At 36.5% G+C, this 72,089-nt stretch overlaps 2 protein-coding genes and 1 non-coding gene across 3 annotated transcripts; 2 read left to right on the forward strand and 1 right to left on the reverse strand.

Moving 5' to 3' along the window:
- The first annotated feature begins 4,800 nt into the window (after positions 1–4,800).
- Positions 4,801–8,246, forward strand: LOC131600005 (polygalacturonase-like). The gene is made up of 6 exons (XM_058872240.1): positions 4,801–5,147; positions 6,333–6,629; positions 6,711–6,939; positions 7,139–7,220; positions 7,520–7,745; positions 7,841–8,246. Exons 1-6 carry the CDS (start codon positions 4,887–4,889, stop codon positions 8,105–8,107), a joined length of 1,362 nt encoding a protein of 453 aa, XP_058728223.1. The 5' UTR covers positions 4,801–4,886; the 3' UTR covers positions 8,108–8,246.
- Positions 8,247–16,570: 8,324 nt separating this feature from the next.
- Positions 16,571–16,703, reverse strand: LOC131600914 (small nucleolar RNA Z247). The gene has a single exon (XR_009283515.1). It is a non-coding gene; the product is annotated as a small nucleolar RNA Z247 (small nucleolar RNA).
- A 1,156-nt stretch (positions 16,704–17,859) lies between these two features.
- LOC131595583 (zinc finger AN1 and C2H2 domain-containing stress-associated protein 16) lies at positions 17,860–19,961 on the forward strand. Its single transcript, XM_058867967.1, has 2 exons — positions 17,860–18,081; positions 18,942–19,961. The coding sequence occupies exons 1-2, from the start codon at positions 17,983–17,985 to the stop codon at positions 19,707–19,709; spliced, it is 867 nt and encodes a 288-aa protein (XP_058723950.1). The 5' UTR covers positions 17,860–17,982; the 3' UTR covers positions 19,710–19,961.
- Positions 19,962–72,089: the final 52,128 nt, after the last annotated feature.

Consider the following 72,089-nt stretch of genomic DNA (forward strand, 5'->3'; position numbering starts at 1 on the left):
GTTGTTGAAGGATTTTCATAAAATTGCTTGTTAAATAAGTTATCCACTATTTATTATTTTTGTTTAAACAGATAGATGAAGGATTTATCCAATGCCCCTTTTGCAATTGAGGGTACCTTTATTCACCTAAAGAAAACAAGAAATACTAGAGGTGCCACAATGATGACAACATTAAAAAAAGTTCGCAAAACAGGTGTTAAAATGCAGATCAAGTTAGATATGCAAACCTATAGGTGTGATGGTGAAAATGCTTAGACTTTTACGAGTTATGTGACATTACTCGGTGAAAGCAAAATTAGTATATTTCGAGATGATTGGTATAAGTTAGATGTTAATATGAGAAGAAAGTATATGATAGTTTTTGAGGTATTAATTTTAACTTATATGACCTTTTTTTGTTGTTAAATACTAATACCAACTTAAATACTAATACCAACTTATTAAAAGATGGATTTCTAATGCTGGTGAGCACTGGAAAGAATTTAAGACACAACTCACAACATATTACATAAAAAAGCTCAAGCCTAAACTTGTTCATTAAGTTATGATGTATAGTTTTATTTATCATAATATTTAGGATAAGTTTGCCAAGTCTCGTAATTCTTCAGAATTTTAGGTTAGTAGGAATTTTATGTTATGATGTATGTTGTATGTTTTTGTTATTGTTGTTGTTGTTATTGAAGGTTTACTGTTGTTATTGTTCGAGTTAGATACAATATATTCTTGTAGGACTTTTAGTAATATATGTTGTATCTTGTTGTTTTATTGTTGTTGTTGTGTTATTATGAATTTTATGTTTCTCAAGTTTTGTTATTGAAGGTTTATTGTTGTTGTTGTATGTTGTTGTTATTGAAAGTTTAATTTTGTTGATGTTGTGTTAGATATGATATATTGAGGTAGAAATTTTAGAAATATATGTTGTATTTTGTTGTTGTGTTGAAGATTTATTGTTATTGTTGCTGTGTTAGTAGGAATTTTATGTTTGTCTAGTCTTATTATTGAAGTTTAAATGTTGTCGTTGTATGTTGTTGTTATTATTGAACATTTAATGTTGTTATTGATGTGTAAGGTACAATACATCCAGGTTGGAATTTAAGTAGAATGTGTTGTATGTTGTTGTGTTTAAGGTTTAATGTTGTTGTTGTTGTGTTAGTAGGAATTTAATGTTTGTTGAGTCTTGTTATTGAAGTTTTAATGTTCATGTTATTGAGTTATGTTGATGTTTTCATAAAAGGCTAAGAGTCAAAAGAGAAGGGAAATGTGGCTAAAATTAAATATCCACATAAATTGTCTCGAGAAGTATATGAAAAATTTGAAGAGATAATGATGATTGAAAGAGAAAATAGAGACAAGAAGAGTTAGGAGATCTTCGTTAAGCCTTAATCGTAGTCCAACTCCATCACCGCGCCATGAGAAATAGAAGAGAGCCCGACAAAGGTTAAGTGGAGTGTACACATTAAAGGCTACCATCTCCCATAGAGATGCATTGTCATCATCAAAAGGGGGGAGAATGTGAATCTATGTGCTTTTTGGTACTATCAAGAATGTGAAGTTTATGGACAAGCAAAGTTGCAAGTCAAGTAAGTAGCTGCTTAGTTTTGATGATGAAAATATTTAATATTAAGATATATCTAATGAAGTCAATATCTGTGAAAGATAGCTCAAGTTGCAAAAGATGCTCTAGATGATTGAAAAAGCTATCCTCCTGAGTCAAGTTATTATCATGAAGATAAAGACATCCATTTAAAGTCTACAATGTGGTCAAATGACATTCAAGTGAAAAGGAGAAAGTGTGAAAGATCGCTTGATCGTGTTCGTCTGAGTGACCAGTGTATTTTAAAGACAGAAGGGTCTAAAAACATTATGGCTAAAACACACACAAACACTAAAAACATTAGATAAGCCTATCATATTTTCCTTAAACCGCCTAAAAATGATTTTACAGACTATCTAGTTGTTTGGGGAGTGTGTGATTGATTATAGGACTTTTCTAACTTAATAATCGAATAGATTAATGACCTATTCAATTAAATCATGCTTCATTAAGTCTAAAATTGATTGGGGCGGACTCTTAATGATTTTTAATTGCTAAGTATCGAACTATTCCACTTGTGGCCATAACAATCAATTATATAAGGTGTGTAATTGATTAGCCTAATCGATTATGGCATTGAGTTGACTCATAGATTGTTTCCAAATTTATACCATGTCGTTACCTGTAAATAGAGAGCTTGTTAATCACTTTTCACATCTAGAAAACGAGTTTAAACCTCACTTTTAATTTCTCTCACCAGCACTATAAATATCTCATTTTTGTCACATATATTTAATCCAAATAACCTCCAAATCGAACTGAGGTTTTATAGGGGCTAACCACAAACTGAACCAAGATCTTTATCGGGTTGATCTCGAACCTGCTGAATTTTTACACCGCTCTTTACTCACAAAACTAAGAGAGATTTTACACTAGGTTGATCTCAAACCAGTAGAGCTTTCAATCAGGTTGAACGTAAGAACCATTGTGGAGATTTTCACTAGCTCAGTTCCACGAACCAAAATAGAGCTTTTATAGTGGCACGGCTCACAAACCAAATGGAAACTTATACTAATCTCCCAAATACAAACAAGAGATATTTCAATGGCTTGGCTCCAACCAACATAATAACTTTCTAAGGAATAATTATTTACTCAGGAGAAAATATTCTTGGTAAATTTACAATTAAACTCTCACCCAAAACAAAGTTCCTCACTTAATTCAAGAATTCTCTTAAAGCATTATGGCTAAAATATCTAAGAAAAGTATGAATGATTTAGAGAGATTATGAGAGAATTGAAAAAGAGAGTTTTTTTTCACGTTTTATGGATAATTTGAAATGATGTAAATTTGGAATTTATCCATGGACAAAATAAATTACCTAATCAATTAGGTAATTTAATTAATCGATTATTGCATCCCAAAGTGGAAGGTAAAATGTTGTTACAAATCATTAAGATATTGTCTCAATTGATTATAGACTCAATTATATGCTCCAAACATATTCTTTTTGGTAATTTTAAATAAAAAGTGAGACGCTTTTCAATGTTTTAAGTGTGTGTGTGTGTGTGATTTAGCAATAATATTTCGTAAACACCAGTGTCTTTATAATACACCGATCACTCACACGTATATGATCATGCAAGCTTTCACACTTCCTCTGTTTCATACTCTAGAGCTTTAAGTCTTCATATCATTATGTTTGATTTTAGAATCACAAGAACCTTGAGTCGTCTTGATGAGGCTTGATATATTTCTATGTTAGTTACCATGATATGAGATTTTGAAAGTTTAAACCACCAATGGTCATAAACTCTAAATTTAAACAAATGTCTTGCTTGACTCGGAAGAATAGCTTGATCAGCCATCTTGTGCATTTTTACCATTTAAGTTACTTCAGCAGTTTCTTGACTTTAAGTGTTGTCATCATAAAACAATATCATTGTCAAACCTAAGCATCTATTAATTGAATTATATCTAGCTATCCATAGGCTCCACCGTCTTGATTCACTTCTTGATTATACTTGCAAGCATATAGATCCTCATCGATAAGAGAATATCTAAATACCAAAGCCTATTCGAGAATGCCCCGGAGTGGACAAATCCCAATATTGTCACTTTCATCGATGCAATTACTATAACATGGACGAATGCATTCAACTGAATGACGCTATTAAATATTTGATTAAGACAACAAGAAAAAATATTGACATCCTTCCTTCTTCCTCAAACATCTTCATCAACCTCCTTGAAAATAAAAAATTGACGATAAGGATGAATTGGAGGGCAAATTCAAGGATTCTCCATCTCATCAAAATATGGAAAAATCATATTTCATATCTCCAATTGTGTCAAGTGAGGATGATGAAGAGGCAAATGAGCCTTTTGCTTAGATGTTTTTTGCTTTTTTGTGTTTTCTATTATCTATTGTCTACTTTCTTGTACCTTGAATTTCTGTTTTTCAATTAATGAAAGTATGTTTTCCCTTTTCTTAGTAATATGTTTTGACTATATGCTTATGTATTTACTTTTCTGTCTTGCATCTTTATCCGCCTTTTTTATTATGACTAATAGGGAGAAGTATACTATGAGAGAGAGTAGGTATACTCTCTACTCATGTAAGGGGGAGGTTAAACACTCCAATTTTTGTATTTAATTGTTTCTATTTTATCAGTGTTCTGAGAGATGCATTACTTATTATTTTTATCTATCATATTGAAAAGAATTAATGGTCAAGATGTGAAGCAAGTCTTAATAAATTATTGTTGAAGTAAGAATTATGAGTTGGAATCTCATATTTTTAGAAAGGCGAAAGGTTGCATTTAATTTATAAATGAGAGAATTTATATATGAATTTATATATCTAATATTTCAAAGTTTTTAGTGAACATACAGTGTCTTTTATTTATGTTTCATTTATGTGTTACTGATGCCTCAATGCAGTAGATGTTGTTTCTCATGTCTCATCACACAATTTTTTAACTACAAACCAATATAAAATAAAACTCATAAGTAATTTACCATATAATGATATATCATCAAACATTGAAATAAAATATAATGTGAGACAAATATTAAATCCTATATCTAATCCTTTTAAGACACATTGGTGAACAATGTTGTATGGAGTTAATGTGAGATTGTACCTGAGTGATCTTTTCGTCTCAATCTCTCACATCCTTCCATACCGTAAGATACCCCATCAAGAACAAAAGCATACATCTTTTTCACTACTTTGTCTATAAATACACACAATTCCTTCACTACATTCCTCATCAATTACTTCCTTATATATTCATTTTCATATAAACCACCATTATTCAAACAACATTCATATAACAAAGTCAATACAATGGCTCTCCAAAGATATCTCTCATTCATTATGATCATGGTTTCTTTTGTTGCTTGTTATAATGAGGACCTACTTGGTTCAACTGTTGAGGATTCTCCTTATATTTATGATGGTGTAATATTCAACGACTTTATTAAGCAAATAGTAGATCCTGTTTTGAGCTTAGAGAGCAAGTTGGGTGACCTTTCTCCTTCCTCGGTTAAAAGCTTTAATGTGGATGATTATGGAGCTCAAGGAGATGGTAAAACTGATGACACACAGGTATATTTATTTATTTCCACAAACCCTCATAAAGTTTCAATAAATTGTTTAAATTAAAATATAAATAAACTGTTATTATGGCATAAATATTAATCCTATAGTATTTTTGTATAAATTATATTTATATTAAAAGGTTATATATATATATATATATATATATATATATATATATATATATATATATATATATATATATATATATATATATATATATAAATATATATTGGTTGTTTTAAACTATAAATGAAGGGATTATAAAAATAGATTTATGGTAATTTACAAATATGTTAATATTTGTATTTATAAAATCTTTTAAACATTTTAAAAATAATTATGTTAATAGGTAACTTAAATAAATTAATATAAATAAGTTCTATTGTTTGATATATACTATTGAAAAAAGTTGAATGATGAAAAATGAACTATTGAAACACAGGAAGTTTATCTCTAATTATGCCATTTAATGTAAAAAAAAATGTCAAAATTGGAGACAATTAGTACGTTACTTCTTTCATCTAAAATATTAGTGGGTGATTCAATTTTTTAGAAGTAAATTTTATTTGATAAAAGTAATTGATAATAAGTTAGTTTATAATTGATGAGTTTTTTTGTATATAAAATTTATAAATTAATTTATGAATCATATGAATGATAGTGAATAAATTAATTTATGTTTGATAAATTTATTGTTGAAGTAAATTATATATATGAAATAACATTAAGATAATATGTTTAATTAAGATAATTTTGATTAAGTTGAAATGAAAAATGATAAGATATAAGAACAATTTGTTTTAAATTTAAAAAAGTGAAATTTCTGTATTTAAAAAAAATGAGTTTTGTTAAAAATAAAAAAATGTTTTAACCTATTTTTTATGACTTCAAAAATAAAATGTAACATCAACAATACAAATATATTTGAAGATTGAAACATATTTAAAATTGCATAATTTTTTCCAAAAGATATATTAATTCTAATATTGATTTTTGTGAAAAGTTATTTAAATAATTTTAAATTTTAGTGACTTTTAAAAAAAAATGGATATAAAAAATTTACAACAAAAAGATGAAATAAAATATTATTTTATAAAACAATTTAAACAAATTTTTAATTTAAAATTTTTTCAAAAGAATTAGATGTAATTTTTTTTAACACTATTTCTACTCTTTTTTGAGATATTTTAGGCATTCAAGAAAGTTTGGGAAGCAGCATGTTCTTCTAAAGGATCAGTTCTTGTGGTGGCTCAAAAGAATTATCTTCTAAAACCGTTCACTTTCTCTGGCCCTTGTAAATCCAACAATATCGCAGTTCAAATCTCAGGAAGCCTAGTAGCATCGGATAATCCATCTGATTACAACCAAGATCCCACACACTGGCTTATGTTTGAAAGTGTTCAAAAATTAACTCTTAAAGGTGGTGGAACCATTGATGGGAATGGAAATATTTGGTGGCAAAACTCATGCAAAAAGAACAAAAAGCTTGTAAGAAACATCACAATTATAGCATAATATTTGTTTAATACACAAATCTTATTTAAATGCTAATCATTCTCTCTTTTGCAGCCTTGCAAAAATGCTCCTACGGCACTGACTTTGTACAAGTGCAACAACTTGGTTGTTGAGGATTTGACTATAAAAAATGGACAACAAATTCATCTTCAGTTCCAAGATTCTTCCAATGTTAGAGCTTCTGCTCTGAATGTGACATCGCCAGAGGATAGTCCAAACACCGATGGAATTCATGTAACCAATACTGAAAACATTCAAATCTTAAGCTCCTTTATAGGAACTGGTATTCTCGAATCTCTCATAATATATATATATATATATATATATATATATATATATATATATATATATATATATATATATATATATATATATATATATATAAAAGCCATATTAAAAATAATTATAGAAAAATATAATGAAATGTATGCATATATGATATATTTAATATTCTTATACTTCAAATATGTACTTGTTTGCAGGTGATGATTGTATATCAATTGTAGATGGATCCAAGAATCTACATGCTACAGACATAACATGTGGACCCGGCCATGGTATTAGGTAATTAATAATATCTCCATGCTCTAAGACCGTCTAAAATTTTCAGAGGTTCTAAATAGATTTATCATGAATTAACTATGAAAAAATAAATAAGGATCTTTCTTATTTTGTCACGGTTTAACCATAATAAAATATTTTTATCAGACCATTTTTAGCCACAAATTTTAAACCATGTATAGTAAGTATACTACTTTGCATGTCCTCAAAGACGGCTCTAAAAGACAGGCATATTCATGCTGTTATGTAACTTTTGTTAAACTAGACTTTACATATGTTAATGATGATTAATTCTTGATCAGCATTGGAAGCTTAGGGGAAGATGGTTCCAAGCAATTTGTTTCAGGAATAACAGTAAAAGGAGCTAAATTTTCAAGTACTACTAATGGAGTGAGAATCAAGACATGGCAGGGAGGATCAGGAAGTGCAAGCAACATCAAATTTCAGAATATTCAAATGAACAATGTGACCAATCCAATAATAATAGATCAGAACTACTGTGATCAAGAGAGTCCATGCCAGGAACAGGTATATCATTAACTTGAACCGTGCATGTATTGTTATTAATCTTGTGTTAAATGTTGATACAAAATTTAGTTGATTAATTAGTTATGTAATTGCAGAAATCTGCGGTCGCGATAACAAATGTGCTGTACCAGAACATAAAAGGGACAAGTGCTTCTGATATGGCTATGCAATTTAATTGTAGCAAGAACATTCCATGTCAGGGTATAGTATTGCAAAACATAGACCTGCAACTTGAAGGTGGAGGAGAGGCTAAGGCTTCATGCAGCAATGTTAAATTGTCTTACAAAGGAAACGTTAAACCTCGCTGCGATTACATTGAGGAAGTGAATGAGCATGGTGGATTTGGAAGCACTTATATATAAGTCATTATTTCCTTTCTATATGTTGCTTAGCCAATAAAGCTTATTGATTTGTAATGAATAATGTTATTTCTTATGTATATTGATAAGTGACACTGTTTGTACCTAAGTATATCATAAATAAAATGTCACTTGTATTGTATTTTATTTTGTAATTTATATGATTGCAATGGATTGGAGTGCTCATAGTTACACAATTCACTCTGATAAGTGGTACGAATTCGGATACGCAGTACGCAATATTCAAAGAATTCGGTACATGGCATTTGCGTAGTAAGGGGTTAGTCCCACATACGTTGTGTGCTACATATTGAGAGCAAAAGCTGGCTATAAATAAAGCATAGTAATGCATGTGAATAGCAGTGGTACTGTAGTATGTTAGGCTGCTTTGTTTGGTAAGTATAGATAGTTAGTAATAGTATGATATGCATTGCACATGGGGGCAATGTTACATGATAAATTAGTTCAAATTTTATAAAACATATGTGATACCTTGTGGTTAGTTGAGTTTGTGAATTTTATAAGACTTTAACTAGGGAGGAAAAAAAACCCATACTCACGGGTACCTACGGGTACCTGCGGATAAAATTCGTCATGGGCACGGTTGGATAGTTTAACGGATATTCACGGGTATTATAAACGGATATTTAGTTACCCGAATTTGATGATATCCATACACGTGAGTATCCATATCCGTTACTCATATCCGTTAATAGTGATTAAAATTACTTAAATATCTTTTTAATATCAATTAATATACTTAGTGATTAAAATTACTTAAATATCTTTTTAATATCAATTAATATACTTAAATATTCTTTTAACATTTTCTCACATTCTACATCAATAATTATTATAAGATGCTTTTGAATTTAATATAGTAAATGTATAAGACATACTTTTCTATTAATAAAAAGATAAATTTTCTATTCAATATATAAAAAATTAATAAATTTCAATTAAAAAAATATTCATGGGTATCCGTAAATACCCGCGGATATTTAAAATATCACGGATACCCATCCGGCAGTATGATAAGGCACGACCAATCAAAAGCAAGAATAACAAAAAACTACAATTAAAAAATAGGGATAACAAATCAAGAGACTCTATTTTTTTATATTTTTACATAAAATCCGAATGAATTCGAACCAATTGAAAACTAAATTGAAAGTAAATCAAATTAACTAACCAAATCAAGTTAAGAAAAAATAGAAAAAAAGATGCATTTAATTTTTTTAATATTTTATTATAAAAATTGAATAAGAGTGAAAAAAAAATATTTTTAAAAAATACAAAATTAAAAAAATGAAAAATAATATTAAACAATTCCAAAAAAAGTCAATATTTGACTTTTCGTTTAATTTTTAATAATAACAAGAATAAAAACGAAGATAATGGGTCTCGAACCTGCGACGTTGCATTTGTAAGTTTTAGATTACTCTCTTCACTACCAAATGAGCTATCTCATTTATTCAAGATAAAATGCGATAGAAACCGTATAATAGTAAAAGCATCCGGATAAAATTGGGGTATGACATAAGACATTAGCGTAATAGTAGCTGAGTCGGTCATTGACAAGTTTCAAGCACATAAAGGATGCATAGGTTGTGTTCGATTTGAAAAATAAGAGAAAAACAACCTACGGGAGCGAGATTTTCTCCGATGAGCAATTTTTTTTGGTTCTAACATCCTCTTGCTTCTCTTCTTTGACTTGTGCCTTTTCTACTGTGGGGTGTTGTTAATGGACTGGATGTAAGACTTGAAGCTTTTTTAGGGTTTAGTTGATGTTGTTCTTCAGTGTGAAGAGAAAAAACAATTTTGGTTTATGAGTTTGTAAATTGTGAATGAAAAAATTAGTGTAGAAAGAGAGACTATTTATAGATGTGAAAAAACTAGCTTAAAAGACAAAAAGGGAAGAAAATTAAATTAAATAATACCTGAATGAGAGAATCATACCAAATATTATTTAATTTTTCTTGGTCAACAAGCTGACAAACTTGGACCAATCAAAAGCTAATATGACAAAGATTTTGCATAAATTTAGGGATTCTCCTCTCCAAGTTTCAAGCACATAAAGGATGCTTAGGTTGTGCTCTGTTTGGTTGATGTACCTCACAATCTGGGGAGGGAGCGTAATTTCCTTTGTATCCTCTCGGGCTCCTAGGAGGAGAATTACGCTTACCACCTTTGGAGCGTTCTTTCGATTTCTGGACTTTCCTTTCTTCTTTCGCTACAGACGGATTCGGTTGTTCGGTTCAATTTTTTCTTGAATCGAATTCTTGCACTATATTTGCTCGGGGTTGAACGTGTTGGAGGTTTTCCTCAAAGCGAAGGAACATTTCTTCCACTGCTTTAAAGTTTTGTTGTTGAATGATGTTGTAAATATCGTTAATCAACTCGTTCGCATCTTGAGATCTGTGGTTTGCCTCAAGAATGCCAAACCTCCTTAAATATCAGGTCGCTCCATAGGATTTGGAGATGGAATCCAAAGCAACGGTGTTTGGATTATTCCCGCCCGTGGAAGAGGGGAGAATCATGTTTGGTTGCTGAAGAGCATTGTTATTGAGGTTTGCTTCGCCAGTAGGAGGAGTTGTGTTTGGTCGACTGGTGGTTTACAGAACCACACCAGCGGATGCCAAAGCAGCTTCGCATGGTGGCATAATGAGTGGTTCTCGATCCAGCTATTTCTACGAATCAATAACATTGAAAAGTACTAAATAATGAATATCTAGAGAATCAATGTCTCTTTATCAGCGTTGAACTCGATTTTCTCGATCATCACTATATTTCCTTTGATCTGTTAACTCCTCTAGTTAGAAGTCGAGGAGATTCTCACACTTGAGGAGTGTACTTGGAAATAGAGAATCATAAGATACGTGGGAATCAAGTGTCGATTCCCACAGACAACGCCACCATTTCGTACTAGAACCAGAAATATGTGGCGTCATAGATGATGCGGCGGAGGAGAGCTTCTGATGCAACATAGCAGGGGGTGTTGTTAGACGATAGGGCGGATCTATAAGGGGGTTGAATAGATCCCTTATTTAATTTTTTTTTAATTGTGCAAAAGCTCCCGGAATCAAACTCGTTTAAAACAATCGATTATTGGAAGGATCGGATATGCGACACCGAATAAAGTAAAGTTGATGAGATTGAATCAATACGATATCCACTTAATCAAATGATTAAACAATATCACTGAGTACTTATTACTTCTAATGACTTTTTTAAGATAAACTCAATAGTTTGTGTGTTTGTCAATTTATCAAACATTTGGTGTGCAAAATACACCGAGTTCAGTTTTACTTAAATGGTAGTGATGATATTTACTAGATAGCAATCAAAATGAATGCTATGAGTTTTTGAAATTCTTTTCAATCACTACAACTATAGTAAAAACATATTTAACAAGCTCAATCACACAAACTGTAGCAGCTGAAAATGAAATTGTTGAAAAGAAAAACAACACACGATTTGTTTAGGCATTTCCCCTTGTCGTCCTCGCATAGGGTACGTCTGTCCCCAATTCTAGAATCTATAATTAGGATATATGATATTAAATTGTCAAGTTTTACAAGAGAAGAAATAGTCACCAATACTCATTTTACAGTTGATGAATTATGAAACTATGCTCTTCTCTTCCCTTGATTCGACATGAACCAATTATGCCAAACCCTTCGAACAAACCTCTGGTTACCGCTACTTGTTTGCCCGTACACAATATTCTGCAAACCTTTCACTCAGATGATTTCGATCGCAAGATGTTTGACCCCAAATATTTCTTCACAATCCTCCGGTTATCACTACTTGATTAAGCAACCCCACAGTTTTTCAATCCTTTCACTCGGCTGAATTCAATAAAGCAAAGATTTGTGCAAAAACCCTCAAATCTTCAAGATCTTGGAGGAAAAAACCCCAATGATTTTATTCAAGAAAAAACCCATAATAGCTCAACCCAAATTTGAATCTCAATCTTTAGTTTGAACGTTATCACCACAACTCTGCATCTTGATTAACAAAAATTATTATGTGTAATTGTTGATGAATACGTGAGTGGATGAAGTTGATGAACTCAATGTGTATATCTTTCACTTTTTCTTGTTATAAGTCAAATGATAAAATCTAGCTAATATATGTGTTACCCATTTGTCATGTTCCAATCAGCACAATAGAAAAACAGTGAAAAGTATCGAACAGTCGACCTATACAGGGACCTCAGTCAACGCGAACGAACCCGAACTTGGGGAGATGAATTTTAAAACAACGATGCGTCGATCGCTATAGAGCATGCATCGACGCAACCTGCAAATTTTCCACCTTCAGTATAAGTCGACCAGATGGGTCGGCGCGAGCAGTCTCGAGCTTGGTGAGATGATTTTTGAATCAGCCATGCATCGATGCAATTTGTGAATCTCCAACTCCCAGTATGAGTCGACTAGAGGGATCGACGCGAGCAATCCCGAGCTTGGCCCAATTGTTTTCTTCAGACCATGAGTCAACCTACCCAAACCTCGAGTCGACGCGTGCAGAGAATTCTTCTAAAAATTCTTGTTTTCAAGGACTTTCATGTCACCCATTCTTCTAACAATATCCTTCATGAAGCCAACCCAAATCAAGAAGTTTTGACATCATTAAAACAAGGATAGAGGTGCATTTCCCTCACAGGTGTATCTGCAAGGTTAACACTTCGACGCTCAAGTCAGGATGTGAGTGATGAGAGAGTATTCAAATTGTGTTTGAAGTTGAGAATTGTAATATGTATGAAATTGTGATAATTCTATTAATCAGTAGCATACACATATATATACAGCTATGAGTGGAGAGCATGATCCTACAATTAAGCTAGTATTGATGGCTATACACACAATATGGAAACATAATATTCTAGCCTATAATTGGAATATAAATGCTATTGACTGTACATTAAACAGTAGAGACATGATGCTGATATCAAGGGATCATATTCTAATTCCCCCCTTCAAACTGGTGGTGAGTGGATAACACCAAGTTTGTCTCTGAGCTGGTTGAAACGTGTGTGGCTTAATGGCTTGGTAAGGCAGTCTGCAATTTGATCAGTTGTAGGAACATAGGCTACAACAACTTCATTTTGTAATACTTGATCTCTAATATAATGAATATCAATTTCAATGTGTTTGGAGCGAGCATGGAGGACAGGATTTGAAGCTAGTGCCTTGGCACTCAAGTTATCACACCAGAGTATGGGTTTCCTTGGAAGTGGGAGTTTAAGTTCAGCAAGTAATGAACGTATCCATGATATTTCAGCAGCTAGGTCAGCTAAGGCTCTGTATTCTGACTCAGTGCTTGATCTTGATACCACCTTTTGCTTTCTTGATGACCAAGAAACAAGTGTTTCACCAAGGAACACACATTGACCAGCCATGGATTTTCTGTCATCAACACTAGTGGCCCAGTCTGCATCAGAGAAGCCATGAATGTCCAGATCAGTGGATGGCTTGATGTGTAAGCAATGATTTATGGTGCCTTGGAGATACCTAAAGATTCTTTTTATGCCTTGCCAGTGTTCAAGTGTTGGTGAGCTCATGTATTGGCTGAGTTTGTTAACCGAGAATGCTAGATCAGGTCTTGTGTGAGTCAAGTATTGTAAGGCACCTATGGCTTGTCTAAACACAGTTGGGTCAGCTAGTTTCTCTCCCTCAACTGTGAATTGCCTACCTGTTATCATAGGTGTAGGACATGGTGAGGCCTTGTCCATCTTGAATTTACTCAATAAATCACTGATGTACTTAGATTGTTTGAGATACATTCCACTGGTATCTCTTTTCACTTCTATGCCTAGAAAGTAGTGAAGTTGACCCAAGTCTTTGAGAGAGAATACATCATTAAGTTGAGTGATGAAAGCTTGAAGGAACTTGGTGTTGCTTCCTGTGATTATTATGTCATCCACATAGATAAGTAGAAAAGTAATGTGATCTTTACCTTTTAGAAGGAAAAGAGAGGAATCACTCTTTGTGTTTTGAAAGCCCCACTTGAGTAATGCAGCCTTGAGACTATCAAACCAAGCTCGTGGTGCTTGCTTCAATCCATAGATTGCCTTAGATAGCTTGCAAATGTGATTAGGCCTGGTTGGATCAACAAATCCTTCAGGTTGATGCATGAACACTGTTTCTTTGAGATATCCATTTAGGAAAGCATTGTTAATGTCTAGTTGCCTGACTTCCCAATTGAGATGGACTGCAATTGAAAGAATGACTCTGACAGTGCTAGCTTTGACTACAGGGCTGAAGGTTTCTTCATAATCAATGCCAGCTGTTTGTTGAAATCCTTTGGCAACTAGCCTAGCTTTTCTCCTTTCTATGGTACCATCAGACTTGTATTTGGTCTTGAAGACCCATTTTGAGTCAACTATGTTTTCTTTATCTTGATAAGGGACTAGTGTCCAAGTCTTGTTAGACATGAGTGCTTGATACTCCTTTTGCATTGCTTCCTTCCATAAAGGCCTTGTGAGAGCATCCTTGGCATTTGTAGGTTCCCTTGTATCTTTGTAGGTCTCAGCTAGACCAATGTAAGGAAGCTTGTGCTTGTGAATGCCTGACTTGCTTCTGGTTTGTATGATGCCTGCATTGCTTGCTTCACTTGTACTTTGTTGGGTTATGTCAGGTTGTATATTTGGATGAATTGCATCATCTAGTACAGTATTTTCAAATTGTTCTGTCATATTGTTGTCAGCTTCTGTGGCATTGTTGTCATCTTGTGATTGTTGCTCAATTTGTGAGTCAGCTGAGTTCACTTCATCTGGGATATCTCCTTCAGGGATTGCATCAGTGATAGGATTACCTGCAGGGCACAAGGGAAAAGAAAATGATGGATTGTTAGTTGTTTTTAGAGGACCTCTTGTATTGAGAAACCCATCTTGGAATGGGAAGTGATCTTCATTGAAAATAACATGTCTTGATATGAAGATCCTGCCATGGGAATTGAGACATTTATACCCTTTGTGAGAGTTACTATAGCCTAAGAACACACATCTGGTTGTATGAAATTGCAGCTTGTGTTGATTGTATGGTTTGAGGCATGGATAACAAGCACAACCAAAGGGTTTTAAGAGCTTATAGTCAGGTTCCTTATGAATCATGAGCGAATAGGGGGTCTCATTTTGGGTAACTTGAGACGGAAGTCTGTTTATGAGGTATACTGCAGTGGAGAATGCTTCCCACCAATATTGGAATGGCATTTGAGCTTGTGCAAGCAGAGTTAGGCCAAACTCAGCTATGTGTCTATGTTTCCTCTCAGCTCTTCCATTTTGCTGAGAGGTATAAGGACAAGACATTCTAAAACCTATGCCAGCTTCTATTGCAAGTCTCTGCACAGGTTTGTATTCACCACCACCATCACACTGGATTACTTTGATTCTCTTGTTGTATTGATTTTCAGCCAAGGCTTTAAATTGAATGAAAGCTTGCACAGTTTCAGACTTTTGTTTTAAAGGATAAATCCAGGTGAACCTACTAAAATCATCAACAAAATGCACATAATATTTAAAACCAGAAGATGACATTATTGGTGCAGGGCCCCATACATCAGTGTGAACCAACTCAAGGGGTTCCTTAGCATGAAATGAAGAAGACTTAAAGGGTAAGAGGTGCATTTTTCCATATTGGCAGGCCTCACAGAAACTAAAGTGATCATTAGGTGATACTTTGATATTACAATTTTTCAAGACTTTGTCTAATGTATTGTTGTTTGGGTGACCAAGTCTCCTATGCCAGCTCTCCTTGATGGATATATAAGCACTTGGGCTCCTTTCAATTCTTGAGAGCTGGTACAATCCATCTTTAAGTACTCCTTTTAGAATTTCCTTCCCTGTCAGTTTGTCCTTCACAAAACAACAATTCTTATCAAACTCAACAAGGATGTTATTGTCAGCAGCCAATTTAGATACACTTAATAGATTTTTGGTAATGTTAGGTACATATAGTATATCATGTAAATTAAGTGACTTGAGTTTGGAAGAGCCTGTGGCTATAATCTCTAGTTGCTCACCATTTCCAATAATCAGAGAGTTCTTACCATGGTGTTCATTTATTTCTTGGAAATTTTCAGTTTGATGGGTCACATGATTGCTTGCCCCACTGTCAAAGTACCAATCATATTCTTGATTGGTTCCTTGTGTCGCTAGGAATGCAGATTTTCCTTCCTCTTCTGCTGAGTGATTTGATCCTGAGTAGGTTTTGTCAAACCTGTAGAAGCACTGCACTGCTGTGTGACCAGCCTTTGAGCATACTTGACAGGTAGGTTTGGAGAATCTGCCTCTACCTCTGCTTCCTCTCCAACCTCTCGAGTTGGAGCCTCTCCAGTTTCCATTTGAGCCATGAAAGCCAAGTCTATTGTTTTTCCAGTTTCCTTTGTAATCAATCTTGTTTGCAACATTTGCTGAGGCATTGAGATTTAGGTTGTTAAAGGAATTGAGTTGCTCAATTCTACTCTCAAAACTCAGCAATTGAGATTGTAAATCAATCCAACTAAGATTGATTTGATCAGAGAGTTTTACCACTACAGGATTGTACTCTGAATCCAATCCATTCAAGGTTTGAATGATTATATCTGAGTTGAGAATTGGATTTCCTGCCAGCTTGAGTTTATCAGCAAGATTTTTCATCTTGGACAGATAATCATGCATTTTCATTTCACCTTTTCTGGTGCTATGAAATTCTGACTTCAGGTAGGTGATTCTAGACCTTGTATGTGCTCCAGCTAGACTTTGGGCCTCCTCCCAAAGTTGCTTTGAATTTTCACAGTGCAAAAACTGTGTTGCAATGTCTGCAGTCATGGAATTCTTTAACCAACCTAGAAGTTGTTGGTCATAAGCTTGCCAATCTTCAAACGAAGGATTCAGCTTCTTGCTTGAATCTGAATTTGTGACATATTGCTCAGGACACTCCTTTGTCCCTAGCATGTATCCTTCAAGTCTGCAGCCTCTGATGATGGGCAAGACTAAGGACTGCCATAAGGGAAAGTTATCTCTGTCCAACTTGACAGAAATAGTTGATGGAAGATCATTTTTGTTGTTTGCAGCGGATGCCATGGTTTTGATTGGATCACGTGCCTTTTGGCAATGTTGCTCTGATGCCAAGTTGAGAATTGTAATATGTATGAAATTGTGATAATTCTATTAATCAGTAGCATACACATATATATACAGCTATGAGTGGAGAGCATGATCCTACAATTAAGCTAGTATTGATGGCTATACACACAATATGGAAACATAATATTCTAGCCTATAATTGGAATATAAATGCTATTGACTGTACATTAAACAGTAGAGACATGATGCTGATATCAAGGGATCATATTCTAATTTTTGAAACTTGTTACCTGAAATGACGCCATCCGCCTATACCAAAGAGTTGAATAACTAACTTGCTAAGTAATAGACATAGAATGCGGACGACCGTTAAATGCGTTGGAGGAATAGATCTCCTGCTTCTAGATCACTGGAGATTCAATAGTCTGGAGAATGTTCCAAAAGCTTATGAAGATGGGCCAGACCACAGAGGATATCGCTGGCCAAAACAATATGTATACTATAAAATATAAAACTGAAGTTAAATAATAAAAAAAATTTAAGGAATTATTAACAATTTTTTGACGTCATAAATAAATTCTTAGTGGAGAAGAAATCGAAATTTCTACTTTGAAAAAAAATAAATAAAGAGAAATTAATATAATAAATATAAATGATGATAATTTTGATTGAGTTGAGGTTATTATTATACGAAAATACTGTGAAGGAGTCAAGAAGAGGACTAATTCCGAAAAGGCGACGACTCGACTTCCTACACCATTTATGTTTCTCTCCAATTTTCTCAAATTCATTTCCTTGTGATTGAAAAATGGGAACTCCAGAATTTCCAGATCTAGGAAAACACTGTGCCGTTTCCGATTGCAAGCTTATTGATTTCTTACCCTTCACATGCGATCGATGCAACCAGGTTTCCACATTTCTCTTACTCATTTCATCGTTATTTCAAATTTTCAACATTCATCTGAGAAATTGGCGTTTGATCTGTTAGCTGGATGACTTTGATTTCCTGATATCTCTTGGGTGAAAATCACTTTTTCAATGAGCTTATCCATTTAAGTGTTGTTTCCAAGAGTTTATTTAGAATTTATTAGGATTTATCAAATCAAATATAAGTTGTTTTTTATTTGTTTTAGTTAGTTCCCCAAAATAGCTTATATGAATAAGCAAATAAGTTGTCTCTATATAATAGCTTATCAAATAATTTGAGGCACGCAGTTATATTATCGCCTTAAAGTTATAAGCAATATTATCAAATATCCGCAATTGCAGCGCTATGGGGGATATACATTGTGGTTTTTGGACTTGGCCACAATGGTAAATATCACCATAATCCGCTACAACTGCGCCACAAAGCGTCCGGTATGACGGGATTTTGTCTCTCCGCCATGGATAACACTTTTTATTAGATAGAAGTGATGATTAAGAGTGGGAAATTAAAATCAGTTGTGAAGCTTCAGGTTTATTTTTTTACTTGAGCTTCGAAATCCATAAATTGAAAAATTATCAAGTGCACAAATATGATGTTGTATGGTTTAAACTTTTTTAAACATTGTAAATGATGAAATTTGACCCAAACTGCCGTCCTCAAGATTTTTGGTTTAGTTTTGCCCCTGTCATGATTTTTATTTTTGGTTTCTATTAATCATTATATTTCTTTATATCCTAAATGCACCTTAACTTCTCATGTTCATGCAAGCAACAATGTTCCTTTTATCAATCTTAAGAGCTCTTTGTTTGACCTAACTGTAAAAGCCTAATCCATTTTAGGTGTATTGTTTGGATCACCGAAGTTATATCAAACATCAGTGTACAAAAGCTGACAAGCAAGATGTCACTGTAGTAATATGTCCACTTTGCGCCAAGGGAGTTCGCCTAATTCCCGATCAAGATCCAAACATAACATGGGAGAATCATGTTAACACCGACTGCGACCCATCAAATTATGAGAAAGTTACAAAGAAGAAAAAATGCCCTGCAGCTGGATGCAAAGACATCTTAGTATTCTCAAACACAATTAAGTGCAGGGATTGTATGGTAGACCATTGTTTGAAGCATAGGTTTGGACCTGATCACAAATGTCCAGGACCCAAGAAATTGGAATCAAGTTTCTCTTTTATGGGTCTTATGAATCGGAATAGAAAACAGGAGTCTAAAACCAATTCAAGTTCAACCTCCTCCTCCTCGTCTAAGTGGACAACGAGCTTTCTTAATGCTGCTTCTAATATTCGAGCTTCAGCTGAGGCTGGAATGTCAAAATTGAGTGGTGAAATTAATCAAGTCTGGGGGACGTCAAGCGATGTTGGGGGAAAGAGCAATAGCAGCGGTCAAGTGGAGCAATGCCCTCAATGTGGTGCCAAGTTTTCTTCGGTAACTTCTTTAGTTGATCATGTGCAGAAAGTTCATGAAAGAAGCAGTAACCGTTCTGCGTCAAATGTTACAATTGATGCATGTCCAAAATGTAGCAAAGGATTCAGAGACCCTGTGGCCCTTGTAGAGCATGTTGAGAGAGATCATGGTGGCACTTCTAGAAAGTAAGTATTAAGTTGATATTGAATTGATTTTGACTTGAAGATATATAGCATGAATTCTGTGTTTAAACATTCATCTCCCCGGTTTTATAGAAATAAGATATGAATTTGAAGACGTTTGTTATTTCTGCATCACGCACAGTTGAAACAAGATACGAAATCAGTGTTTTCACATTCATCTTCCCAGTTTTGTAGAAACAAGATATGAATTCAGTGGTCATTTGATTGATAGCTTGATTACGTTACTAGTTTTCCTCTACAGATTTCTTTCATGGTCTCAATCAAACTTGCTTTTGAATTTACCTTAAGGTCTCGTTTGTTTTAAATATCATTTTTGATGTCTAGTTATGTTTTATGTTTATGTGTAGCTATTTTCAAACAAACGGGATCTATATAGTGATTGGGCAAGGTTGATCTTCTGATCATGAGAGCCACAGGAATTGCCATTATTCCAGTAATTTGAAATCATAATTAAATCATAATGATACTTTATAGATGATAAACCTTTCGATGAATAGCCTCTAAAATTTTCTTAGTTGTGGAAATATGGATATGAGAGGCATGTGCAGAAATCGTGTGTTTGCATAAGATTACGAAAATTGTACTATATTGACACTAATTATGAGTATTAATGAGAAATAGTACAGAGGAAAGGAATATTGTATTTGTTACATGGTGGAACTTGAAAAAATAAGTGCTTGAAGAATGATTTCTTTAATCGCGACGGCGAGAGCTTCAGGTACGGTGAAGTAGGGATGATTTGTAAAGTTAGTATTCTAACGTCCAATGAATTGCTATTTAGGAATGCATAATAAAGTATCTTTCTCTGATCGATCCTATGTCTAGGACTATGAACACGAGTCACGGATCGCTGCTTCCTTGGACAATTTTTCTCAGGCCGATCCGAATTCACGGACTATGGACACGGGTCACGATTGTCCGCACAACAAGGAATGTCTCCTCGACCGACCAGAATCCACAAATTAATGTCACTGGACGAGTCACGAACTTCCCATAGCATGGAATACTTCTCTTTGTCTCGGTTACTATCCTATATGAGTCTCGAACTCAGGATACACACGAATAAGGGTTACTCCCGAATACACTATTAGTTCATTAATCACAATGTTTGTGATTATTTTCATCAAGGCACTAATACGCTTGCTTAGCGAGAATGACATATTTCAGCCAATGAATAAACGTAAATGGGAGGAAAAATAAGCCAACATGCTTCAACATGCATCACCATATTGCATCCAATAACACCAAATACCATGGTTTAGCACAAATATGCATGCAAACAATAAGATAATCATGCATCAAGTTCAATTTCACACACAAAGCAAGTTTACACAAACCCTAATTCCCAATCATGGATTTTTTCCACCCAAGGCTAGGTCTAACTAGGAACCCCATTGAAACACTATTTATAGGGTAAGTATTTGTTTTATCACCTCCATAGGGATTGATGCGATATTGCCACCGTTCTACAGTTGATAATGTTTTAAGTACATGTTTTAAAAAAAGGTTTTGGTAATAGAAATTGATGATTGCATGAAAAGTAACAACAATTAAAAGTTGAAGTTTGAACGATTTAAAAAGCATGTCAAGATTAGGGTTCATTAACTTATTTCATACATATCCTATTGATCGATCATGTGAACTTGTTTATGATCATTATAATCACGTATCCTCTCAATACCATTTATCTCTAAAGCGATATTGTGAATATTATCGTATTAATTACTAGATGATGTCTCATGCTAATAATCAACACAATAATCTTAGAGCTTGATATAAGTGAATATCAACTCACAAGTTTATGCAGAGTTTGTTCATTGATATATGAGTACCTTAGGTCAAGGTTTGAAAAATATCTTTCAATAGTGATTCAAATAAAAAACATAACATTAAAAGCAAAGATATTCACATATATTGATCATCAACTTAGTTCACAGACAAAAGATCAAAAGAAATACATATTATCTAAGTTAACTACCTCTAATCTTGACACAAAAGAGGGATTTAGCTACCCATAACCATGGTAGCTTGATCAACAAGTAAAGATGACGAGATAATCAAGCATCAATGAAGATTCCTCGACTATTGATGCATAAATCAGCTTCAATTCTTCACTTCTGAGCTTCTATAGTGTTTATGTGCTATCTCTCTCTCTCAAAGGTGGTAACATAACCAAAATATCTGAATGGTTCTATTTATAGAACCCAAAAATACGCAATCGCGCTTAGCGCACTATTACTAATAAGGCATCGAAACGTCACAAACCACGGTAATCGCGATAATACTGTGCTTAGCATGGTCACCTTTGCCTAGCCATCTACCAGCGCGCTGAAACTGCGCTTAGCCCAACCCGCAGCTTGATTTTCTTCACAAAAATTGCACTTGAAGTCATTCTCTAGCCCTTCAATTCTCAATGTTTCACAAATGCTATGAAACCTACAAAGTGATTCAAAAAATATTAATCTGCACAATATTTACTTGATAAACCAAAATGCAATTATTTACAATTAAAGCAAGGGTTTAAGCATGAAAATACAATGGATTAAGTTAAAAGGAACCACAAAACTATACTAAATATTAAAACAATTTGGCCCCTAACAACTCTCCCCAACTTAGAACTTTGCTTATCCCAAGCAAGAGAAAAATAAACTTAAAGAAACAAGCCGACTTCCAAAATTTCTCAAGATTAACACACTTTGATAAAAGAAAACAAATGTATGATTCAAATTTCAAAAGTACAAGAAAAACAATGCTTACTATTATGCTGCAACAACACCATGATTAGGAAACAATTTTTAAACACCAAGCACATATCAAAACTTCTAAAGTAACTGTTGAAAGAGTATTGTGGTGTACTTTTCGTTTATATCGTATCCACAGGGATTATTGCGATATCACCGCCGTTCTATAGCCTATTTTGCCTTGAGTTAATGTTTTTTTTTTTGAAAACAATCACATTCATTAGATGAAAAAGAGAGAGTACAAACATAAAGAAATAAAATGTGTTAGGGCATTTCCCATCAACACATTGACAACATCACTAATAATTAAGACTAACAAGCTATGGACATTACAAAGCTTTGAGAGAATAGAAACCAAAAGGAAGGTACCAAACCAAAACTTTAATCCAATCAACCAAGCAAAGTTCTTCCACAAGAGACATGTGAGTTTTGGAACTCCAATCTTTAAATCTATCCAATTACGGATCATATCTTTAGCTTTAACACTAGCTTTATCACGCTTAAATCGATTATTCGGGTTCACAATATTGATTAATCTCACCACTTGTGAATGAAATAATTGTTGACTGAAAAGAGGAGTTTGATTTACCACATCCCTAGTAAGATTCTTACTCCAAAACACATTTCCTCCGTCCAAGCTTCTTTGAGGCATTTCATCAAATACCTTGAGCACAAACTTAAAACAATCTAAATCTAATAATAACACACCCAACAAAACAAACCAAACAAGAAAAAATAGAACACACAACAAAACAAGTACAATAAAATAAACTATTACATGAAAACACACACATAAAATCCGGGCTTCCTTATCTTCCGGCGGTGGCGGCTCCGGTGGGGGTCGTTTTCCATGTCGATACCACTCTAGGCCATTGGTTAGTGGAGGTGATTTTAGAGTTGCAAACAGTTGATGGTTGATGGTGAAGAGGAGGAGGAGCTTGATGGAGGTTGGAGGAAGAAGCATGTATGGATCTAACATGAGTGAGGGTTTCAAAGGAATGAAAAGAGAGGAGGGAAAACTTACAATGGGAGAGAAACCTCCATTGAAGAGGAGATGACCACCATAATGGTGGTGAATAACTTCCATGAAGGAGGAGGAACCCCTACAAGAGGGGAGGTGACACCCATCAAAAGAGGGGAACATAGAAAACCCTATGTTAGTTTTTTAATAAAAATTTCTATTTTTTTTGCCTTGAGTTAATGTTACTTTAGTTTTAAGTTTGCAAAAGATCATTCAATCACTTTTAGTAGCAAAGAGTAAATTAATGAAAGTTCTAAGTTAAAGAAAATGTATCAAGATTTAATTCATCAACCTAAATTTGTATGTCTCCTTATAAATATATGTATATGAACTCGGTAACGATCAATATAATTACGTATCGACGCCTATATCGTCCGTGTCCGCAACGATATAGTTAGATTTACCGTATTGTTTAACCGACGATTTCTCCACCGTTTAAACAATACGAATAACGTTTTTAAAACCGATACTAAGTAAACATCAAACGCTAAATCTATGTCTGCAATTTATAGTTTGATAGATGATAAAGTTAAGTCTAGATACAAACATTGATGTCTCAAACACTTATACCAAAGAAAAGCTTTAATGAACAAACTAAACCATCTATATTGATCATCACTTGTTCATACATAGTATATTCACAAGAAAAACATAACAAAGGCTAGGAAGATTACATCTTATCTTGATACAAAAGAGATTTAGCTATCCATGAAAATGGTAGCTTGCTCAAGAAGGAAAGGATGAAGATCAACAAGCATCTACGGCGATTAATCGACGATCAAAGCTTCGAATCTCCAATTCTTCAGTTGCTACAGTAGTTAGGGTTCCAAGAGCTCTTAAGAAAATCAAGAAGAAGTCAAAAATCAGAATTACTCCTTATATAGTAAAACAGTTTTCTGTCCAGGGCGCGTCGCGCCCTCCAGCGCGCTTCGCGCCAATACACTTAAGGAATATAAACCGCCAATGCGCGCGACGCGCGCAACTCGCTGGTTTGGAAGCTTCAAAATCTTGCCCAGGGCGCGACGCGCCCATATCTCCGCGCGAAGCGCGCTAACTTCTGCCCAGCACTCTCCAATGAAGGCCAAAACAAGCTCCAAACTTCCAAAAAAAAGCTAAAACCTACAAGATCACAACTAAAACACATATTATCAAATAAAAGAAAGCTTAAAATTATAAATTATAAATAATTATCTAAAACTTCAGGGAATTGTACGAATATCCGATAAAAACGGTCGAAAGGTGCCATTAATTAAACTAAATATTAACACAATTTGACACCTAACAACTCTCCCCAACTTAAACTCTTGTTTGTCCTCAAACAAAACAATGATAAATTACCAAGAACACAAAATTTCACAAATGAAACAACCAGGCAGAAACAAGAACAATTGAGTGGTTCAAATTCCAACAGTACAAAAAGATCAATCCTTACCATTTTCCATCAAAGTACCATGATAACAATGTTAATCCTATATACAAATTTTATGTCAAAAATTCCACAAGCAAAAGAAGTTCAAGAATGAATCACACCTACGCACATCTCTATTAAGAGAACAAAAATGGAGGATCCTAACACTCACCAGACAATGACGCAAACATACCGAATTAATTATGAACTCATCTAAGCACAGAATAAATAAAAAGTATATAAGCATGAATCACTAAGGACTTTCGGGTTGTAGCTTGGCTTGGTTAACAAAGAAGTGTCATATCTCACGGTCATTGAAACGAAAGGGTCAATACCTAAGAGAGCATTCAAATACAATTACATCCACATATCCTTATCAACCAATCTCAAAAATTTATTGCTCAAGAGTTCACCTTTTTAATTTAAAGGAAACTAGCTATATACAAATCTTTTTTCTTTTTCTTTTTCTTTTTATTTTTCTATTTCTTTTTCTTTCTCTCTTTCTTTTTCTTTTTCTCTTGAGCAATCACTTATTTTCTTCTCATCACCAATACAACCAAAATTTTTTTTTTATTCTCCCCAACTTGAATATTACCACCACATAATCACGAATGCTCTCTATTCTAAGGCGAAAAGGAAACACTCCTAACCATATTTCATGGTACTCTTCAAGGTTAAAAGAAAATCATCAAGATTCAGATCAAAAATCGGCAAATATAAACAAGGAAATGATACCGATTGAATCTTGGCAAAAACGGCTCAAAGTGGTTATCAAATACTCACACACTCACCGGGTAGGTTACATTTGGATTGGAAGTTTCTCTCATAGTGCAGAACAAAACGCCTTGATCACTTTCATGCTTAACACAATTTAATAATATATGCAAGATTAATCATAATAAAAACGAGTTAAAACGCACATTGCTGGTATCCAGCACAATTTATTATATATCTACACAGTGGAAAGTCTCCTCACAACTACAGCTAGGCTAAAGTGATTCACAATTGAACTAATTTTATCAACAGAAATTAATGACAACTAATTTATATAATTAAAAGAATCAGAATCAACAGTACTTGATAAACAAAACGATAAAGGATGTACCTTGCACGTACAGTTTTCAACTTATATCATCACCACTCAAATTGCGTTGCATCACCCAAATTCATCGTGACAACAAAAATTCATGTTCCAACTAATTAATCATCAGGACAACTTATCAAAATTAATTATATCTTAAATATAAATACTAAAAAAAATGCGATAAATAAAGTAAACTGAACTTATATAAAATAAAAAAAAAACCACACCAAACCGGTGTTAACTATCCAAAGGCGTAAACTTAGCCTTTCAAAGTACCTCATCCAAAGGATGGAACAAAATTAAAACAAAATAACTAACAAGTTCTAACATAAAACTAAAAACAATAAAACATAAAAACATGAAAGCATAAAAATCTACTCCTCATCAGAAGTGTCCTCCTCATCAGCCATCCCCTCCTCAGGATCTGGCCTGCCCTCAGGCCATGAAGCACATGCAGACAAATCCTCCCTGGAACCAACAGGCTGCTGCAGAGAAAGCTGCCGAATAGAATTCTGCATAAACATAAACGCTCTCTGATGCGCCATGTGCATCTGATAGTTCCAGTCACTTGCCTCACCATACTGAGAACCAGCAGGCGGTGCAGCAGCAACAGGAACAGCTCGAGCTGCGTCGGGAAGGTCAGGTGCGTTAGCAGGAGCACCAAAAGGACGACCTCCAGGCAAACAGTACCTGTTAGCAAAAACATCATCGATAACACCGTCCATGGGAATCATACCCCCAGATGGAAACCGGACACCAACTTTCCTGCACAAACCCATTATTAAACCAGGAAAAATCAACCTACATTTTACCCCATCTCCATGAAGAGTCCCATTCAGGGCGACCCTTTTCAGCTCATTTGCCACTATCCTAGACACATCAATGTTATCACCATTTAAGATACCCTGAACCAGACCTGCAATATCAATGGTGATGGAGGAAGTGTGACTTCGTGGCCTTATGTTATAAAGGACCACCGAGGTCACCAACTGAGCCTCATCCGTCAACTGACTACGGGTAAAAGTCTTAGGTAGCCCAGCCTTCGTCAGAGTATAGGTGAAACCTGGCCTGCAAATCTTTTCCCTAATACTCTCCACATCCCAGTTTCCTCTATTCAACCTGGGATGGTACTCACACTCTTCTACCAAAGCAAGAGGGTTATCCAGAAAATTAAAAATTGCCTCTTTGCTAAAGTCAATGGCCTTACCTCTCACCCACGTTCTAAACGGGTAAGCTTCAGTACCTACCCAACTGCTCGGAGGCAAGGCATTTGCATAAAACTCTCTGACAATCTCCACCTGATAGAATTGTGGTGGAGTGAACAACTTGTCCCAACATGTTTCAGACAAAGCAGTCCACGCCCTTTGAAAGTGGCCGTGGTCAATAGGAAGCACAGTGCGTTCACTCCACACAACTCGGCTTTCGAGCTCATGGTACCTCGCCTCTTGCTCCGGACCTTGAAACTTCGTCCGATCAAACCTGCCAGATTGTGAGGAAGATCCCTCACCAGAACCAGTCTTCTTTCTCTTCAAAAAAGGTGCCATTCCTGCACAATTATAATTCAAACAAAAACACACAACAATTGAAACAAAGTTAGCATATGCTCAAAATTAACAGCACAACTCAAGCCACAGTCATCATCAATCATCAAACAGACCCTATCTACACTCCAAACAACATAACAAAAAATTCAAAAATGAACCCAGGGCGCGACTGATAAGTGCCAAAATGTACTTATTTTGGGTATGTAAATAGTGGCACTTATCGATACTTTTGTTAACACCGTTTGAGTAATTCCCCGTTTTGTGTATAAATACGTATACTTTGTAAATAGTTGTATTTTCATATACTTTTATACCATTTGATAGTTTTTCCTATGTTTTTATAGGTATTCATGTTTATTGGAGCCTTGAGGAATAAAGTGTCAAAGGCACGACTTCGATTTCGCAATTTTGGTGAAAGCCCGCTTAGCCACCGTCAAGCGGACTTCCATAGGCTCAAAATAAGGATGACCAAAATCATCATTTTGGTTTCCATTCATTCATTATTGGATAGAGCATTGAATAAGCTTTCCAACGCTTCGAACCGGACGCAATTCGGAGTTACGGTTCTCGAGTTATGGCGAAAACAAAATCTGATTTTTAGCAGACTCTGCTAAGCGGAGGGGGTCCGCTGAGCGGAGCTCCAGCGGAGCAAATCAGCGTCTGGATGCAATTTTGAGTCCGCTGAGCGGAGGGGGTCCGCTAAGCGGACCTGCTAAGACAGCAGCTCGTTAAAAAGGGCCAAAATCACATATTTAGGTCATGGGTTGGGTATTTTTGAGTCCCAACACCATCATTTTCATTCTTAGATCAAAATTAGCTTAGAAAACAACTTCGGAGGTTGCATAAGGATGATCGGGGGTGGATTGAGCGTTGAACGGAGCTGACAAACCGGGAGATCTTCGGTTCATTTCTCTTATTCTTTGTGTATTTCTCTTTGGTTGGTTTTGTTTGTATATTTACTTGAATCTTATGTATATTTACCGATTATAATGTTATATTTAACCTGCTTTACAAATCTGTGTTGATGTTATCCTGGATTTTTGCTCTATGCTGGGGATTTGGGGTGCTTTAGAGATAAACTTCTTGAATCCTTATCTAGGATGATAATCTGTTGGTTCTGAACTCTAGAGATAGATTTAGAGCTAGCATTCATCGTTTGTATCTGTACATAATGCTTTCGTGTTTGAGTGGCGCGCGAGAGATCGCCGACGCGAGAATACGGATGTTCTCGCGACTTCGCGTTAGAGATAACCTTAGTTGTGAGATGATCTCGTTTGTGCTCCAGAGATGGACGCTTATGTGAGAGATACGTGATGACATGGACGAGTATCGTAGGTTGAATATAATGGGTTGTGTCATACCCCAAAATTTGCCCACAATATTCAAATATTCAAATTATTTTAAAATTGGATTTTTTTTATAAAATTTTGAGGTCATTCACATTGACGTCTTGAATTTTATAAATATTCAATTTAAAGACTATTTTAAAATATAATAATTTACTCTTAAATTATTTATATTTTAATAAATAGCAAAATGCTTTCTCATGCTTCATACACTTTCAATTGACTTTTATTTCAAACAAATAATATAACATAGTTGGTAAGGAGGTAAGGCTTGCAAGTACAAAGTCTCGGGTTCAAATCCCACTTCTAACACTTTTTTTTCTTTTTTTTCTAACTATAGTTTTAATTTTATTTTTATTAAAAAAATCACAAAAAATCATTTTTTTTATCATTTTATTTTTAATTTTCGCACTATTTAAATATGCATTTTTTAAAATAGTCAAATTTTCACTTTTATGTATTTTCTAGTCAAAAATCATCAAAAATCATAAAATATTCAAAAAAATCCAAAAAAAAAAGTTTTTAATCTTATTTGTCCTATTTTTAGCACTTTTTATAACTTAGAGAACAAGTCAATCTTATTAAATTAGTTTGATTTAATTTTTTATTAAAATTAAAACAAATTGATTTTTGGGCTTTGATTTGGTCCATAGTTTTACTATAATTATTTTTTCTAACCTAATTCATGATATATAAATAAAACTAACAATTACAAATTTCTCAATTTACTCTCTCACAACTAAACCCTTATTTTTTTTTAACACCTTCAACCTTATTCTTCATTCCTAATTCCTACCTACAAAACAATTCACCAAGTTTCTTCAATATCTTTTGTTCTTCTTTTGCTTAGTTCTTGGCCAATGATTTCGTATGAGGCCTCATCTTCTTCTTTTTTAAAGAAAAAATCTTTTTCTAAATCTTTTTATCAAAACTAAAAATAAACCTTTTGTTTTCAAAACCTTTTGGCCAATGATTATCATATGAGGCCCTTGATGTATGTTTTTATACTAACTTTAGTTTTTGGCTAATGATGATACTTGAGGCCACCTTTTATCAAAATTCTTATGTTTTTGACATCCTCTTTATGTTTCGAAACATTTTCTTTCAACTCTCTTTTTTTAAAAAACCTTTTTCAAATACTTTATCTAGAATTACAATTTTTTTGGCCAATGATGAGACATGAGGCTTGTTTTTTTTAATCATTGTTTTGGTCATTGTTGCTTCATTTTAGTTTAAATTTATGTTTTTACAATCATAATTTTTTTTTTTTTTTTTTACTTTTGAGAATTTTTGCCCTTTTAGCCATAATCTAACTTTCTGAACCTTTCTTTATTTTTTGGGAAAATTTAGATTATATGAGGTCAAACCTATTTTATAATATTTTTTATTTTATTATTGTAACTATTATCATTACTAACCCTTATTATTATTATTATTATTATTATTATTATTATTATTATTATTATTATTATCATTATTATTAACATTATTACTATCCTTGTTTGCAGGTACTTCCTTTGGCCATTAACCTTGTTTTGGCCAAACAATTTTGCTGGCCACTTTCTCACCATGTACTCTCAAGAGCGCACAACACCCAATCTGAGCTAAGTTTCTTTTTTTGTTTTTATTTTAATTGCATGAAATTTTTTATATATATTCCTTTCTTTTTTTATTATTAGTATAATTTTTTTCTTTTATTTATTTTTATTTATTTAACCAAATTAGTTTTTATATATAATAATTTCATAGTTATTTATTTTAATCGAAAACTCGTTTTTTAATTTTATCAATAATTATTTTTAAAACAATAAAAAATTTTATTTTTGTATATATTTTTAATTAATTAATTAATTGAAAATTAATAATTAAAGTTTTTGTTAACCTTGATTCATTTATAAACCTTAAAATCTTCAGGCAGGTGTTCTCCACTAACGCATTGTTAGGCCTTATAAACCTTTTGGGTCACAATAAGTTTTCTTAAATAACCCTTTAGGGTTCGTAAACTTTTTAGGGTTTATAATCAATTAACGTTTAAATCAGTTAATGCACTAACATTTCTCTTCTTCATGTCAATTCTTTTCAGGGTTACCATCAGGGTTCGTCCGCCTACGCGCCACGCCAGATCAAAAGCTAAGTCCCTAATTTGATTATTATTTTAAATATTATTTTTGTCCTATAAAATAAATTATGATTTACTTTTAAATATCAATGAGTCAGCCATACACTCACTGCATCCTTTTTCTTTATGCCCATCTTTTAGGATTCATCACAATCTGGTCAGTGTCAATGCTTCATGCCTCAAGGCTAGCCTCTGCCCATCAACCTTCATCCATCAAAGATAAAAGTTTGTCAGACTGCCAAAGCTACGTTGGTAACCCTAAACTCTGTCTTTATTATTACTTATGTCAAACCCTATTAAGGGATCCGCTGGTTTCATTGTTCCCTTCCCCGTATTATTATGTAACTGTTCCCTGGTTGTATTGTTTGGCCTTGAAGGCACTTAAAACTGTTATATTATATTTACTGCGTGGTTAGTAATTTAGGGAGTGCAAACCATGAACTGAACATAGATCACCTAATTACAAGATAAATGTAATCGAAGTTAACCACGTGATTGTTGCACACACTCACCTTTAGGGTAACCTCTTCTGTTGCCTGTTGCCTTGCTGCCTCTAAGTGTACTAAATAGTCAAGTCCCTCGATTCCGAGGATACCTAAAGCAAAACAAATGTTGCCCTAAGTTCATTATCATCATCAAGTTTGTCCCTCGATGTTGCCTTATATGATGATTGTCCCAATTGCTAAGGTATCCTCGCATGATGCCTAAAAAGATTAATGACTATTATATCCTTCCCTTAGACTACCTGCCCTCTTTATGGCATGGGACAGTCTTATGGCGAACGATTACTCGATGACCCTTAAATATCCAATTGAAAGGCTTCCTGCCCTCTTATGGCATGGATAGATCCTTTCGCCTCGAAAAGCTAAAAGAACAAATTTTTAAACTTAGGGTAAGTTGCTAGTAATTGCTTGCTCCATTCAAATTCAAAATTCAAAATCAAACTATTTTCCCATTAATTTTCAAATACTTTTCAAAAAGACTACGCTTATTTACAAGCTAAAGTTCTTCTTCAAAGTTTACTTTTCACACCTCCTATTTCAAAATAATTTCAAACAAGGCTACGCTTATTTATAAGCTAAAGTCCTTAACGAAACCTTTTACTATTCGCACACCGCTTTTCAAACAAATCAAACAAACAAAGTGAGCTAAGCAATTAAGAGCCCATGGATAACCATGGATGCAAAGGGTGCCTTACACCTTTCCTTTGTATAACTTACCCCCCGAACTCAAAATCTTTCAAAAGGTCTTTCCTGTTCTTTTAGCCTTTCTTTAAATTGGATAAAATAAAAGTCGGTGGCGACTCTTGCTTACCGCGACATTATTAAAAAGTCAGTTCACCGTATTACAGAACTGGCGACTCTGCTGGGGATGCTTTCGAATAAAAGAGGGGTTACCTTAGAGTTTAGGATCACTTTATTGTTTGTTTGTTTGCTTTATTTTCCAAGATTGTTTTGGGTATTGAATGGAAGATAAATCCTATACCCGGATTCGAGTGCACCTTAAGATAGGAGCGGCATAGTCATGGAGACCTCCCTTGTGCATGCTTGGGATTGGTCAAAATGAAGTTCGCGCTTGAGTTAGGCCTCCATTGGTTATTGTGTACCTCTTTTGCATGAGAGAGGTTTACGCATGTATCTTTGGGTGCGTCGGAGCTCAGGGACCTTTAGTCACCTTCAACCCATCTTGGCCTTTAGGAACGTAGTGGGAGGACTACTCTTGATGCATGTTAAGGGCATAGTCGCTACCCGATACTACAACTCAGATAGGTTCTTTCTCAAAGTATCATTGCGTGGTATGCATGTACCATGTTCGAGGGTGCTTTAGAAGGGCTGACAATTCTGGGTCACCTGGTAGAACCCGTTGCTGATATCATCCTTATCCCTAGAAGTACCTTTGGGGGAAGGGTAGTCACCTGGTCATACTTCATGCAAGCCTTTAAACTTAAGGACTCTTGTGTGACTTGCTTGTTATCTAACCTTTTGGTTTCCTTGCAGGATTTGCTTGTAGGACATTTCGTCCTTATTACCATATGCTCTACCTTTCTATTTCCTTGCAAGATTTGCTTGTAGGACATCTCGTCCTCGTTACCTTATGCTCTAACCTTTTATTTCCTCGCAGGGTTTTCCTGTAGGACGTCTCGTCCTTATGACCTTATGCCTTACTTAATGCATTGCATCTGCATGACATCATAACATCATAACATCACCTGTAAACTAACCCTTTCAAGGATCTTAGGGATTCAAAGTGCACAATCTCTTATCAAGGACGGAATTCCTAACTAGGGGCAAGAAGATTTACTTTCCTTTGGCCACGTACCTTCCAATTCAAAGACACCGTACCCATCAAAGGGGCAAGAGGATTTATTTTCCTCTAGCCATGTATCCTGAATCAGAGGCGATGACCCACTCGATATGGTGAGCTTGATTCTCAAAGAAGGATGTTCAAAGACAAAAGTCGTAATTCTTCAAACAAATATGCGACCGAATCACTCTCCAATGCTGCTAACTAAATTCCTTAAAGATCCTTGAAAACATTTCATTTGCATTCATGACATTGCATATTTCTAACTTTGTTTTCAGGTTCCGCCTCGACAATCATTCGTCTCAAATATAATCGAGCTGGAGATTCATTCTGACAAGCCCTTTTACATTCCAAAACTTCGTCGAATAACTCATCGACTCTAACAAGCAAGCATTCTCTATCAGATATGGTCTAATGTACGACCCGTTCCGGTATTCTCTATCAGATATGGTCTAATGTTCGACTCGTTCTGACACCCTTCATCAGACATGGTCTAATGTATGGCTCGTTCTGATGTTCTCTTCAGATATGGTTTAATGAATAACTCGTTCTGATTTCCAACTTCCAGATATGGTCTAATGTACGACCCGTTCCGGTATTCTCTATCAGATATGGTCTAATGTACGATTCGTTCTGACACCCTCCATCAGATATGGTCTAGTGTATGGCTCGTTCTGATGTTCTCTTCAGATATGGTTTAATGAATAACTCGTTCTGATTTCCTACTTCTAGATATGGTCTAATGTACGACCCGTTCTGGCATTCCTCTTCAGATATGGTTTCATGAATAACTCGTTCTGATGTCCTACACCAGTTCCACAACAACAACGCAAGCCAGATGCACCTAAGCGTCAATTCACCAAGATCAATATATCGTTGGCTCAAGCATTACAACATCTGTTGAAAATCAGATTGATTATTCTGAGGGATGCTCCTAAGAATTCTAACACCTACTATAAACCCAATGCGAGGTGCGCGTGCCATTCCAACAGTCTTGGACATTACATAAACGATTGCTGGACATTAAAGAATAAGATACAAGATCTGATCAATGACGGAGAAATCAAATCCAACCCTCTTGAAACCCCTGTGGTGATCACCGCTCCTATGCCTAGTCATGACAAGATTGATTGACATCTCGACGAACGAACTTTTGGATCATTAGATCTACTTTCATTTGCATGTTTCTTCTCTGTTTGTTTAAACATTCGAATTATGATAGACATTATCTGTTTTAATAATCATCATCAGTGCATTGCATATATTTGTCTTGAATAAATTATTTCGTTATCGCTCATTTTAAATTACGTCTTTACTTTGCATATGTTTTATGATACTCAACTCTGGCTAAAGCTGTATACCTTTTGAGGGAGGATGACGAAAACGATACCGCAACCTCATACAGTATGCTTTTGAGCGGACTATGCTGACGATGTACAGGCATTGTTTCAATTCCTAAACAGTGGAGATATAAGGATGTTAATCCCTCGTCAACCCCTTTGAGCCTAAGAAGTAGAAGTTTATTTCTTGTACTAATTAAAACCCTTGATCATAACCTGGGGCATGGTAGTTCTCAGTTAATTTGGCTGTGCATTCTAGTTTAAGAGAATCATTCAGTACACCTTTCAACAAAGGCTTCAATCACAAACGGTCATCCGCACACATCAAAGAAGTGTTGGAGATGTCAATCAAAAGACAATGATGGTTCGTCAATCATCAAACAAGACAGTCAATATCTTCAAAAGAAAAAATGAAAAATATATATACAAAGAAAAGCCTGCTAAGTCAAAAATCAAAAGACGACTTAGGCAAAATCAAGGCATCCCGCTGACTGTAAGCTCCGAAATAAACAGTTCAGGCAAAAGTTAGGGATATCAAAAAGATGAAAAAAGAGAAGTCAATATACAACACAATGTTGTGACTACCAAAGGAAGAAGCGACTGCCATCTCAAAAGCTTTCCTTGCTTGTGAACCATCATCATTATCAAAGGTGCAAATCCAAAAGTCTCTTGGAACCTGAATGCATAAGTTGAATTAACTGAGCTTAGGATCGAAGATCATCACGAAGAGGGGTGGGTACAATCAAATTTTGAGCCTTTATCCTTCGTTTCTTAAACCGTGAACCAAGCCACGTTACAACCCTTAAAAGTCCTAACTGAAGCATGGTTAGTTCGAAAGCATACTGTCACAAAAAAGGTATCCTGACTCCTTAAGGTTTACCACAAATGCTGAGTTGACACTTCGTTTTTTACAAACATCACGTTTTTATAAACATCATGCTTTTACATATCCAGTTTTAATGTTTTTCAACAAACTCAAGACAGACATATGCATTGCATCTCATGAATTCATTATTAAGCATATTCTGCTATATAATTTCAAATGTTAGCATCAGAAAGAACTTGCACAGGGTACAACTAATGACTGAAAGTTATCCCGACAGACAATATTACTCCAAGAAGCAATGTCTCTTACGTATACAAGGGGCATGATACGTTTTTTCCAATCAATCTGGGGCAATCAAGTCAAGATTCCAAGAATATCTCAAAAGCCAAACAATCAAAGGCATACACCTCAAGTGGGTTTCAAGCTATGTTCTTGATCAAACTGAGGCAATCAAGTCAAGATTCTGAGAATCTCTCAGGATGCCAAAATAATCAGGGGCATCATCCTGAGTTTACGATTACTAAGGGCATGTCGCCCATAGCGCACATCTCATAAAGTCCTCGTGAGGCGAATCTTTCCAAAGCTCTTACTAGCGGGGGCAAACCTATGCAAGTCCAGTTTGACATCTTGATCAACATTCAGTGACATGTCCTAAATCCAGGAATAGCAGGTACTATAATGCTAGGGGCAACTTTCACCCATGTCTCCCCACAAAGCCGGGTTCACAAGATCATATCCCCACAGAGTAATCATTAAGAAGATATCTTCAAACGCTCCCGATAAAGACATGGCTGCCCAACAGAGTTTACATCTTCAACACTGTCGCTCTCCTCCAACATGATTTATCAATATCTTTATCACCAATCAGGGAACATCAAGTCACTGATCATCTCCAATCATAAATTCCCAGCTGAGCATCTTCAAGACAAGATCAGACAGTACAATTACAAGGACATAAAGATCTACTTTCTTAATCAAAGACAACATAAATCATATTCACATATCATATGTCATAAACATATTCATACACTGCATACATTACCTCATACATAACATGCAAAAGCTCTCATTTATTTTGAGGGATTCATTACATAACTCATGCATCATGACATTGCATAAAGATTAACCTTACCTTTTTCAGAATACAGGTACCGACAAATGAACGAAATCTCCAACTTTCCAAGATCTAATTCAGCTACTACGAATGGTACTGACACGATCAACGCTCGAAGATCTAATTCATTTACCACGAACGGTAATGACACGATCACTTTCAAAGTCTAATTCAGCTACTACGAACAGTACTGACACGACAAAAGATCTAATTCGGTTACTACGAACGGTACTGACACGGTCAACGCTCAGAGATCTAATTCTATCATCACGAACGGTGTAGACACGATCAATGACCAACTAAGTCTAATTCAGTTACTACGAACGGTGCTGACACGACAAGAGAATCTAATTCTACCATCACGAACGATGTAGACGCGATTATCTCCTCAAGATCTAATTCCATCATCACAAACGGTGTGGACACGATCAACTGCTTCTAAGATCTAATTCGGTTACTACGAACGGTACTGACACGATCAACTCTCAGAGATCTAATTCTATCATCACGAACGGTGTAGACACGATCACTGACTTTCCCAGTCTAATTCAGCTACTACGAACGGTACTGACACGACAAAATATCTAATTCGGTTACTACGAACAGTACCGACACGATCAACCTTTAAAGAGATCTAATTCCATCATCACGAACGATGTGGACACGATCAAATATTTCCTAAGTCTAATTCAGTTACTACGAACGGTGCTGACACGATCAAACTCTCAAAGATCTAATTCATCTACTACGAACGGTAATGACACGATCAAAACACAAACAACACTTCTCAAACACTTCAAACACCTGGATGGCATCTTCAAGCCCATCTCCGACAAAAGTCCCTACTTCAGCTAGGGCAAATTTCTTGGTATTCTAGTGTTCAATCATCTTCCACCTTCAGATACCGACTGGCACACAAACCACTCTATATCTTCAGGTTTAAGAAGATTGAACAGGGGCAGCTGTCATACCCCAAAATTTGCCCACAATATTCAAATATTCAAATTATTTTAAAATTGGATTTTTTTTATAAAATTTTGAGGTCATTCACATTGACGTCTTGAATTTTATAAATATTCAATTTAAAGTCTATTTTAAAATATAATAATTTACTCTTAAATTATTTATATTTTAATAAATAGCAAAATGCTTTCTCATGCTTCATACACTTCCAATTGACTTTTATTTCAAACAAATAATATAACATAGTTGGTAAGGAGGTAAGGCTTGCAAGTACAAAGTCTCGGGTTCAAATCCCACTTCTAACACTTTTTTTTCTTTTTTTTCTAACTATAGTTTTAATTTTATTTTTATTAAAAAAATCACAAAAAATCATTTTTTTTATCATTTTATTTTTAATTTTCGCACTATTTAAATATGCATTTTTTAAAATAGTCAAATTTTCACTTTTATGTATTTTCTAGTCAAAAATCATCAAAAATCATAAAATATTCAAAAAAATCCAAAAAAAAAAGTTTTTAATCTTATTTGTCCTATTTTTAGCACTTTTTATAACTTAGAGAACAAGTCAATCTTATTAAATTAGTTTGATTTAATTTTTTATTAAAATTAAAACAAATTGATTTTTGGGCTTTGATTTGGTCCATAGTTTTACTATAATTATTTTTTCTAACCTAATTCATGATATATAAATAAAACTAACAATTACAAATTTCTCAATTTACTCTCTCACAACTAAACCCTTATTTTTTTTTAACACCTTCAACCTTATTCTTCATTCCTAATTCCTACCTACAAAACAATTCACCAAGTTTCTTCAATATCTTTTGTTCTTCTTTTGCTTAGTTCTTGGCCAATGATTTCGTATGAGGCCTCATCTTCTTCTTTTTTAAAGAAAAAATCTTTTTCTAAATCTTTTTATCAAAACTAAAAATAAACCTTTTGTTTTCAAAACCTTTTGGCCAATGATTATCATATGAGGCCCTTGATGTATGTTTTTATACTAACTTTAGTTTTTGGCTAATGATGATACTTGAGGCCACCTTTTATCAAAATTCTTATGTTTTTGACATCCTCTTTATGTTTCGAAACATTTTCTTTCAACTCTCTTTTTTTAAAAAACCTTTTTCAAATACTTTATCTAGAATTACAATTTTTTTGGCCAATGATGATACATGAGGCTTGTTTTTTTTTAATCATTGTTTTGGTCATTGTTGCTACATTTTAGTTTAAATTTATGTTTTTACAATCATAATTTTTTTTTTTTTTTTTTACTTTTGAGAATTTTTGCCCTTTTAGCCATAATCTAACTTTCTGAACCTTTCTTTATTTTTTGGGAAAATTTAGATTATATGAGGTCAAACCTATTTTATAATATTTTTTATTTTATTATTGTAACTATTATCATTACTAACCCTTATTATTATTATTATTATTATTATTATTATTATTATTATCATTATTATTAACATTATTACTATCCTTGTTTGCAGGTACTTCCTTTGGCCATTAACCTTGTTTTGGCCAAACAATTTTGCTGGCCACTTTCTCACCATGTACTCTCAAGAGCGCACAACACCCAATCTGAGCTAAGTTTCTTTTTTTGTTTTTATTTTAATTGCATGAAATTTTTTATATATATTCCTTTCTTTTTTTATTATTAGTATAATTTTTTTCTTTTATTTATTTTTATTTATTTAACCAAATTAGTTTTTATATATAATAATTTCATAGTTATTTATTTTAATCGAAAACTCGTTTTTTAATTTTATCAATAATTATTTTTAAAACAATAAAAAATTTTATTTTTGTATATATTTTTAATTAATTAATTAATTGAAAATTAATAATTAAAGTTTTTGTTAACCTTGATTCATTTATAAACCTTAAAATCTTCAGGCAGGTGTTCTCCACTAACGCATTGTTAGGCCTTATAAACCTTTTGGGTCACAATAAGTTTTCTTAAATAACCCTTTAGGGTTCGTAAACTTTTTAGGGTTTATAATCAATTAACGTTTAAATCAGTTAATGCACTAACATTTCTCTTCTTCATGTCAATTCTTTTCAGGGTTACCATCAGGGTTCGTCCGCCTACGCGCCACGCCAGATCAAAAGCTAAGTCCCTAATTTGATTATTATTTTAAATATTATTTTTGTCCTATAAAATAAATTATGATTTACTTTTAAATATCAATGAGTCAGCCATACACTCACTGCATCCTTTTTCTTTATGCCCATCTTTTAGGATTCATCACAATCTGGTCAGTGTCAATGCTTCATGCCTCAAGGCTAGCCTCTGCCCATCAACCTTCATCCATCAAAGATAAAAGTTTGTCAGACTGCCAAAGCTACGTTGGTAACCCTAAACTCTGTCTTTATTATTACTTATGTCAAACCCTATTAAGGGATCCGCTGGTTTCATTGTTCCCTTCCCCGTATTATTATGTAACTGTTCCCTGGTTGTATTGTTTGGCCTTGAAGGCACTTAAAACTGTTATATTATATTTACTGCGTGGTTAGTAATTTAGGGAGTGCAAACCATGAACTGAACATAGATCACCTAATTACAAGATAAATGTAATCGAAGTTAACCACGTGATTGTTGCACACACTCACCTTTAGGGTAACCTCTTCTGTTGCCTGTTGCCTTGCTGCCTCTAAGTGTACTAAATAGTCAAGTCCCTCGATTCCGAGGATACCTAAAGCAAAACAAATGTTGCCCTAAGTTCATTATCATCATCAAGTTTGTCCCTCGATGTTGCCTTATATGATGATTGTCCCAATTGCTAAGGTATCCTCGCATGATGCCTAAAAAGATTAATGACTATTATATCCTTCCCTTAGACTACCTGCCCTCTTTATGGCATGGGACAGTCTTATGGCGAACGATTACTCGATGACCCTTAAATATCCAATTGAAAGGCTTCCTGCCCTCTTATGGCATGGATAGATCCTTTCGCCTCGAAAAGCTAAAAGAACAAATTTTTAAACTTAGGGTAAGTTGCTAGTAATTGCTTGCTCCATTCAAATTCAAAATTCAAAATCAAACTATTTTCCCATTAATTTTCAAATACTTTTCAAAAAGACTACGCTTATTTACAAGCTAAAGTTCTTCTTCAAAGTTTACTTTTCACACCTCCTATTTCAAAATAATTTCAAACAAGGCTACGCTTATTTATAAGCTAAAGTCCTTAACGAAACCTTTTACTATTCGCACACCGCTTTTCAAACAAATCAAACAAACAAAGTGAGCTAAGCAATTAAGAGCCCATGGATAACCATGGATGCAAAGGGTGCCTTACACCTTTCCTTTGTATAACTTACCCCCCGAACTCAAAATCTTTCAAAAGGTCTTTCCTGTTCTTTTAGCCTTTCTTTAAATTGGATAAAATAAAAGTCGGTGGCGACTCTTGCTTACCGCGACATTATTAAAAAGTCAGTTCACCGTATTACAGAACTGGCGACTCTGCTGGGGATGCTTTCGAATAAAAGAGGGGTTACCTTAGAGTTTAGGATCACTTTATTGTTTGTTTGTTTGCTTTATTTTCCAAGATTGTTTTGGGTATTGAATGGAAGATAAATCCTATACCCGGATTCGAGTGCACCTTAAGATAGGAGCGGCATAGTCATGGAGACCTCCCTTGTGCATGCTTGGGATTGGTCAAAATGAAGTTCGCGCTTGAGTTAGGCCTCCATTGGTTATTGTGTACCTCTTTTGCATGAGAGAGGTTTACGCATGTATCTTTGGGTGCGTCGGAGCTCAGGGACCTTTAGTCACCTTCAACCCATCTTGGCCTTTAGGAACGTAGTGGGAGGACTACTCTTGATGCATGTTAAGGGCATAGTCGCTACCCGATACTACAACTCAGATAGGTTCTTTCTCAAAGTATCATTGCGTGGTATGCATGTACCATGTTCGAGGGTGCTTTAGAAGGGCTGACAATTCTGGGTCACCTGGTAGAACCCGTTGCTGATATCATCCTTATCCCTAGAAGTACCTTTGGGGGAAGGGTAGTCACCTGGTCATACTTCATGCAAGCCTTTAAACTTAAGGACTCTTGTGTGACTTGCTTGTTATCTAACCTTTTGGTTTCCTTGCAGGATTTGCTTGTAGGACATTTCGTCCTTATTACCACATGCTCTACCTTTCTATTTCCTTGCAAGATTTGCTTGTAGGACATCTCGTCCTCGTTACCTTATGCTCTAACCTTTTATTTCCTCGCAGGGTTTTCCTGTAGGACGTCTCGTCCTTATGACCTTATGCCTTACTTAATGCATTGCATCTGCATGACATCATAACATCATAACATCACCTTATGCCTTACTTAATTGTTGTATATATTTGTACCCGTAACGTTTGTTGAGTGCTTTGGTTAGGACACTTTCTTTAGGCTTGTGCGGTGAGACGTAACCATGGCATGACGGGAGGAAGCTACTTTCCAAACACCAAAACAATAAAGGCGTCGAGCTAACGACGTAAAACAAGCGCTTGTTGGGAGGCACCCCAACGGTTGTTAAATTTTGTTTATTTTTATGTTTAAGAGGTATTTAGGTGAAGTGGAGAAAATTGGAACAGCTGTTTCTGTTCTGATTTTTCAGGTTTTTCTGTCATCCGCTAAGCGAGCCTAGCTCCGCTAAGCGATGACGGTAAAATTTTGTTTTCTTGCTTAGTATCAGTGGGATTCCTATTCCACTTGGTTCACTCCTTTTTCCCACTCTCACCAAGGCTAATTAGTAGTATATACTAGTTTTGTTTTTCTAATTCTTTTGTTGGTTGTTTGTACTCAAATTTTGTTCGGTAGTTCGAAGATTTTTGAGGTGATTTTCCAAAGCTTGAGTGTTTCAACTTGCGGATATATGGTAGGATATTGTTTTTGAAGTTGTATCATTCAAGGTACTCATTTATCGCTTTCTATAGCATAACATGTTTAGGAAACTTTTCATTTGTACAATTACCATACAATTCATTCTTTTGCATTACTTGCTTATTGATTGAATCACTTTAGTTCCCAAACCATAAATGTGAGGAAGCTTTCCATTGTTTACATATGCTGGAGGCCGCTGTCATACCCCAAAATTTGCCCATGCTATTTTTCATACACAAAACCAAATCAAAAGACAAAGCTCCAAAACACAGTCTCCCACACAGAAGTCCTAAACTAGGGTTTTGAATAATTCAGAGGAAAATCATTGAATCAATGGCTCAAGGTGGTTCCATAGGGTCACTAACATCCCAAAGTATCTCCATATAAAGTTTCAAGTCAAACAGAGCAAATTTAGTCCCTCAAATCCTAATTAGGTCAACAGTCGACTCCCAAGGGCAAAACAGTCATTATACAGTCAAAACTCAAGATATTTGGTCAACAACATTCTCATAACCCTAAAATCATCATTTGATCAAGGGTTGATCATGATGATGCAAGGAAAGATCAGAGAAGTCAAAAGTCAAGAGTTACTATTTTGGGCATGAACTGAAAAAGTCAACTGAACTTTGACCAGCCATAACTCTCACATGGAACATCAGAAATTTCCCATCCAAAGCTCATTTTGAAGGAAATTTGATTCTCTACAACTTTGTGTCTCACATGCCAAGTCCAAAAATGCTTCATTTGAGAGATATGGACTAAAACATTATAGGTCCTTTTCAAAAGTCAACAAAAAGACACTTTTTTCAAAAGGACATAAAATGAGAATGGAAAATAATTTTGACATGAGACCAAAGACACTGGTTAGAGGACTCTCTAAGGTTTCTAAAAAGTCCTAGAACACTTCCATACCTCAAAAATTGAGAGAGATGGGCCTTGTCAAAGTTGAGCTATTTTGGAGGGAAAAATGTGAAAGAAATGAATTATTTTACAAAAGGACCCAATATTTTTTGATTCAATCTTGCTCCCCAAGTCATCTAGAAGATCCAAGACCAATTCCACGAAATTTTGATGATTATTTGATTTTCTATTGAATTTTTATTTATCAAAATATGATTTAAATCAAATAAATCAAAGAAAATTGAGGAGATTTGATTTAATTATATTTTTCAGTCAATCCAATCTTCAATAATATCCCACAATCATTAAAAATTCGTGCTAAGAAGAATTGGAAAGATTGGATCAAATTTTGGCCATAATTAGTAATATTTTTCAATCAAATTTTGCCAAAATTGCCAATCATTGATTCAAGGGATTTTTCTCATTATTTTCTAACCTAATACAATCCTATAAATACCCCAAGAAACTCAGAAGCAAGGGTCCACGTTTTTGCAGCCAAAGAGTGCCTATCCCGAGTCCAAAATTCTTCAAATTTTTCAAACTTCAATTCTGAAATCTAAGCCAATACAGGTGTTGCAAGTGATCAAGAATTGTTCCTCGAGCGTCATAAAACGATTCCCAATCGTTTTCGAGTCACCAAGCACCAAGAACAAGGCACTGTAAGTCATACTTGGTCCGATCCTAATCTTCTTCGATTGCGTTGTTTCAGGCATCCACATCATAATCTAATGGGATATTTGTGTTTATCTTGATGTGTTTATTGTTTCTGGATGATTTGGTACATTGTTATGCCGTTTCGGGTAAACCACCATGTTAGGGTTCATACCTCCGATTTAGGGGTTTTTGATACAGGTTTCGATAGATAAAATTGACGCCCTCATCAGGTTCGTAAGGATCGCACGAATTTAATGGTACCATCGCGAAATATTTTTGTCTTGGTTTGCCTGTATTCGCTATTTGCAGGGAAAGCATTTATAGCGCTTTTTCTTTTAAGCGCTGTAAAAAGAGGCAACTGCAGAAGTCCAAGGTAGGGGACGACAAGCTGGCGCGTTCTGATTGGCTGGTTCAAACCAGTTTTTGGCGCATCCAGGTTGTTGGAGCGAACGGATCACATGCAACACGAAACACGCGTTAGCGTGTACCCTCGCATCATCAGCCACTGGATCACGTTTAACTGCCATCCAACGCTTCAGGCGGCGCAGGTCTATCATGGTCATGCGTGTATCTGCCACACTGGAACGAAAGCTAAGTATTTTGCAATTTTTTTTATTTTTAATTACATAGCTTATTTTATTTATATATTTATATATATATATATATGTATATTATTTCAATTCTTTGTTTCTTAGAAATAATAAACTATTATTAATAATTTAATTTGCTATTTGATTTGTTCATTATTTAATTAATTAATTTATTTAAATGATTAAATTCATATCCTCTTTTTAATTAATATTTATTTTTTATTATACTTAGCCATGTATATATCTTTAAAATCCATAATTATTTTATTTAAATTCTAAAAATTTCATAAAAATTATTTTTATTCTAGATTTAATTTTTTGATCCCGATTTAATTAATTAGGTCGCGAGACCAATAATTAATTAAATCGTTGGTATTTCTTATTTAAATTATACCCTAATCATGGTTTACGAGGAACATTCCAATACCCTGAATATTTTCTCCTATGTCTTTTCAGGGTTATCAACATGGTTCCTTCCGACTACGCGCCCGATTAAGATTCAAAGCTAAGTACCCTACTTTTTAAAAAATCTAGTTTGTTTCCTTTTAAAATTAGGGTTTGTTTTGCATTCATCTTTCCTCCGCCTTTGCCATTTTTCAGGGTTACCCCCGAGGCTCTAACCAACCATATCAGATCAAATCCAAATCAAAGTTAAGTATTATTTATCATTCATTATTAATTTATTTATCTTTTATTTTATTAAGGTTAACCTCATTTGCCTCCGAACCGATAATGCACTCACCCCTCTGTTTATTCTTTCTTTTCCAATTTTCAGGGTTTGTCAACTGCCAAAGCTACGAGTATTGGTAACCCTAAACCCTATTCACAAATTATTACTTGTGTTAAACCTTTTGCCTTTTATTTTGATATCCCGCTGGTTTCAATTCCCCTCTCCTCCGCTGGTTACAATTTCCCTTCCCCATTATTATTGTTATATTATTGTGTGGTTAGTAATTATAGGGAGTGCAACTTATTAATTGAATTAGCATCACGTAATTTTATAAGATAACATAACTGAACATAATCACATGATTGTTGCACACACGCACCCTTTTGGGGTAACCCTCTCTGTTGCCTGTTGCCTTGTTGCCTGTTGCCTTGTTGCCTGTTGCCTTCGTGTTTTTGCAGAATAAGCCTCGTCCCTCGAATTCGAAGATACCTCAGCCATGCTGCCTCGAATACTAAAGGTCATACGACCCTAAATGATGCTGCCTTCGATACACAATATGACCTCGACCCTCGGAAGTTGCCTACGGAAAAAGGCTGAGGTATCTTCTGGTTGCCCAACGAAAAGGCTTATTCTGATCCTTGCCTTAGACTACCTGCCCTTCTATGGCATGGGATAGTCTTATGGCAAAGGATGCTTCGATGACCCTTCAACCTCCAAACGAAAGGCTTCCTGCCCTCTTATGGCAAGGATAGACCCTTTCATTCTGAAAGGCAAAAAGAGACCTATTATCTGAGTTTAAGGTAATTGCCCCTAACTGCCTTGCAATGCTCAAACCTTTTTATTATATTCTTTCTCATAATTTTTCAAAAGGGCAACGCTTATTCACAAGCTAAAGTCCCTATCTCTTTCATCTACATTTTCTAAACAAACGAGCAAGCAAAGCAATTAAGAGCCCATGGAAAACCATGGATGCAAAGGGTGCCTTACACCTTCCCTTTGCATAAATTACCCCCCGAACTTAGATTTCTTTAAAAAGGTTTTTTTTCTGTTTCTTTTTGCCTTTCTGATTTAGTTTGGATAAAATAAAAGTCGGTGGCGACTCTTGCTTACCGCGACATTTCGATCGATAAAAAGTCAGTTCACCGTGTTACAGAACTGGCGACTCTGCTGGGGATTTTTAATATTTAAGAGGGGTTACCTTAAAAGTTTAGGATTCACTTAAATGTTTTCTATTGTTTGTTTTGCTTGCTTTATTTTTGCAGGGCTGTTTTGGGTATTCTGTTGTGTGAAAGATCCTAACCCGGATCTGAGTACCTTAGGTATGTGGCATGAGATCAGGGAGACTGTACGACATGTATCGTTATGGTTGAACTGGTGGCCACCGTTAGTGTGACACTTTGGTTTGTCCTGATGGCCCTTGAATCTGATCGAGGAGACATTTGGCTACCGCGTGGTGTCATGAGCACTAATTCGCCCTTAGAACCTTAGTCGAACTTGACTTTGGCTTATAAGAAGTAGCGAGATGGCTGGCTTCGGATTCCTGACTGAAGCCGGTTGATACTCGATGCTACACTCATTGAGATTGGACTCAAGGGATGCTTTTGGCTGGCCGATTGAGTGCTATGTTGAGACAATGCCCACGAGAAAGATCAGGGATATGAGCACCATAGAACCTGGTTACTTTTTAGGACAGGTTGAACCAACTAAACGAAAGGAAGAAGGGTATATACCTATGAACTTCATGCAAGCCTACCCTTAAGGCAATTGTGTGACTTGTTTGTGTTTGTTATCTACTTGGCATCATAACATCATAACATCATAACATCATGACATATCATAACAACTAACAAATTTCAAGGACCAAGAAATTTATATTTACACTGTTTTGTAGGACATGGCTTTTTCTACCAGAGATTATGTACGACTCAACTTTGTAGGGATACCTTCTGAGCTTAAGGAGCTCGCCTTAGAAGTCCCTGGAGACTCTAAGTTTGCTGAAAGACATGGTTATCTTCTTCGACTGGTCACCTCTCAATTTGAAGAAGATATGATGAGAGTCTTATGCCAATTCTTTGATCCCGAACATCATTGCTTCACTTTTCCGGATTATCAGTTGGTACCTACTTTGGAGGAGTTCTCAAACTTACTTGGTGTACCTATATCTAAGCATCTGCCCTTTACTGGATTGGAAAGCACTCCGAAACTCGAGACTATTGCTGCTGCACTTCACCTAAAGAGATCAGACATCGCCTCCAACTGGGACACCAAGAATGGAGTAGAAGGTCTCTCAGCCAAATTCTTATTTGGAAAAGCTCGACAATTTCTAAAGGCCATGAGCTACCATGCTTTTGAAGATGTTTTGGCTTTATTAATATATAGTTTGGTTTTGTTTCCTAATCCTGATCAATTCATTGATGTGCACGCAATCAAGATTTTTCTGACTCACAACCCCGTGCCTACGCTACTTGGAGATATTCTACATTCCCTTCACTCTCGCGTCATGAAGAAGCGAGGGACTCTTATGTGTTGCACACCCTTGCTGGCTAGGTGGTTTATTTCGCACCTTCCACGCTCAGTAGTCAGAAACGATCAAAAGATGCAATGGTCTCGAAGAATCATGTCACTTTCTCACTCAGATATCCGTTGGCATGTTATGTCTCAAGAGTACGTCACTATCATCGATCATTGTGGGAAATTCCCTAACGTGCCTCTCCTTGGCATTAGAGGAGGAATCACCTACAATCCTTCATTAGCCCTACGACAATTTGGTTATGCTCGAAGGGATGGTCCTCATCACTTGCTCATTGAAGGGGTTGTTTTCAACTATGAAGAAGATGTTCATAATCAACGCCAAGAGTTCATACGCGCTTGGAACAAGGTATACAGGGTGGATAGCAAAAGTTGGGGGCAAAAGAACTCCCTTCCCTCGGAACCTTATCTTAGATGGGTACGCACTCGCGCTCAACGTTTTGTCATGCCATATCCTTATGTTAGACCTGTGATTGTTGAACCTGAATGTGAAGAAAAGGTTCCTTTGGTTGTTCTCCATCCAGACATGCCCACTGATCTAGAAGAATTATAAAAGTCATGGGTTCAATTGAAAGAAGAAAGGGATACTTTTGAGGCTCAATTCCGCGCCAAAGAGAAACAAGTGTTAGAACTCACAAGGCTACTTCAAGCAGAACAGAACGTCAACAACTTTATCGGATCAAAGAGGAAGCGTCCATGGGAAGCTTGAAGAAATTCTAGTTTATTGTTATTATTATTCCTAGTTGTTTACACATTTACTTTTGTAAGCCAAAATGGCAAAGAACCATAAACTAAAGTACAATCTAATTATTATTATTATTATTAACAAAGCTTGTTCTTTCTTTCTTGTTTAAAGTGAATTTAAATTTTAAGGTCCTTGAAAACATTGCATATGCATAATCATATCATTCATAAACATCGCATCACAGGTTTCATAAAATCAAATGCCTCATCTTTGTTGCTGTTTATTTCAGTAAGAAAGATGAATCTCGAACAATCTGTCAAAAATCTTCAGGCTCAGAATAACCAGTTCCAGAAAATAATCTTTCACTTAGCCAAGGGGCAAGAAGAATTAAAGGCACTTCTATCCGAGAAGGAGAAGGACCAACAAAGGGTGCAAGGTGTGCAAGATAAATGGAAATCCAAACCTAAGCGATCATCCACTCCGTTGCACATGCCGATGTCTCAAGTTCTGCAACAACTGCTCAACCAGAACTTGATAACCTTATTACCTTCATATTCAATCCCTACAAATCCTGCTCCTGGGCATAAGTACCATGCGAGATGTGCTTATCATTCGAATAGCCCTGGCCATGACACAGAGGATTGTGGACCATTGAAGCATAAGATCCAAGACTTAATTGACAACAAGATCATTGACTTCAATTCAACTGGGGGGCCTTACATGGCTAATACCCTGTGTAAACAACAAGTTGGGGAAGCTCTAATCTCCACATCAGCATCACAACCACAACATAAGCATAACGCGCCTAAAAGACAATTCACAAAGATCAACATGACTTTGGCTGAAGCGTTGCAACAGATGCTGAGGAAAGGGCTAATGAATTTGAGGGATCCTCCTCGGAATCCTAACATTTCGTCTCATCAGTATAATCCTAATGCAAGATGTGCTTACCACTCCGACAGCATCGGACATGACACTAACGATTGTTGGCTACTGAAGAATAAAATCCAAGACCTCATTGATGATAAGATGATTGATTTCAATTCACCCGAGGAATCTCATGTGGCTAATGCTGGGAACAATCAGAAAGGTCACAATGAACCCAACCAATCTGTAGGGACAATTCTGATCTCTACACCAGTTCCACAACAAAGATGCAAGTCAGGAGCACCTAGGCGTCAGTTCACGAAGATCAACATGTCACTGGCTCAGGCATTACAACATTTGGTGAAAGCAAACTTGATCACTGTGAGGGGTCCTCCTGTAAAGCCCAACACTTCCGCTCCTAACTACAAGCCCAATGCGAGGTGCGCATACCACTCCAATAGCCCTGGACATGATACAAATGATTGTTGGCCATTGAAGAACAAGATTCAAGACATGATCGATGCGGGTGAAATTGAATTCTATCATCCCAAGACCCCTGTGGTGATCACTGCTCCCATGCCTAATCACAAAAAGATTGATTAATACCTAGAAGGATGAACTTTTTAGATCATTAGATTTACTTTCATTTGCAATTTCTGTTCTGTTTGTTTAAACACTCCAATTATGATAGACATTATTTGTTTTAATAATCATCATCAGTGCATTGCATATGTTTGTCTTGAATAAATTATTTCGCTATCACTCTTTTTAAAATTATGTCTTTACTTTGCATATGTTTTTATGATACTCAACTCCTGCTAAAGCTGTAAGCCTTTTGAGGGAGGATGACGAAAACGATACCGCAGCCTCATACAGTATGCTTTTGAGCGGACTATGCTGACGATGTACAGGCATTATTTCAATTCCTAAACAGTGGAGATATAAGGATGCTAATCCCTCGTCAACCCCTTTGAGCCTAAGGCGTAGGAGTTTTATTTCTTGAAATTTCAAAACCTTGATCATAACCTGGGGCAGGTTAGTTCTCAGTTAATTTGGCTGTGCATTCTATTTTAAGAGAATCATTCAGTACACCTTTCAACAAAGGTTTCAATCACAAGCGTTCATCCACACATATCAAAGAAGTGTTGGAGATGTCAATCAAAAGACAATGATGGATCATCAATCATTAAGCAAGGCAGTCAATATCTTTCACAAAAAAAAAAATGAAAAAACATATATACAAAGAAAAGCCTGCTAAGTCAAAAAACAAAAAGATGACTTAGGCAAAAATCGAGGCATCCCGCTGACTGTAAGCTCCAAAGAGACAGTTCAGGCAAAAGTTAGGGATATCAAAGAGATGAAAAAAAGAAGTCAATAAATTCTTGAACAACTCAAAGTTGCGACTACCCCAAGGAAGAAGTGACTGCCATCTCAAAAGTTCTCTCTGCTTATGAACCATCATCGTTGTCAAAGGTACAAATCTAAAAGTCTCTTGGAACCTGAATGCATAAGTTGAATTAACTGAGCTTAGGATTGAAGATCATCACGAAGAGGGGGTGGGTACAATCAAATCTTGAGCCTTTATCTTTTGTTTCTTAAACCGTGAACCAAGCCACATTACAACCCTTGAAAGTCCTAACTGAAGCATGGTTAGTTCAAAAGCATACTGTTACCAAAAGGGTATCCTGACTCCTTAAGGTTTACCACAAATGCCGAGTTGATATCACGTTTTTACAAACATCACATTGTTACAAATATCATGTTTTTACGAATATCACGCTTTTACATCTCTTGTTTTAATGTTTTTTAAAAACTCAAGACAAATGTATGCATTGCATCTCATGAATTCATTATTAAACATATTCTGCTACATAATTTCAAATGCTAGCATCAGAAAGAACTTGCACATGGTACAACTAACGACTAAAAGTTATCCCAACAGACAAGATTACTCCGAGAAGCAATGTCTCGTACGTATACAAGGGGCATGGCATGCTTTGCCCAGTCAATCTGGGGCAATCTAGTCAAGATTATAAGAATCTCTCAAAAGCCAAACAGTCAAAGGCATACACCTCAAGTGGGTTTCAAACTATTTGTCCAAACAGTCAGGGGCATGCATCCAAGTAAATCTGAATCTATTTCCAATCAACATGGGGCATTGTCATGGGCCTATGATTACGAGGGGCATGACGCCCAGAGTGCATATCTCATAAAGTCCTCGCGAGGCGAATCTTTCCAAGCTCCTACTAGCAGGGGCAAACCTATGCAAGTCCAGTTTGACACTTCGATCAGTATTTATTGGGGGTGTCCTGATCAATACAAATCCAGGAATGGTAATTGCTATAATACTGGGGGCAATATCCAAGACACCCATGTCTCCCTACAAAGCTGATTGTGCAAGATCATATCCCCACAGAGTAATCACCAAGAAGATATCTTCAAATACTCCAGTCCCTACAGAGACATGGCTCCCCAACAGAGTTTACACCTTCAACGCTGCATGTTCTCCGACACTTGGTTCTTTTCCAACATGGCTTACTAATATCTTTCTCCCCAGTCAGGGTATATCAAGTTACTGATCATCCCCAAGCAGAAATCATAAACCCCCAGCTGAGCATCTTCAAAACAAGATCAGACATCAAAATCACAAGGACACAGAGATTTATTTTCTCAATCAAGACAACATGAATCATACTCACATATCATATGACATAAACACATTCATACATTACATTACCTCGCAATAAATTCATCCATAAACATACAAAGTTTCTCATTTATTTTGAGAATCCCGTCACATAAACGCATTACATGCATCATGACATTGCATAAAGATTAACCTTACCTTTTTCAGAATACAGGTACCGACAAATGAACGAAATCTCCAACTTTCCAAGATCTAATTCAGCTACTACGAATGGTACTGACACGATCAACGCTCGAAGATCTAATTCATTTACCACGAACGGTAATGACACGATCACTTTCAAAGTCTAATTCAGCTACTACGAACAGTACTGACACGACAAAAGATCTAATTCGGTTACTACGAACGGTACTGACACGGTCAACTCTCAGAGATCTAATTCTATCATCACGAACGGTGTAGACACGATCACTGACCTTCTCAGTCTAATTCAGCTACTACGAACGGTACTGACACGACAGAAGATCTAATTCGGTTACTACGAACGGTACTGACACGGTCAACTCTCAGAGATCTAATTCTATCATCACGAACGGTGTAGACACGGTCACTGACCTTCTCAGTCTAATTCAGCTACTACGAACAGTACTGACACGACAAAAGATCTAATTCGGTTACTACGAACGGTACTGACACGGTCAACTCTCAGAGATCTAATTCTATCATCACGAACGGTGTAGACACGGTCACTGACCTTCTCAGTCTAATTCAGCTACTACGAACGGTACTGACACGACAGAAGATTTAATTCAGATACTACGAACGGTACTGACACGATCAAATTTCAGAGGTCTAAGTCTATCATCACGAACGGTGTGGACACGATCACTGGCCTTCCCAGTCTAATTCAGTCACTACGAACGGTGCTGACACGACAAGAGAATCTAATTCTATCATCACGAACGATGAAGACACGATTATCTCCTCAGATCTAATTCTATCATCACGAACGATGAAGACACGATCATCTTTCCAAGATCTAATTCAAGTATCACGAACGATACTGACACAATCAATTCCCAAGGATCTAATTCATCTACCACGAACGGTAATGACACGGTCAACGCGCAGACAACATCTTCTCAAAATTCAACTACCAGATGGCATCCACAAGCCCATCTCCGACAAAAGTCCCTACTTCAAATAGGGCAAATTTCTTGGTATTCTTATGTTCAATCATCTTCCACCTTCAGATACCGACTGGCGCGCAAACCACTCTACATCTTCAGGTTTAAGATAATTGAACAGGGGCAGCTGTCATACCCCAAAATTTGCCCATGCTATTTTTCATACACAAAACCAAATCAAAAGACAAAGCTCCAAAACACAGTCTCCCACACAGAAGTCCTAAACTAGGGTTTTGAATAATTCAGAGGAAAATCATTGAATCAATGGCTCAAGGTGGTTCCATAGGGTCACTAACATCCCAAAGTATCTCCATATAAAGTTTCAAGTCAAACAGAGCAAATTTAGTCCCTCAAATCCTGATTAGGTCAACAGTCGACTCCCAAGGGCAAAACAGTCATTATACAGTCAAAACTCAAGATATTTGGTCAACAACATTCTCATAACCCTAAAATCATCATTTGATCAAGGGTTGATCATGATGATGCAAGGAAAGATCAGAGAAGTCAAAAGTCAAGAGTTACTATTTTGGGCATGAACTGAAAAAGTCAACTGAACTTTGACCAGCCATAACTCTCACATGGAACATCAGAAATTTCCCATCCAAAGCTCATTTTGAAGGAAATTTGATTCTCTACAACTTTGTGTCTCACATGCCAAGTCCAAAAATGCTTCATTTGAGAGATATGGACTAAAACATTATAGGTCCTTTTCAAAAGTCAACAAAAAGACACTTTTTTCAAAAGGACATAAAATGAGAATGGAAAATAATTTTGACATGAGACCAAAGACACTGGTTAGAGGACTCTCTAAGGTTTCTAAAAAGTCCTAGAACACTTCCATACCTCAAAAATTGAGAGAGATGGGCCTTGTCAAAGTTGAGCTATTTTGGAGGGAAAAATGTGAAAGAAATGAATTATTTTACAAAAGGACCCAATATTTTTTGATTCAATCTTGCTCCCCAAGTCATCTAGAAGATCCAAGACCAATTCCACGAAATTTTGATGATTATTTGATTTTCTATTGAATTTTTATTTATCAAAATATGATTTAAATCAAATAAATCAAAGAAAATTGAGGAGATTTGATTTAATTATATTTTTCAGTCAATCCAATCTTCAATAATATCCCACAATCATTAAAAATTCGTGCTAAGAAGAATTGGAAAGATTGGATCAAATTTTGGCCATAATTAGTAATATTTTTCAATCAAATTTTGCCAAAATTGCCAATCATTGATTCAAGGGATTTTTCTCATTATTTTCTAACCTAATACAATCCTATAAATACCCCAAGAAACTCAGAAGCAAGGGTCCACGTTTTTGCAGCCAAAGAGTGCCTATCCCGAGTCCAAAATTCTTCAAATTTTTCAAACTTCAATTCTGAAATCTAAGCCAATACAGGTGTTGCAAGTGATCAAGAATTGTTCCTCGAGCGTCATAAAACGATTCCCAATCGTTTTCGAGTCACCAAGCACCAAGAACAAGGCACTGTAAGTCATACTTGGTCCGATCCTAATCTTCTTCGATTGCGTTGTTTCAGGCATCCACATCATAATCTAATGGGATATTTGTGTTTATCTTGATGTGTTTATTGTTTCTGGATGATTTGGTACATTGTTATGCCGTTTCGGGTAAACCACCATGTTAGGGTTCATACCTCCGATTTAGGGGTTTTTGATACAGGTTTCGATAGATAAAATTGACGCCCTCATCAGGTTCGTAAGGATCGCACGAATTTAATGGTACCATCGCGAAATATTTTTGTCTTGGTTTGCCTGTATTCGCTATTTGCAGGGAAAGCATTTATAGCGCTTTTTCTTTTAAGCGCTGTAAAAAGAGGCAACTGCAGAAGTCCAAGGTAGGGGACGACAAGCTGGCGCGTTCTGATTGGCTGGTTCAAACCAGTTTTTGGCGCATCCAGGTTGTTGGAGCGAACGGATCACATGCAACACGAAACACGCGTTAGCGTGTACCCTCGCATCATCAGCCACTGGATCACGTTTAACTGCCATCCAACGCTTCAGGCGGCGCAGGTCTATCATGGTCATGCGTGTATCTGCCACACTGGAACGAAAGCTAAGTATTTTGCAATTTTTTTTATTTTTAATTACATAGCTTATTTTATTTATATATTTATATATATATGTATATTATTTCAATTCTTTGTTTCTTAGACAGGTACATTACAAAGATTCGAATCTTATTCAAAGCAAACGCCTGACGCATGGCATTCCAGACATCTACGGATGCAATTTGGATAAGTCTAACGCACGACTCATCCACCGACCTAACGCACGGTCTTCCAGACATCTGAGGATGCAATCGGGATTAGTCTAACGCACGACTCATTCCTTCAACCTGACGCACGGTTTTCCAGACATCTGAGGATGCAATTGAGAATAGTCTGACGCACGATTTATTCTCCGACCTAACGCACGGTCTTCCAGACATCTACGGATGCAAATTGGGTAGTCTAACGCACGACTTATCCATCAACCTAACGCACGGTTTTCCAGACATCTAAGGATGCAATTGAGAATAGTCTGACGCACGATTTATTCTCTGACCTAACGCACGGTCTTCCAGACATCTACGGATGCAAATTGGACATCTGCGGATGCAAACAGTCTAACATATGACACATTCTGACTCTCAAGTATATCAAGTCAGATGGCATCTTTAAGCCCATCTCCGACAAAAGTCCCTATTTCAGCTAGGGCAAATTTCTTGGTATTCTAGTGTTCAATCATCTTCCACCTTCAGATACCGAATGGCATACAAACCACTCTACATCTTCAGGTTTAAGATAATTGAACAGGGGCAGCTGTCATACCCCAAAATTTGCCCACACTATTTCTCCTATTCAAGTTTCAAATCTATATGCAAAGCTCCTATACAAATTCTCCTATACAAAGTTCTGAACTAGGGTTTGGTTCTTTCAAAGGAAAATCACTGAATCAATGGCTCAAGGTGGTTCCATAGGGTCACAAACATCCCAAAGAATCTCCATGTAAAGTTCCAAGCCAATCAGAGAAAGTTGAGTCCCTCAAATCTTGATTAGGGCAACAATCGACTCTCAAGGGCAAAATAGTCATTTCAAGTCAATACACAGTCAAAACTCAAGATATTTGGTCAACAACATCCTCATAACCCTAAGATCATCATTTGATCAAGGGTTGATCATGATGATGCAAGGAAAGATCAGAAAAGACAAAGGTCAAAAGTTACTATTTTGGGCATGAACTGAAAAAGTCAACCAAAACTTTGAAAATTCACCAAATATTCATACTTCATCAGAAAAATTCCCACCAAAGCTCATTTTAAAGGGAATTCATTCCTCTATCCAATAGTACAAGAATCAAAGCTCATAGGTCAATGGTTTAAGAGATATGGCTTCATACATTATAGGCCCTTCTCAAAAGTCAACAAAGAGACCTTTTTTTTCAAAAGGACATAAAATGAGAATGGAAAAGGATTTTGAGATGAAACCAAAGACACTGGTTAGAGGACTCCCTAAGGATTCTAAAAAGTCCTAGAACTCATCCATACCTCAAAAATTGAGGGAGATACACCTTGTCAAAGTTGGACTATTTTGGAGGGAAAAATATGAAAGAATTTGAATATTTTTGCAAATGGGCCCAAGTTTTTTTTATCCAATCTTGATCCTCAAGTCTTCTAGAGCCCATAAACAATTTTCCACGAAATTATGATGATTATTTGGTTTTTTTGTTGAATTATTAATAATTAAAATAAGATTTAAATCAAGTAAATCAAAGAAATTTGAAAAGATTTGATTTAGTCATATTTTTATCAAATTCAATTATCAATCAACATAAATAATTGATTCAAGTTTGTGGAAAAGAGATTGGCAAGAGATTGGACTATATTGGCAAAATTTGACAAATTAAGAAAGATATTCAAATCAAATTTTCCAAAACTTGCATCTAAGGATTCAACAAGATTTTATTCAGTTTAGACAACCCTAATCAGTCTCTATAAGTACACAAACAAACCAAAGGCAAGGGGTCACGAATTGGCAGCCCAAAGAGCCATCAAATCCGAGTTCAAAATTCATACAAAATTCAAATTCCAATTCTTGGCTACAAGGTGATTCAAGGCTTTTTGTTGATCTCAATTCATCCCTGGACTTCCAAGGAACCTCTCCCGATCGATTTCAAGCACTGCATCACCAAGAACACTTCACTACATCCCACGGTTTGTTCTTCTGAAAATTGATTCGATTTGTGTTTTTCATGCATCCTCATTGAAATCTTATTGCATAACATTGTTTGCCTTGATGTAATGATTGTTTCTGGACCGTTAATTGCTTTTCCATGCGTGTTTGCTACTAATTGCCATTGTTAGGGTTTTCGGTTTGGATTAGGGTTTTTCTCCACAGGTGAAATTAGAACCAATTGATACCATGGTTGAATTCGCAAGGTCCATACGAATTCAATGGACCTGGTGCGAAAAATTTCTGTTCTTGTTTGCCCCTATTCGCTATTTTTCAGGAATGGAGGAGACATATTATAGCGCATCTGAAAAGGAGCGCTGTTAAAAGAAGGGGCTAGAGGTAGAAGACGCTTGCGTGGCACCACCTGGTTGGTTAGTTTGAAGGGTTCGCGCGCATTTTGGCTTTGGTTTGCAGACGGATCCCACGCGACATGAAACACGCGTTAGCGTGTACCCTCACCATCCTGACCATCAGATCTCGCTAGTTCTTCATCCAATGCGCCTGATGCTGCGTGACCATCATACACCACGCTCGTGCGCCACACTGGATCCAGCTAAGTATTTTTCAATTTTTTTTAGTTTTAATTACATAACCCTACTTTTATTTATATATTAGTATATATTATGCTTTTTAATCATTTTCTTTTCATTATTATAATACAACTATTATAATTATTTTCTAAAAATCTTTTTTTTAATTAATATTTAAATTATTTATTTTCTTATATATTTACTTATTTACTTATTTAATTTATATCTAATTATTTATATAATCAAAAATTTCACATATGTTTTATTTTTTATTCTAAAAAATTCATAAAAAATATCTGTGTGTCTGATTTTATTTCCTCTTCCCGATTTAATTAATTAGGTCGCGAGACCAATAATTAATTAAATCGTTTACATTATCTTATTCAATTTACGTCCCTTGATTAGGGTTGGTGTCGAACATTCTAATACACTAAAATCTTTTCTTTTCTTTTGTGCCTTGCCTTTTCAGGGTTATCAACATGGTTCGCTCCGATGACGCGCCTGATCAAAAACCCAGAGCTAAGTCATTTAAAATTAAAGTCTATTTTGTTTTCTTTTAAAAGCTAGGGTTTGCCTTGCCTTCACATATTTTCTGCCTTATTTCAGGGTTTACCTTCAAGGCAACCTTCGCCTAACAACCATGTCAGATCAAATTCAAATGCAAAGCTAAGTGTTGTTTATTTATTTATTATTAATTTCTTTATCCTTTATTTTTATTATGGTTAACCCTATTTGCCTCCGAACCGATAATGCACTCACCCCCCTCTGTTTATTCTGTCTTTTCCAATTTTCAGGGTTTGTCAACTGCCAAAGCTACGAGTATTGGTAACCCTAAACCCTATTTACAAATTATTACTTGTGTTAAACCTTTTGCCTTTTATTTTTATATCCCGCTGGTTTCAATTCCCCTCTCCTCCGCTGGTTTCATTTTCCCCCTTCCCTTTATTGCTTTATATACTGCGTGGTTAGTAATTTAGGGAGTGCAACTTATTAATTGAATTAGTATCACGTAATTTTATAAGATAACATAACTGAACATAATCACGTGATTGGTGCACACACGCACGCTTTTGGGTAACCCTCTCTGTTGCCTTGTTGCCTGTTGCCTTGTTGCCTGTTGCCTTTGTGTTTTGCAGAATAAGCCACGTCCCTCGAATACGAGGATACCTCAGCCATGTTGCCTCGATAAAAAGGTCACGACCCTAATGATGCTGCCTTCGATACACAAATGACCTAGACCCTCGGATGTTGCCTACGAAAAGGCTGAGGTATCTTCTGGCTGCCTACGAAAATGGCTTATTCTGATCCTTGCCTTAGACTACCTGCCCCTCTATGGCATGGGACAGTCTTATGGCAAAGGATGCTTCGATGACCCTTCAACCTCCAAACGAAAGGCTTCCTGCCCTCTTATGGCAAGGATAGACCCTTTCATTCTGAAAGGCAAAAAGAGACCTATTATCTGAGTTTAAGGTAATTGCCCCTAATTGCCTTGCAATGCTCAATTTTCATATTCTTTTTCACAATTCTTCAAAAACTGGCTACGCTCATTTACGAGCTAAAGTCCACTTTTTTCTTTCATCTACTTTTTCTAAAGACAAACGAGCAAGCAAAGCAATTAAGAGCCCATGGAAAACCATGGATGCAAAGGGTGCCTTACACCTTCCCTTTGCATAAATTACCCCCCGAACTTAGATTTCTTTTAAAAGGTTTTTTTCTGTTTCTTTTTGCCTTTCTGATTTAGTTTGGATAAAATAAAAGTCGGTGGCGACTCTTGCTTACCGCAACATTTCGATCGATAAAAAGTCAGTTCACCGTATTACAGTGCCCCTGAGGGTTATTAGACTTTGAAATATTGATGCCTCTGCGCAACGGAGTACTGAAGACAATTTGTCCTTCGGGAGGAATAAACTTTTCATCTGAAGTTCATGATGGAAACTTTCTTGATGTTAAGCACTTGTTCACATGCAAAGAATGTTTATTATGAGAAATATAATTCTAATGCAAAGAGTATGTTTGTCTCGAAGTTTAAAGAAACTTTTGAAAAGATGTCGAAACATCGATTTTTTATTAAAGAAAGAAAAGATGGTGTGATACCAACTCAAGCGCTTAGCGGATCTCCTAGGAGTCAGCTTACCGTATTCTCTTGTACAGTCTGCTTTCAAATCAACCCTGCTTCAATTAGGACTTTTAAGGGTTGTAACGTGGCCAGGTTCACGGTTTGAGAAAAAAGGATTTTTAGGCTCAAAAATATTTAGTGCCCACCCCCTTCGTGATGTTCTCCATTCCTAAGTTCAGTTAACTTGACATGAGCATTCATCTTTCAAGAAGAGTTTGAGATGATTGAGGAGTCGAAGAGGCGTTCGAACATGGAAGTCACTTTACCTTTTGTTTTTGGTGTCTGATCATACGACTTTGTTCTTTTGATGAGGATTCATATTTTGTAATCCTTTTATCTTTTTTTTCTTTTGCCTTTTTTGTTTCCCTAACTTTTGCCTGGACAAATTCTTTTAAATTTTAATTTGGATGTCCAGCGGGATGCCCTAATTTTTGCCTAAGTCGCATGTTCTCAAGTTGTTGACTTAGCGGGCTTTCTTTCTTTTTTCATTTTTTTCATTCTTTTTTCTTTTGAACAAGTCGTGTGATCCTGAATCTCAGATTTGTTGGAAGTGCATAGTGACTGCCTGAGTCATTGATTGATGAGGAATTACCATTGTGGTATTATCATCTTTTGACCTCCTGATGTGAGGGATAAACCACAGCGGTTTGGATGTTGGTCTCGACCTCCTGATGTGAGGGATAAGTTTGATGTCTCGACCTCCTGAGGTGAGGGATAATCGTTGTGGATTTGACTTTCCTCAATCTGATGTGAGGGATAACCATTGTTGTATCCATAAACATGCTCCTGATGAATTTTGAATGCTCAATCAGGTTAACTGAATACTACCCGCCCCTGGGTTAAATGTGAGGTTTTTTTTTGAAAAGAAAAGAAACTCCTACTTCGAAGGCTCAGAGGGGTTAACGTGGGTTTCACTCCCTTATATCTCCAGTGTTTGGGGATTTGAAGCAATGCCTGTACATCATCAACAGGGTTCTACTCAAAAGCATACCATTTGAGGTTATTGGTATTATGTTCATCATTCTCCCTTCGGAGTTATCATGCTTTATTAACAAGAGTTGAGTATCACAACAAGCATATAAAAACATATAAGAGCAAAAGCGAATGGATTTTTTTCAAGACAAACATATCCAATGCATTATGATTATAGTTCAAAAAACAAACAAGTTTTACATACAACAGTATTGAACAAAGCAAGAAAGCTTAAACATGAACATGCATGATGAATTAGGAATTGCCAATGTTTAGGAGATCCTCTCCGTATGGACTTATTGCTTCAAAAGATCCACTGAGTTGTAGGAGAACTTCAATTCTGGCCTTCAAGTGCGAATGTGATAGCCTTTGAGTCAATCAGGTCTTGTATCTTGTCTTTGAATGGCTGACAACCTTCGATCAGATAACCAAGTGCCCCTAGAGTGGAAAGCACACCCAACAACAGCATATGTTCCTGTAGAACACTTTAGATTACTTCCTGGAAGAAGATTCCGACAAAGTCATACAGAAGTTGCAAGTGCTCAGCTTTTAGGGATTTGAGCCATGCAAGTGGTGCATAAACTCAAGATACAAGGCGTCTTGCTTATCCCTCGGTCGGGAGCCCCAAATAACAGCGACTGGAGTTTGTGAATGCTTTAGGGATTTGAGTTTCCAATGATGCGAACTCAAGAACACGGAGTCTTGCTTATCCCTCGGTCGGGAGCCCTAAATATAGCTGCTGAAACAGAAAACACCATCATGAATGGAGGAAACTTGTATATTGCTATCAGCGAACAAAAATAACCTCTACCGCTTGGTCATCAAAGTCGTTACTTGGAACACACAAGAGTGGTTGGGAAGGAAGCCTCTGGTAGTACAGCTTGCAAGTGATTCTCATGAGTTACTTCCCGAAGAAGAACAAACATTCTACTTGCAGCAGATGAAATGAGATTGACCAGTAGAAACCATTATGAATAAACTCAAACATCTTTGCATCGAGCAAGTTCTGGACTTTTTGTACCTCAACATCTTGTAAGGCTTGACATTACGATCAGGTACCCCATCATGGAACACACCTAGTATTGTCATTGAAATCAGGAGAGCAGTCTGTTGTGAGAAACACCCAAAGAAACAAATCTTAACCGATTGAAATTCCATCAAACAGGAAAGCAACTGAACACCAGGCATTGGGATCATGTTGGCTTTTTACTCATACTCTTTTCAGCCTCTGTTGACAAGCGAAAGCTACTGAACAGGAAACTCCAGGAAGAGGTGACTCGGGATATGAAACAGATCATTGAGAATGAGAGGTGTCTCTGCAGAACACTTTTGATTACTGTCTGGCAGAAGATTCTGGCGAAGTCACACGGAATTTGCAAGTGCTTTAGGGATTCGAGCAATGCAAATGGTGCAATGCTCAAGATAGACAATGTCTTGCTTATCCCTCGTGCGGGAGCCCCAAGCAACTTCAAAGACTTGTAGATCGTAACATCACGACCAGGTGCCCCAGAATAGAACTCACACCTAGTGTCATCATCATCAAGCATAGAATCTGTAGATATCCGCATAATACGGAGCTTAACCAGTTGCAAATAAAGCAAGCATGGAAGCAAATGAGCATAAGACAAGTCTTCAAAAAGAACCTCAACTGAGCTTTCCTCTTGATCACCCCCACAAAGTTATTCCATGCCTATTCTTTGATCCCACAATAAGAACAAATCAAGTCTTTGAGTCTGGTGAGAGTACAAAGTTTGAATAAGAGATCCTTGGTCCTGAACACCTGTTATGCATGAAATGTATGAGATGTATGATATGCGTGCAATGCCATGTTCATTCGATTTCCAAGGAATCCTCGTGTTTTGATTTTTTTAGCAAATAAGAGATGGAAAAGCTCGACACAAGGCTTAAAGATACAATTCCTTGGAAATGGAAGAACATGTATGCTAGTTATTTTTTGTACATCATTTTTTTGGAAAATAAATATGCAATGATGCAAAGTGGTGGGAATCACAAATACTGGATATATCTGAGATACCGAGAAATCACACGGCACAGGTTCAAAGGTTCGGCACCATTTCGGAACTCCCCGTAGATCACGGGCCATAACCAATAGAATTAGAACCATAGTCACCATCACGGAAATGGAACCACTCGAACAAGAACCAAAGTAACCCTCGAACAAGAACCACGGTAACCCTCGAACGAGAACAGCGGTAACCCTCGAACAAGAACGAAAGTCACCATCAATGTACCTGTTAAGCAATGATTGATTCCCGCCCCACTCACGGGTAAAATCTAGGCCAAGGTAGGTCAAAAAGCCAACAGAGGATCGAATGTAGGCGTTATCATACGATATTGCCTCATTCCACCAAGCTCTGCCCGTGGATACGTGATCAGATCAATCAGGCATACGCCTTCTGTCCGTCACGGCCACTCTAGTCCTAGTTCCTATGGTATCACTCATAGCCTGGGTATTGGGCCTTTTACCTCTTGAAGCACCCACCCACAGATAGAAATCCAGACAGTCCAGAATATGATGCAGAAAAGTAAAAGCGCACATAGAATGCAATGCAAACAGGTAAAATATGCAAAACAGTAAAACACCCACAGATAAACACACAAGCGCTAGGATCGACTCGCTGAGTCCGGACCAGCAACAGGTCAAGACGTCCCCAGCAGAGTCGCCAGCTGTCGCTACCGCGAAAATTAACAGAGTCGCCACTAACATATTTATCCCGAAAAAGGAAGGGAATGCCAGCAAACCACAAAACAAAATAACGGTCTCACGACCAGAGAAAAAGGGTAAGGGAGTCGGTTACGCGAGGGGAAGGTGTTAGCACCCCTCGCGCCCATCGTACTCGATGGTATCCACGCATGTGTCTAAATCTATGGGTGTGTAACAAATCTACGCTAATCTGGACTAAAATGAATGCAGAATGTAGGGAAAAGAAAGGATTGTGCTCGCACGGGCCCTACCCCGCTGCCTACGTATCTGTTTTGCAGAATCAGAGCTACCGTAGCTCGGCTAACTAATTTCTGTTTGTTTTGTATTTTTTAGGTGAACGAGTTACATTCACACTCCGCTGCTCGACCTTTGGAGACTTATGCTTGGGAATGGAGCGGAAATAACAAGTTCTTAAGAAAAGAAAATCAAAGAGTGTGGTTTGTGTTTTAAAGAATGCATGAGGAAGACCTAAGCTAAGGGGGAAAGCTTGCTACCTAATGTTATCATACAAAGGGTACCAGTCTAAACTAAACTAAACACCCTACGGGGGAAAAGCGAATGCAAACAATATAACACACAAACGAGCATCCACTCGTGAAGCAAACAAACCAAAGGCACTGGCCAAGTGGTAGAAAGGCGGTCCCGCCATAGCCAAGGGGAGCAGCTCAACCCAAGTCAACCAAGCATTAGACCTCGCGAAAGTGATCGGGCCATAGACAAGAGGGCGGACCCCTCTCAGCAACCAAGCCGTCACGGATCGTAAAGGAAAACGGTGCGTGCGTACACCGAGCATCAACGTCGAGCGACGCGAGCTATAAGAAAGGCGGGGGTCCGGCTACATGAACCCTTTTCCTGACATACTCGATAACAAGATCTTGTGCAGGTTCAGAAGCGAGCCACGCGTAGCGTGTGCATACTGAACAGACTCGATGAGACTAGGCGGGGGTTGATTGCTAACCCTTTCCGCGTGCCTTCCATGAGGACTTAACGGAGTGCCATATAGGACTTATTACACCGTGACTCCCTGCCGCAAAGCACAAATATAAACACACCAACAAAAACAGAGCCTCTTTCGAGGGCTTGGCCAGATGCATGTCTAGGTCCTACTTCTCATGTTACAGGATGATGCGGAAAGCGGTAAAAGGGACCAGGAGACAATACCGAACGGATAGAAAATCCGCAATGAGCTAGCAAGCGTAAGCAGAGAAGAAGCTTCACGTAATCTAACATCCATCAAAGCCAGGAGTCCAGCATAAGCATCAAAGCGATGCGGTGTGAAAATAAATCACAACCGCTATGTGGTGCGTATCAAACACAACCACACAAGCAACCTGCAAGAGAAACGCAAGCCAGCCGATACAGGAATATACATCTCAATGAATGAGAGATCAGGTGAATCGCATCGGTAATAAGTCCGTGTCCCACAAATAAAGTGGAACACAACACAAGTCAAGTCGCACCGGAAGCGAATTCGTGTCCCACAAATAAAGTGGAACACGAAGCAATCAAATCACAATCGAACTCTCTCAAAGTACCTCGCACATCTCAGCAAACAAATCAGTAATAACAAGGAGACACGCACCCGCCATAGAAAATAATAGAAATTAAATTCTAAGTAAATTCTAAAACAAAATCTAACAAGAGCAAATTGTTTTTATGACATTTTATCTAAGAATTAGAACTAAACTATGTGACAAAACAATTAAATTTTAACAAGCAAAAAATATTACATGTTTTTATTATTCATTTTTATCATCTAAAACAAATGTAGAAAACAAAAATCTAATTCTAACTAGAAAAGAATACATGTTTTTATTTATTATCGATTTTATCATGCAAAAACTAACAACAAGATATTCAGTTAATTTCTAAAATCTAACAAAACAATATCAAGATTAAATCCTAAATCTAACAAAGTGAACTAATTTTTATGTTTTTGTTACCTAAGGAAAAAATAGAAAAAAAAATCTATGTGCAAAAGATATAATTCTAACATGAAAATAATGGAGTCAGGGGGTGTATTGTGTAAATAGGTGGTGTAACCAGAACACAGGGCGCAGGCTTAGGGGAGATAGGCCCATTAGAGTTTTTGTCATAGTTTTCAGATTTTTTGTGTCAAAAGAGGTGTTGCATTGGGCTGAGAGGGAGTGAAGACAGCAATTTGTGTTATGGCCCGAGGCAAATTGATCCATGGATTCAGATTTTTGATTCAATTTCAACAGCAAATTTTTATGATTAAATTCTAATTATCCTCGTTAACAACATTTAATTAGATTGCAGTTAACACAAAATTGAATCAAAGGAGATTAGGTCAAAATATATGGATGTTGAAGTTACCTGAACCTCATCCTCTTCTTCCTCGAATAAGGACGGCGCGCGGCGGAGGAACCGGCTTCTCCGATGCAATTAACTCGCCGCCGCGACTCACCTTCTCTCCTATCGTCTTAGTCCACTCTTCTCTCGGATTCTCTCGATTGAACTCCCTCTCTCAGTTTTCCGTCTCAGATCCTTGTTCGGCTCAAGCATCTTACCACAAACAAAGAATAAAAAATGTCTTAGATCTTCAGGTATTTTCACTGCATTCCTCTTTCACTTTTACGCTCTTCTTCTCCTTATCTTTCTGAGTCGCGATTTCTCTATGCGTTGAACATTGTTTGCAGATTATTGATGATGCAATGAAGACGAAGCGTGAAGATGATTGATGATATAGAAGTTATCGTGATCGATTCTCCGTGAATTTGTGAAGATTAAAAATGATGAAGATTGTGATTATGGCGGATTCAAAGATATCGGTGACGAGAAATCGAGGTAAACGTTAGCGTCAATCTTCTATTTCCCTTATCCGATTCACACTTTTTCTTCCTCTTCTTGATTTCCATCACACTTCTTGTTTTTTGATTTCTCAACGATTTGTTATTGTTGTTGTTGCTACATGATGATGAAGATTGTTGCGTTATGAAGGTGATGAAGATGAAGTTTTGGTGCTGATGTGTTGTAGATTGAAGAGAGGATAAGGTTGCGATAGAGAGAAGGATTGAAGGAAGATGAAGATGAATTCTGAGTTTTGTGATTGATGATGATTGAAGGTGAGAATTGGTTGAAGATGCATAGATCATGAAGATGAAGATTGGAGAAAAGTTTGTTACGTTTGTTACCGATTTTCTCTCATCTTTTCTGTTACATTTTCTGCAGAATCAAGATTGAATCCTTTTGAGGAGAGTTTTTTGTTAATTGAAGGATGAAGATAATGATTGTCAGAGAGAGGTGAGATGAAGGTGAAGTCGAGAGGATTGAGGGAGAAGATTCAGAGAGATGAAAGAGATTGAATCGTATCCAGAAGTTTGTTACCCTTTTTCTCAAGGCGAGTTCGATCTTTTCTTGTTTTCTGTTATCTCCTCTTGCTCAGATTTTTCTCCTCTTTCTCCTGAATTTATGTTGAGGTGTTAAAATAAACCAAATCTGAATATTCACCGTGTGCTTGTCCTGTAGGAATTGCAGTGACTTTCATTCGAACTCGCATCGAACCGACCTCATACTGATGGCAAACGCATGGTAAGGTGATGTTTGGCTTTGATGTTGATGAATACAAGACTGCGGTTGAATTTATGAGGGAATATACATGTCTATGATATCAAGGACTCATATCAAGGACTCAGTTCGGGATTGAGAAGGAATAAGGAGTCCACCGATTTTCATTTCTGCCCACTCTTGTTCTCATAACAGCTTTTTTCCTTATTTTTGTCTTTTTGCTCCTCCAGGATGACTTGGATTTGTAATGGATTATTTTTGTAATGAATGGACTCTTTTGTGAATTTTGCGATGATATTGTAATGATAATGGAATGAATGTTTGACTTAGATTATGAAACTTGTGTATCAAAACATATGATTGAATCTTTCTTCTATAGCAAGCTCGAATTAATTCTTGACAACTCATTTATCTAAAAACTCGGAACCAATCAGTTAATCTTGAACATCAACTTGAACTCGGAATTCTTTGAATTTTCCCCAACCAAATTATTTTATCTTGCACCAATCGTAATCTATGTCTTTAAACTCAAGCAAGAAGCATACGTGATATCCTCATAGATGTGCACAAGCATAAGAATAAACAATTTGATTCATGACTCCAAAGAACACCTTGAAACATAGTTCTTAACTTGTAACTCTAAAGGAAACTCTTTAATATTTTTCTTCGATTTTCGAACGACGAAATAAACGTCGTTGATAACTTATAGCACGGTGAAGAGGGCAAATTTTGGGGTGCAACAGCTGCCCCTATTCAAACTTCTTGAACCTGACGAGTGAGAAACGAAAGTTTTGAACCGTTGAGGTGGAAGGAGATTGAATACCAGAATGAACTCGAAAATTTGCGCTCTTGATCAATAGAAGATTCCATCTTGCAATAAGAAGGAATATACCACCCCGCAAGCAGGGAGAAAAAACTTCAATTGACCTGAATAATTTAATAGCTCCAACTTGCGATAAGAAGGAACAGGCAACCCCACAGGCAGGGGGAAAAACTTCAATTGATCTGGGCATCAAGAGAAGGAACATCTCGACTGATCTGGGCATCAGGCGTAGCAGATGTCTTCCGAACAGGAATCGGGGATAGATGTCTAAGTCGATCTGGGAATCGAAATGAGATATTCCGGCTGATCTGGGCATCAACGGGTAGTAAGTATCTCTGGTCTGGGTACCAAGGCGACATCTCCATCTGATGCAATTAAATCATCAGGCAGATATTCCAACTGATCTGGGCATCAGCGGCTAGCTCCTTCGTAAGATCGACGAGATCCGGAGGCGGTTCCCTCAACTGAAAGTCTGATTTATCAGGAATAGGAACAATATCTCTTCCGAACTGTGTGCGTCGGGAAAGGAAGTCTTTAAACTGATCTAGGCTCGATGCTAGAAAATAAGTAGAACAATCCTCTTCTGAATGACAAAGTCAATCAGGTAGATATCTCCATCTGATCTGGGTATCAGTGGCTTGCTCCTTCGTAAGATCGACGAGATCCGGAGGCGATTCCCTCAACTGAAAGTCTGATTTATCAGGAATAGGAACGGATATCTCTTCCGAACTGTGTGCGCCGGGAAAGGAAGTCTTTAACTGATCTAGGCTCGATGCTAGAAAATAAGTAGAACAATCCTCTTCTGAATGAAAAAGTCAATCAGGTAGATATCTCCATCTGATCTGGGCATCAGTGGCTTGCTCCTTCGTAAGATCGACGAGATCCGGAGGCGGTTCCCTCAACTGAAAGTCTGATTTATCAGGAATAGGAACGGATATCTCTTCCGAACTGTGTACGCCGGGAAAAGAAAACATCTTCAATTGATAGTAAGCATCAGGACTGGGCAGATGAGTTCTTCTTCTAAACGAAAATAAATCGTCAGGACATAGATATTTCCAACTGATATGGGGCATCAGCAGGCTTGCTCCTTCGGAAGATCAATAGAGATCCGGAGACGGTTCCTTCAACTGAACTGGAATCAGGATAGGAACAAATATCTTCAACCGATCTGGGGATATCGGGAATAAGCATGACTTTCATCTGGTCTGACAATGTCAGGGAGAGGGAGACAAACTTCTTCTGATTTAGACATCAGGATAAGCGCCCGTAATGATTAGGCGAGTTGCTCTCTGGGAGGCATTTGTATCTTGATAACTTTCCTGCAGAAAGAAACAAATATGATATGATTTATGGATGATGCATGTATGAATGTGTATGGAATAACGTTTCCGAGGAGGAGTACGCTACACGCTTAGAGAATGCAATACGAATGATGCATGATTCGGACGTTGCTTAAGGAAACAACGGATGAGCACTGAATTGCTGAAACAGTCCTGGAGAGAGTATGGAACTCTGCAGGGAGGACAAGATGAGTGACCAAGGGTCACCATTGCGAGCTGGCAAAGATGGATCAGAAATCTGCTGGAGACGATCAAATCTGGACGCGAGCTCTGGTTGGGGAGTAAATCTTGCTTGAAGATAAGAACATCCCACTTAACTGCTTGGGGAATACCCTGACAACTTCATTGGAGAAGCAAATTCTCGACATATTGGGGATATGGAGATGTGAGCAAGTCATGAAGAAGACTCTGATGAGGAGTGGCAAACTTGCCGGTGCATGAAGCATTTCGCTGGGGAAATCCTTGAAGGATACAAATTCTACTGAGGATGCATGTGAATCTCTGCTGAAGAAAGAACTCAATGGGGAAGATGAATACTTCTACATAGCGATCCACTGGGGAGATGAGAGATCCTCTGGGGATAAGGAACTTAGCATAAGAATCTTTTGTTAAGATCACTCCACTGGGGAATAATATGACTCTCTTGGGAAAAACAGGTCAATCCGTTGGGGAGAGAAACACTCTACTGGGGAAAATGAGGCATTCGGGCAAGGGACCTCATCAAGAGCTTATTGGGGGAATTAGACACCATTCAATCGTGATTCAACTGGGGAGAAGACATTTCATCGGGGAATAAGGCTTCTGAAGCACGGAGATTGCATTGAGATGTGATTTGCTGAGGAGATGAGAATCTTGGAACACAGAAAACCTCATCTAGATGCACTCAGTTGGGGAATGAGGACCTCTCACTTGGATAGATCCTCCAATGCGGTGTCATAATGCACTCAAAAGGATGTACCTTCGAGATAAACAGATGAAAATGCCCCATGATATAGCATGACGTCTTCGAGGTTTCCTCACATGACAGAGGAAAATGATGCTCATCCACAATGGGAAAATGCAAGAGCAAACAGATTGTCCGACCTCTTGGCTTTGAAATCTTCCAAACACGCAATGGATTCAATGAGTTGACAAGCAAGCAGTGATTAGAACACCAAACAAGCATCGGCCAGAGCATCAAACAGGCATTAATTTTCTAAGAGAATACCACCAGGAAGTGGGCTTAATGAGTCAAGAAAGTGTTGACTTCAAAGGGACCAAACAGGCATTGGCTTTCATAGTGTTCTGCATATTCGTATTGATTGTAAAGATGCCTACAGGTGGACTTTCAGTATCTGATGAATGTTGAGGATGAGAATCCTAACTTCTCGACGGTCTTCGAGTTCATAGGTTGTTTAGCTTCACACCTGAACTTTAAACTGAACACCTCCTGATGAGGATAAATGTCACTGCATAGTGCTTTGCCCCAGCCTGTAGGGACTTTAAAGAAATTCATCTCGTAATGACTTCTCGAGATTCGTGTTATCATAGCCAACTTGCCCCAGTATCCTGACTTTGGAACCATGCCCTTGCCTGACTTGTATTGGAGGTAGCTTCGATTGCACTTGGGTGAATGCCCCTGATTACTCACCACTTTGAGAGATTCTTCACCTGATTGCCTTAGATTGATTGAAAACTTACTCGATAGAGTAATCACACGCTTTTGTGCCTGTCATACCCCAAAATTTGCCCACACTATTTCTCCTATTCAAGTTTCAAATCTATATGCAAAGCTCCTATACAAATTCTCCTATACAAAGTTCTGAACTAGGGTTTGGTTCTTTCAAAGGAAAATCACTGAATCAATGGCTCAAGGTGGTTCCATAGGGTCACAAACATCCCAAAGAATCTCCATGTAAAGTTCCAAGCCAATCAGAGAAAGTTGAGTCCCTCAAATCTTGATTAGGGCAACAATCGACTCTCAAGGGCAAAATAGTCATTTCAAGTCAATACACAGTCAAAACTCAAGATATTTGGTCAACAACATCCTCATAACCCTAAGATCATCATTTGATCAAGGGTTGATCATGATGATGCAAGGAAAGATCAGAAAAGACAAAGGTCAAAAGTTACTATTTTGGGCATGAACTGAAAAAGTCAACCAAAACTTTGAAAATTCACCAAATATTCATACTTCATCAGAAAAATTCCCACCAAAGCTCATTTTAAAGGGAATTCATTCCTCTATCCAATAGTACAAGAATCAAAGCTCATAGGTCAATGGTTTAAGAGATATGGCTTCATACATTATAGGCCCTTCTCAAAAGTCAACAAAGAGACCTTTTTTTTCAAAAGGACATAAAATGAGAATGGAAAAGGATTTTGAGATGAAACCAAAGACACTGGTTAGAGGACTCCCTAAGGATTCTAAAAAGTCCTAGAACTCATCCATACCTCAAAAATTGAGGGAGATACACCTTGTCAAAGTTGGACTATTTTGGAGGGAAAAATATGAAAGAATTTGAATATTTTTGCAAATGGGCCCAAGTTTTTTTTATCCAATCTTGATCCTCAAGTCTTCTAGAGCCCATAAACAATTTTCCACGAAATTATGATGATTATTTGGTTTTTTTGTTGAATTATTAATAATTAAAATAAGATTTAAATCAAGTAAATCAAAGAAATTTGAAAAGATTTGATTTAGTCATATTTTTATCA

Source organism: Vicia villosa, linkage group LG4, assembly GCF_029867415.1.
Source record: "Vicia villosa cultivar HV-30 ecotype Madison, WI linkage group LG4, Vvil1.0, whole genome shotgun sequence".
NCBI lineage: Eukaryota > Viridiplantae > Streptophyta > Magnoliopsida > Fabales > Fabaceae > Vicia > Vicia villosa.

What these genes read in the sequence shown, in the direction of transcription:
- LOC131595583 (XM_058867967.1), top strand. Translation starts at nt 17,983, where the DNA reads ATGGGAACTCCAGAATTTCCAGATCTAGGAAAACACTGTGCCGTTTCC. An exon ending in CATGCGATCGATGCAACCAG is followed by an intron (nt 18,082 to 18,941) that starts GTTTCCACATTT and finishes AATCCATTTTAG; the next exon opens with GTGTATTGTTTGGATCACCG.
- LOC131600005 (XM_058872240.1), top strand. Translation starts at nt 4,887, where the DNA reads ATGGCTCTCCAAAGATATCTCTCATTCATTATGATCATGGTTTCTTTT. An exon ending in GGACCCGGCCATGGTATTAG is followed by an intron (nt 7,221 to 7,519) that starts GTAATTAATAAT and finishes ATTCTTGATCAG; the next exon opens with CATTGGAAGCTTAGGGGAAG. An exon ending in AGAGTCCATGCCAGGAACAG is followed by an intron (nt 7,746 to 7,840) that starts GTATATCATTAA and finishes ATGTAATTGCAG; the next exon opens with AAATCTGCGGTCGCGATAAC.